Raw genomic sequence first — 71,479 nt, forward strand, 5'->3', positions numbered from 1 at the left:
AGAGGTTTTAAAGAACCACTCTCTCCTTTTTAAAAAACCTAGGGGAAATAAAAAATGGTTGACAACTGTATCTGCCTAACAAGGAACTTGGGCGAGGACAGAGGTATTGAGGTTAGAGGGTATGTGGGGACAGGGCCATCACAGCAGAACTCACCACTATTCTCCTGAGTAGTCCTTTTGCCTCCAGTGTTTGGGGAGGGATCAGAATCGCACGAGGAAACCACCCATGGGCGCTTAACTCCATAGAAACAATACAGAACCGTGAGGGAAACTGCATTAGGTGGTCAAGACTGGCAATTTAAAATTGCACATCCTGTAATGAACTTGTACATCGTGATCACCTAGAACATGTGGAGACAAAAGTGAGTGGATGTTAGGTTCATGATCAGCAGCTCTGCTTGTGTCTTGAGCAGGAGCATGCCACCAGAATTGATCCAAAAGACCCTGCAGTGACAGTGGCCCCCTTGCCCCTTTGAGTATGTGGGTATTTCCTGAGACTTCTGCACAGGCCAGGATGCCAGGGCTGCAGAGATAACAGGAGCCAAATCCGAAGGAGTAAACGCCTACGGATCCTGGTTAATTAGCAAGTTTCTTAGCATCACGGAGGACCAGAAAGTGCACTTACCTGGTGATTCACCACCAGGGGCTGTTAGCACTGCACACTTAACGGCAGCACCAAGCCACTTCCTGACTTCTCTACGGCACTCGCTGGGATAGCGACCGGAGGAGCAGGAGCCCCTGGGAACGAGGTCTCAGGCCTCTATGCTGAACAGGTCTGTGATCTGACCCAAGTCGATGTCTCTGTGCCCAGCCTTCCCCACCTGTAAGGCAATGCTAATAATTTTTACATTACTCCTGCTAGGCCACCTTTATGGGTTGTTACAAAGATCAAGTAAGACGGGAGGGAAGTTCTTTATAAAATGTGAGGCATTAAAAATATTTGCTAGAATGTGTAGCTCATCTATCAGATGACCAGTCTGATGGTCTCATCATTTTTTTGAATTTGGTTTTCTGTACATCAAGTGACTAGCAGGAAACTATTAACTACCACTCAAGGGAGTAACTCAAGTAGTTTAACTGGCAGAATTCCTGGGCTAGCAACAGTGAGATGCAGTTACTAGGAGATCTGAAGGGACTAAAGAAGCTGCTGGAACCTACAGAGAGTGCGCTGTTCCAACGGGGGCTGTGGCCTTCGGTGGAGGAACCAGCAGGAGGGGCGCCGGGGAGTTCAACTGTTGTCCGTACAGGTCAGCTGCTTGGGGCGTGCGGAGAGCAGGCAGGAAAGGGCACACTGGATCTGGAGGGCAGGTGAAGCTCTCTAGCAAAGCCATTAAAACTGGTCTGTCTCTGTTACCCTGCACCCAGGATCTGAGTAGACGTCACTGCAGCTGGTTTGCTGCTGTAGCAGACAAGCACCAAATCGTGATCTTCTGAATCATTAACAGAAGCAATGCAACACGCATGGTTCTTTCTAGTTTATTGTTTGGTAGAAAGGCTCTTGGACGCTGTATAAACATCTCACAAAGTGCTTCCGGTCGATTACAGAAAGTCAAAGCCAATTTTCTTTGGGAGATGGGGCCCTTAAATCTGACATTCAGGTCACCGTAATAGAAACAGGAGCTATTGTACGTAACATTCTGGAAGGCATCTCAACAAAGGCATTCTAGTACCTGTTTAAAACCTGTAGCATCTAGAAAGATCCATCTTTCCTCCCAGTGCCTATGAATGGTGATAAAAGGAGAAGGGAAGTCTGCTACAGATGTTGACTGAGTCTGAGAAGGCTTTTTAATGACTTCAAAAACCAGTCTTCAATCATTTATCTCTAGAGACTCAGAGAAATGACCCCAAACCCCTTCCCCGTCTCCCCAGCTGGGTTTCTCCAGTCCACGTGCATGGCTTTCTGGGACCCAGGCACAGACTGCATTAATAGCCTCAACTAGGCTCCTCATTAGGCTTCTTGAAAGGGCTTATCATGGAAGCAGCAGCTTTAATTTAGTTACTGCCAATCTTCAGCCCTTAGAGTAATTATTTCTTGTTTAAAGAAAAAAAAGGGAGGGGGGGCCACAGACCAGTCTGAGGAGTTCAATAAGGAAATAAGTACCTTTTATGAAAAGTACTTTTGAGCTCTCTGAGCTCACAACTTAAACTGAAGTAACTTTACTGAAGTGTCTCCACATAAAACAGCACCTGCTTCCTGGCAGCTGGCTGGACGGGATCTGTGTACACAGAGCGTCCGCTTAAAATGCCCTCAGTGCAAACAGCAGTCGTGGCAGAAGTATGGCTGCTCCTTACTCCATATGTCAAATCCACATCCCTCCCGGCCGCACCCTGTGGAATTAGGAGTAGGAGAAACAGTAAAGGTCCTGCTGGACGGCCATGAGCAGCCCTGGGGCTCCCCGGAAACCCCCAAGCCGAGAAGAGAAGGCCACACTGGGGATGTCAGCCTTGGAGGTGGGGTGAGGGGAGGGTATGGTTCTGAGCAGGCAGGCATCGTGGAAGCTCCAGATTCTCGTGTAGCAGTCCTGGCCCACTAAGAAAGAGGGAAAACACGTGGCAGGTTAGGACACGCAGTAGCCCTTGTGTACACGTGGGCGTGGCTTCTTAGGATTCCGAAGGGAACCCACTGGAGCTAGGAACACAAACTCAAATGGAAATTATTTCTGCTGATAACATGTACTTCTTGAAAATCAAAGTCACAGGTCTCCCTGGTGTTCCAGAATCACAACCAGTCACAGGTGTTCCAAGGGACAGGATGCACTGGCTGGCTGTGACACCGTGGCTGGTCACCAGGCATCCTGGCTAACGGGTGGCTACTCTGCTTCCCTTGTGTCAAGGGCTGCTCAGGGGGGAGCCCAGCACCCCTGGTCTAGAGGACATGCAGCTGATTTTCTGTGAAAAGAGTAACCAGGAAGATGTCTTCCCTTCAGTATATCCTGCGACACACTAGTGACAACTCTCACCAGAGCTGGTTCTGGTTTAATGGCTTAGTTCCTAAGACCAGGTGAGTCTTCGGGACTCATAGTTGTGAGGGATGTGGCACTGGCTGCAGCAGCCTAGATGCGCTCTTGGGGCTCATTAGAGGAAAAGGAAGGGCAGACCTCAGGGTCTCACGGCCCGGCTCGCCGAGGATTGCACGAGGCCACCACCCACGTCTGCCGCGCAGTGGGCTCCTCGCTTTCCTGTTCTCCAGAGCACAGCGGCTCTCCTGAGATGGAAACTAGGCTTAACCAGGAAGCTAACTGCTGCTGGGGGTGGAGAGTAGTAAACAACCTGAGGAAGTTCTCAGAGATGCTTCTCTGGCACAAAAAAAGATTTCACAGAGAACAAGTACATTCTGTAGGCACATCTGCAAATCTGAGGACATGTCAAGACCAAGAACATATTCCTGAATATCAAGGGCTTACTATTTCATGTGTCAAACTACTGATATTTCATGCTATCAGAATATTCTGTCGCCCTAGAAACAGCAGAATCTGTGAGGCTACAGTTTTGTAGCACTTTTCAAGGGAGTTTAGTGGCTCAACACCTCTGTTCCTGTTCTGCAGATACGGATACCCAAGAACCAGTTCCTTCACAGTGACCTTAATTTCTTTTCACAGCATCCTTGGCTGGAAAGTGAGCACAAAGAATAGGGAGGCCAAGCTTTTAAACAGGGTTGGGTGAAGGTCACACTGAATTCTGACCAGGTGAACACCCAGGTCTCTGTTTTATTGTACGTAACTTGCCTGTTACTGAGGTGATGTTCTCCCACTAACGTGAGGGCACAGGGCTGTCCCAGCTGGTGGCTGCTTAACTGCGGTTTACCAGTAGGACTGTCCTATTCTACGTGCCACCTCGTGTCTCCTACCAACAAGTCCCACGTACGAGGTCCTGATCTGGAGTAATTTCTCCCTCTGCCATTTTATTTGATGGGACAGAAAGATCTCCCCTTCCCCAGGTACCTGCTACCACAATGCCTTCTTCCTCGTGCACGTGCAGGGGCAGGTAGGCGTACTCGTTCACATGACCTTCATACTGCCTTATACACTTAGTGGTCCTCAGGTCCCACAGCTTTATCTGTGGAAAGCACAAGGGGCCGTTAGGGTCCGGCAGGTACTCTAGTGAACCCAGGCAGGACAAGGTGGTCTCCAAACACCTCTTAGGGTTAGGAAAATCTAAATTTCAAAAGCAGAAAAACCAGTTTCATGTCAGACTAGACCGGGCTGGGCTCCCAGGTGGAGAAAACGACTTGCCTGGTCTCCTGCTGCCCTTCTCCTGCTATTGTCTGGCACAAGGGTCTCTCTTAGAAGAATTTAAAGTAATCTCTACACCTAACATAGGGCTCAAACATATGATCCCGAGATCAAGAGTCACACGCTCATCTGAATAAGCGAGCCAGGCACCCCAACACAAGGGTCTTTTCTGAAGAGCCCATCACCTGCCAGAGTTCTAGGCCAGTGGCGCCAGTGGCCTGAGTCATCAGTGCTACCCCTACCGTTCCCGCCATGTCAGATGCCATCAGATTTTGCTCTTCTTGGAGGATCTGCACAGAGGTCACTGCTGAGTCATGGAAAAGGCGGGTGGCCTTCCAGCCCTTGCCCTGATTTCGACAACGCAGATCTATGGCAAAGATCTCCCCAGAACGACAGCCGTTAAATAGCAAAGGAGCCTATGGAAAGAGAGAGAGAATGGTTGTTGGTACCACCTCCTCTAAGGCTGGGAAGGGTGTTCCCTCCAGAACACAACTCCTGCCTCGTCTCCCCTCTCCCAGTCCCTGGGTTAGCGGTGGGGGTGATGGCATGGTCAGGACTTGAGCCTCAGTGTAGCTGGAAGGGTTTCTTAGGAAAGGATAAAAGAACGGGACCCCAGGGGTCTTCCAGTGTCACCCCCACTGGCTGCATTGGCCCCTTAGGCCTCATTCTGTGAAGCCCAAGTGATGGTGCCTTATCTCCAACAAGATCTTTGGTGAGAAATGAGAGGGAGGAGTATGGAGTAGGAGAGATCAGAGGTCCAGGAGGGCAGATGGCTGAAGGACCCTGAGTAAAACACACTGGGCTTACTGCCGAAAGCAGATCGGCTCACTCTCTCCTCCACACTTAAAGAAAGATGGCCTTTTCAATGAGCAAGTCTCTGAAATGCAGTATTATCTAGCAGTATGATTTTTTTAACTTTCTCAAATACGTAATTTGAAAACTGTGTATGGACCTAGTAAGAATCATGAATTGTGACTTAATTTATACATTAAAAAAAAATATTACTTGTCCTGCTGGCTAATCCAAGTACTCCAGAACTGCTAATGGCTTAAATAGGAATTTGTTGAAAGTCAGGTTAGCCAGGCCTTTCTCAATCAGCCAGCTTTCATCCAGTGCAGATAAAATCACCAAGTAACCCACTAAACCTTTCTGATGCCCTCCTTTTTTCCCCTGAAAAAGAGAGATGACCAGATGCCACATACAGGAATCCGTTTGCAGTCCAGCAAAATTTCCACCCTCGGGACACTTTACATCGCTCCCCTCCCCCAGTCCAACCAACCATGAGAGCAAACTGCTGGGCCAAGACATCACTGCTGGTCCCAAAGGACTGCCGGTGTCCTGTCACCACGTTGGTCACGAGGACCCGCCGAGACAAGCCTGAGAGACAGAAGGGGCAGAGGGACAAGCATCACTCACAGTCTGGACAGGGGGTTTGGAGCCTGTGAAAGTTTCCTCTGGGGACGTGCGGGGGCAGCCGCGGCTCACCTGTGCTGAAGCAGTTATTTGCCTGAATGTTGAGAGACCACGCACAGGACCAGGCCCCGGGGATCCGGAAACTGCAGAGCATGCCGGGCCGGTCTCCTGCGGATGGCAACAGTGATGGTGAAAGGTGGCTGCCCTCGGGGGTGGGGGCTTCCCTCCATGCTGCCTGGTCAGTGACCACCTGATCTGGGGAACCTCCAGGAATGGCTGCTCAGAGATCTGTCTATACGTTGGCCCCATTTTGGCCTTTATGGTGACAAAAAAGAGACACTCAGCTGGGGTACCTGGCTCAAAAGGGGTTTCTGGGAACAAGCACGTGACTCTTTCCTGCTTTCCCAGGAGGAGTGTCAGATCTACTAACTGCCGTCAGGGAGATGGTGTGGTTCTTTGTAAGAGGGTTTCAATCCCACATCACACTATCTGATGTGTGATCCCAAGCAAAACGTTTTTTTTTTTTTTTTTTTAAGATTTTATTTATTTGTCAGAGAGAGAGAGAGGGAGAGAGAACAAGCACAGGCAGAGGCAGAGGGAGAAGCAGGCTCCCCAATGAGTAAGGAGCCCGATGCGGGACTCGATCCCAGGACGCTGGGATCATGACCTGAGCCGAAGGCAGCTGCTTAACCAACTGAGCCACCCAGGCGTCCGTTTTTTTTTTTTTTTTTTTTTTAAAGGCCCATTCATTTTTTTTTTTTAAGATTTTATTTATTTATTTGACAGAGAGAGATCACAAGCAGGCAGAGAGGCAGGTAGAGAGAGAGGAGGAAGCAGGCTCCCTGCTGAGCAGAGAGCCCAATGCGGGGCTCGATCCCAGGACTCTGAGATCATGACCTGAGCCGAAGGCAGAGGCTTAACCCACTGAGCCACCCAGGCGCCCCGCAAAACGTTTTTTATTTTTTGAAAGATTTTATTTGTCAGAGAGAGAGAGCGTGCGCACAAGCAGGCAGAGCGGCAGGCAGAGGCAGAGAGAGAAGCAGGCTCCTCAGTGAGCAAGGAGCCCAATGTGGGACTTGATCCCAAAACCCTGGGATCATGACCTGAGCCAAAGGCAGCAGCTTAACCGACTGAGCCACCCAGGTGTCCCCAAAACATTTTTTTTTTAAAAGATTTTTAATTTATTTTATTTATTTATATATTTTTTTATTTTAAAGATTTATTTATTTGACAGAGAGAAATCACAAGTAAGCAGAGAGGCAGGCAGAGAGAGAGGAGGAAGCAGGCTCCCTGCTGAGCAGAAAGTCTGATGTGGGGCCCGAACCCAGGACCTGGGATCATGACCTGAGCCGAAGGCAGCGGCTTAACCCACTGAGCCACCCAGGCGCCCCTAATTTATTTATTTGACAGACAGAGATCACAAGTAGGCAGAGAGGCAGGCAGAGAGAGAGAAGAGGAAGGAGGCTCCCTGCAGAGCAGAGAGCCCGATGTGGGGCTCGATCCCAGGACCCTGGGATCATGACCTGAGCCGAAGGCAGAGGCTTAACCCACTGAGCCACCCAGGCGCCCCCCCAAAACATTTTTTAAATAAGCCTTTTAATTCATAATACATAAAGGGCACACACCCCAAAGAGAGTGCCACGAGTGATCACAAAGGGGATGTAGCCACGTGCCCACCACTCAGGTTAAGAAGCAAAACACTGCAGTAGCCCGATACCCTCCCAATTACGACCTCCCCGCTCTTCCCGAGAGGGAGCCACTACCCTGGTCAGTTTGTAAGGCAGGTTCTGAACCTCTCTTTGCCTCAGCTTCCTCATCTGTGGAAATGGTGGTAACACACACTCCCGCCGCATGGGCCTGCTGCACGAGGACAAGTCAGGCACCAGGCTGAGTGGGGCCCCCCCCACCCTATAACCCGAAGGGGCGGGGGTTCTCTTCACAGAAGGTAAGCAACCTGTTCACGCTGGTAAGGGGCAGAGCCGGGGTTCATGCCAGAGGCTTGACCCTTGTCTGATGGATCCTAAGTCTCTGAAAGACTGAGAACTTAATGCCCCGAACATGCTACCAGGAAGAAGCCCGACTGCTTCAGGCGCACAGACAGGAAGCACAGCCACAGCAGGCGCCAGGCTGCGGGATCTTTATGGGTGGCCCAAAGAAATATTTTGATCTCTTGTACTCCTAACTGTTCTGGCTGCTGGAATGACCCCAGAGGAGGAGTATGTAAGGACATACATCACTTCTAGTACCAGTCCTGGGTCAGGTTTCGGGAACTCTCCCGCAAGTGCTTCTGCAGGCTGACACGGGCTTGCGCAGCCTGTGGCTCCCACCCCTCCTGTCCGAGCCCTTGCCACGGAGTTTACACTGTCGTGGGCTGCAGCTCCTGGAGGCACGCACTGAGACCTCCCTCGGAGCGCCTCCTCCTCCGAAGGGAAAGGACCTGGTACCTGGGTGACTACTGACGAACAGGGACGCTGGGAGCAGGGTGGCACAGCCCGGAGTCTCTGCGATGCCCATGAGGCAGAGCCTGGAGAAGCTGTTAAGGACAGTCAGGTACAAGGGTCTCCCTCCGGGAAGAGAATGGGCGGTAGTACCCTTCCAGAAACTACCACCACGAGCCACATTTAACACGTTTACATATTCCATATTTAGTTCCAGATTTTCTAAAAGGAAAAAAACGTCACGAACACAGCTGAAGGCCTCTCTGACCTCTCCCCAGTCCAAGTCTTCCCTTCCCCCACCCAAAAGCACACTCTACAACTGGCCAGAGTTCTGGGCTGTGCTCTGTTCTCTCCACAGAGCGTCTCCTACCACTGTTGCAGCTCCGATCTCGTCACGTTCACGGTGGGGCATGCCTTTGTATGAACGTACAACTCCTCGGTCTCGTCTCCTGCTGATGGGCACTTAGGTTGTTTCAGGGTTTTTTTGCTCTGCTGCTGGAAGGAGCATCCCCTTCCGTTCTCCTGTCTTATACTCCATGTGTGGGAGGCTGCTCTAAGGCAGATTTTTTTTTTTTTTAGATGTTGTTTCTTTGACATGAGGCCAGCGAGAGAAGGAACACAAGCAGGGGGAGTGGGAGAGGGAGAAGCAGGCTTCCTGGAGAGCAAGGAGCATGACTTGGGGCTCGATCCCAGGACCCTGGGATCGTGACCTGAGCTAAAGGCAGACATTTAACGGCTGAGCCACCCAGGCGCCCCTAAGGCAGTGTTTTCTTAAACCCACGGTACGAGTTTAATTTTGCTACCACGCGCTACATACACACAAAGAACTGCAACAAAAGTTTCATGAAACACTTGCTCTTACTAAATAGGAGACTCGTTATTTTCTAGTCTACTTCATTAAAAAAAATGCCGTCACAAATGGACGTAATGGCCCATGGGTGGTGGTCATGCCGTGCAGTCCAGAAACAGCCTGATCTGTGCTCACCTGAACGCGTATGAACCGACATGTCCCCATTTTAGCTTCAGTCTCCCGCCTGCAGCTGGGTGTGCTGCCGCATCAGACCACAGTCACTTGCGTTTCCTTTCTCTGAACCACCTCTGTCTGTGCCTTATCTCGTGTCTCTGGAGCGGCCTTCCCACTGATCTGTTTCTGCTCCCTTCACAGCCAAACTTCTCTCAGAGGAGTCTGTTTCTCCCACTCCCTTCCCTTCTTCTCACTCTTCAGCCCACTGAAACCCAGTCATCTCCCAGGCAAGTCTCCAGTGGACTCCGTTTTTCACACAGAGCGACACTTTCCAGTCTTGCCTGTGGCCACGCGGCACTGTTTCCAACGACACGCTCAGTGGTGACCTCCAGACCACCCTCTGGGAGGCTGCCCTCAGACCTTCTGTCACCTCCATGGCCTGGCCTAGATCCTGAGCCTCTTCCACTTGTGCTTCTCCTCCACCCCTGCTCACCCACCACACCCTCTCCCCTGCCCGCAGTCTTGCATCAACTCCCCCCCCCAACCCCCCAATCTGAGGTCTCACCCTTGCCAGCCTCTCCTAAGATATGCCTCCAGGGCCACCGTCCTCCAGAACATCCTAGCACCAGGGGCCCCACCTTGCCAGAGACCTCACGGACACTAGACCCCTTACCACTGCCCCAGGTGCCGGGTTCTCTCCTGCCTCTTCCTTCCACTGGGAGCTCCGTCCCCTCCTTCCCGTGCGGGAGTCACCTCCAGGAAGGCCACCTGATCCCTCCATCCTGCTAACATCCCACTGCCCCGCCGATGTCACTGCGGAGACTGAGCGCCTGCAGCACCCCCTGCCCTTTCCAGCACTCGCACAGGGATGCATCTGCTCAATGGACTTTGTCGAACGAACACACGCACCCTTCACCGAGAACTGTCAGCACCTGCAAAGCAATCAGGCAATGTGTCTGTCGTCTGAACTGTGACGTGTGCATATCACGCTGCCTCGGGCGGCAGGCCCCGCGTTACATATCTCTAGTCAGAGAGATGCCGAAGCTGAAAACGATAACCCCGCAGCTGGGCAGCCTGAGGCCTTCCTGAAGAAACCTCTTTTGCTTCTGGCTTTAGAGGGTGAGCATGTGGGGAGGGAGTCCCTACCTAGATGCACTTTTAGTTACTAGGATGAAGTTTACTCTTAAACTTCATGTGGTACTCATGATCCGGTCCTTTTGGAGGCCACAGGTGTCCAAGAGCCCAGAGAGGGCAGTCTCAGTCTAACTGCCCCCCATTCTTGGGGGGGAAAGGGAGAGGACCAGGCTCAACAACGTGCCATTTTGGTAAAGGGAGAAAGTTCCATGGCCTTCAGTGGAGGCAGCAGGTACAAAGAAAAGATTACCTGAAGTGACCACCAGAGGGCAAGCGGCTAACGAAGCTACCACAGACCATGCTCTTTAAACTCAGTTATACGGGTTTTTAATCTCTCCTTAGTGTAAGGAGAGAAACCTGGGAAAACGTCATCCTGCTTTAAGATCAGAAATGAGAGCGAGGTTGTTGTTTTCTCTCCTTTAAGATCTGGTCTCTTCTGTCATTTGGTAAGAGCATCAGTGACACAGGTGGTCCTATCCCCCACAGAAGCCTACCAAATGAAAGCCACATAAAGTTTTCAATTTACAGAACACACAGTTTTGTGTTGATCTTACGTGAAATTTATAACCAGATATTTTAAAAATAGAATGTCGTGGAACAAATTAAAATAACCCCAACAGGTTCCGATTCAGCAGGAAGACCAAGATGTGCCAAGCACTGTGCTAAGTGCATTCACCGATGTTAACTGATGTTAGCCCCGTGACAACTCCTGAAGTATGTGTTAGGTACAGCGAGTGGTCAGAGTTTTAAGAACTCACTGGTTATAAAATTGAACAACGGACAAGACTCACGAATGTGTGGCTTTGGCTCAAACCGCACTACTCCCAGAAGCACGGGACAGACGGCTGTTTTGTCCACCGTCAACAGCCCAAAGGGACACCAGAGGAAGGGTCTAGCCAGCCTGTTACTGTGCTCCTGTGCTCTTAGTAAAAGAGCCCTGACTGTTCCCTGAGAGGGCAGACTAGAGCGAAGAGTGCTCTAAAGGCGGCTGTCTCTGGAGGCAGCTGGGGGGCTCAGTCGGTTAAGTGTCTCCCTTCAGCTCAGGTTGTGATCCTGGGGTCCTGGGATCAAGCCCTGCATTGGGCATCCTGCTCAGCTAGGAGTCGCTTCTCCTTCTGCCTCTGTCTCCCCATCCCCCGCTCATGACCCCCCCCCCCCCCAAATAAATAAATACATTTAAAAAAAAAAAAAAAAGAAGGTGGTCTCTGGTAGGGACCCTAGGCACTGAGCTCACATACTTCTGTCCAATGCCAAAGGATTCCCCTTTCCCCTTTACTGATGCCCGCCCTCCCCCTCACCCAACAAGAGGCCCGGCCCACCCTCAAACCGCTATGGCTCTGAGCTCGTCCTCCTTCACCTCAGGAGCATGTGGGTTTCCTGCCCAAGGCAGTGTCTGGCACACGGTGACATCGGTGTCACCCTGGGAACTCTGCTACTTCTCTGTGCTCCACGGCAAGCCTTGTTCTCTACCGGGCTGCACTATTCTTTCCTAACGGGTGAGATTTGCATACAAAACGGAGTAGACCTCTGGCCACGATGACGCCACCTCACACACGCCACAGACGCCCGGCTCTACACCGCGGCATGGCCTGCCCACCAAGCCTCTTCGTCTGCCAAAAGATACAGAATGTGGGAATCCAGGTGATTCAGCGAGGCCCAGCACACAGAGTTCACCTGGGGAGGAAGCACACAGCAAGGCTGGTCTGTGCCAACTCGCGGAGACAGACAGATGCTTTCCTACTGAGTAACTACTGCGGATACCAACCCGGGACTGCTTTCTTCAGGTCTCACTTCTTTTAAGGGGGCTGGAACAGTCACCAGGACAGGCAAGTCCCCTGCTCCACCATGTAGGGCCTTGAGGGCAACAGGGAGGAAGTTACCCCCAGACTTTGGTCCTTTGTCATCAGCATGGACCTCGCAGTGAGACCTGTGGCATACCTTGTGGTCTGGGGACGGAGTCCCTGCGGTAGGAGGGGACCAACCTAACCGAGAGGCGAACTGCATCTTCCCTTCCCCCAGAGACCAGGTTTGACCTGTGTCCATGTTGTGGTTCAGGTCCCAAATGGACAGAATGTCATCGCTTCTTACACATGCACTCATCACCCCAGTGGAATTTAAAGGTTGCTCCCTCAACGGCAAGCTATGCTGTATTGTACTTATGTAATCCCTTTTTATTTCTGTAAACTCTGTGTAGGCCACAGGCTGGCTGAGTGACGGATGCACCCAGGACTGTCCACTCAGGCCCCCTCTGCCCGCAGCCCAGGAACTCCGTGCTGGGCAAGGGCTCCTTTAGGTTACTGCGATCCTCCCAGAGGGAAGGTCTGTACCACCAGTTAAAGAAGCCTTTCCAAGCCTAAAGAAGTTTCACACCTTCTCCCAAGTACTGACAGTTACTTCTCTTCCAAGAAAAGAAACTCCTGAGGCCCCTTTCTTCCCCTATGGGTTCTCAAGATCGAGGACTCCCCTTTCCCTTGGGAAAATAGGTACTCAAGCCCTACCTTCTTCATAAAGTTCTCTCCTCTTCTCTGAATTGGGCCGACTAAAGCCAGGGCCCTTAGATCCAAAGTGCAAATGGAGCTGCAAGGCTAACTGATGGGACAGGCCACGTACCTTCCGGTTGGTGAAGTACAGGTTTTCGTGCATATGCACCTTGAGCGAGGGGGTCTTCAGACCTCGCAGGCTGATGATGCCGTACTTGGAGCCTCCGACTTTGACATCATTCACTGTGAAGAGCCGGTCACTGTTGGTATCCGCCTGGAGGAGAAAAGAGACTATAGGTCACCTCCCTGGCTGAGCCCAGGCGAGCTGCCCAAGGCGATCTATCTGCCCCCCTTTCTAGGATCCCATGCTCTGTGCATTTTCACCTGGTGAGCGCTCCCACCCACGAGGGAGTGTGAAGCATGGGGGTAACCCACCTTGTCCCTACTCAGCCCAGCCGTCACCGGGCAAGGCGGACAGCTATGTGGTCTCACAGTCAGGAACACGGATAAGGGCAGTGAGGGGGCGGAGTCAGGGAGTCTGAGGTCTGTACAGCAGCTCCACTCAGAACTGCGTTTGGAAGAGTCCCAATGTCCACCCAGGTAAGCTGTTTAGATGGGCCACATGGTGACATGCAGCCATCGCAAAGGCCACACACGATGTGGAAAATGCTAGTTATACCCCTGTGAAGGGGGTGAAAGGGGAATACAAAACTGGATTCCTATTACACAGGCACTTTTCTCCCCACCCAGTAAAAGAAAAAAAAAAAAGAAAGAAAAAAGCAAGCCTACTGCACTGAAAAAAAAAATTGCAATAAAAAACACTACATTGGGATGTAAGTTTTTTTCCCATTTAAAAAATGTGGCTGGATGGGGCGCCTGGGTGGCTTAGTAGTTAAAGCCTCTGCCTTCGGCTCAGGTCATGATCTCAGGGTCCTGGGCTCAAGCCCCACATGGGGCTCTCTGCTCAGCAGGGAGCCTGCTCCCCGCCCCCACCTCTGCCTACTTGTGATCTTTGTCTGTCAAATAAATAAAATAAAATCTTTAAAAAAAAATGTGGTTGGGGTGCCTGGTAGCTCAGTTGTTAGGAGTCTGCCTTCACCTCAGGTCATGCATGATCCCAGAGTCCTGGGTTCGAGTCCTGCATCAGGCTCCCTGCTCAGCGGGAAGCCTGCTTCTCCCTCTCCCACTCCCCCTGCTTGTGCTCCCTCCCTCGCTGTGTCTCTCTCTGCCAAATAAATAAATACAATAAAAAAAAAATGCGGTTAATAATTACTTCAAAACAAAAACCTTATATGTGTTTATATATATATATGTGTGTTTTGTTATGTGTTTTATATATATTTATAAATATAACATACACACATAACATGGGTTTGGATGCTAGTGAAAATGTATTCACTTTGCAAGTTTACTCAGAAACCACATTTCCTGAAGAATCATTACAGTGACTAGAGTCAGAATGGAAGGACTGATCTCTGGGCGGCAAAGCACCCTTCCCAAAATTCTAGTCCACACAGCTAGCCAACCATCTCTAACTCCGGGTGACTGGGGAGATCTCCATGTCCGTGGGAGGTCGTTGTGAAACGGAGCATGAGGACTGGGGACTGGGGCCATACTAAGCAGCATGTGCATACCCACCCAGTTTTACCGAGGAGACCCAGGGAAGCGGCTCCCGGGTATGTACCGCAAGCAAGTATTCTGATTCAGGTCAAATTGTACCCCCAGGCCCTTGGGGGAGTAAAGCCACAGGAGAGAATGGGAGTCCTAGAATACCCCGGATGTATTCTCCTGTTGACATCTTCTGGAGTAAGACCTCAAGGGTCAGCTCTGTGGCTTCAGATTCCAGTCCTGTCCAGCAGGCTGAGGCTCTCCATTTTTCCATCCTTCTTTCATTCTCCTCAGCCATCCCCCGGCCTCCAGGAAGGACAGGGTTTGCCGATAGGCCATGGTCTCCTGTAGCCTTAAGCTTCTAGTCTAAGTCCGGGGACCCCAGGGTCCTCTGCCGACATTTCTCTGAACGCTGGATTCAAGCAGTTGGCTCTGGCTTTATTTAGCCTTGGCTAGATTAGCCCCAGCCTAACCTAACGCAGAGAAGACTCTGCTCCGTGTAAATGACGTGATAAAGGTGTGTTGGACGCGCAGACCCAGTGGTGCCACCCAGGTAGGAGTCAGTGAGCAAGGGAGCGGCACACGGCTGCTACCGAAGGATGCTGGAGCCTTAGGTGTGGCCGGATGACACCCCAGTACAGGAAGGATTAGAAGCCCCTGGCCCACTGCATACCTTTCCGTCTGTACCCAACACACCCAAGGGAAAACTACTCTGTGATCGTTCTAGATGTGTGCTGGGCCCCGGCTGTCAGACCGAATGACAGAGCTGGAGTCAGGGTGAGCCTGGTCAGCAAGGCTGGCCCTGCCGGCTCAGCACCTGCCAGCGGGCACACGTTAGAATAGTGACGCCAGGGGGACAGCCCCTGCTCTCCCGTGGCACAGGCCGTCTCGCAACTAGGCCTCATGAAAGCCAAGGTTAAGCCACGCAGGGTCAGGGGATAAAAGCTGTACCCCTGGCACCCACAGGGAGCTCCCTCCCACTCACCAGTATGAGGTTAAATCGGTCGCTTGCCAAAGCGGAGGGATCCGAGCTCTGAATCTGGACCTTTTTCCTCTGCATGCAGCTCACTCGCAGCTCATGAGCTAAACTGCAGAGGGAAAGAGGGGCGGGGAGGGCATGGCCACTGGACCCAGACACCCGTAAAGCTGACTCAGAGGCTCTGCCCTGGCCCCCACCCTGGAGACCTCCCCGCACCCCGCCCCAGTCAGCAGTCTCTCCTCCCCAGTAAGGGTCAGTCACGGAGCTGAGCAGGATCCCAAATCATCTCAGTTACAGAACTCGGAGGAAAACTAAGGCCAAGAAATGGGTGGCTCCTCCACAGGGTCAAAGAAAGAACTAGACTAGGGCGCTCAGCTCCCTCTCCACATCAAGGCCGTACCCCACTTGAAAACAAAGCAGGTTTTAAGGTGAAGAGAGATCTAACTAGACCTTAACTCTTTTCCTTCTCAGGAAGGAGATATGGGAGAGGCCTGCCCCATCTACCCTGGCAGGACCGGCCTTCCCTGAAGGGGGCCCTGCTCCAAGAGAAGTGCTGTGCCCCCCCTCTGATGTTCTGTTACTGGCCCGTGCACAGGAGGCAGTAGAACGCAGGGCTCAGGCACCGGATCAAATGGACCCCGTCCTCTCCAGCCTTACCTTGAGCCAGTCATTCCACTCTGAGCCTCAGTCTCTTCTGAAAATGGGCAAGTACCAACCCAGCTCACAGGGTTTTAGTTAGAATATCAGACATCACAAGTATATGAGGTTTAGTATGCATACATCCCTTTAATTGCTCTATTTTGGGTGACAACTCATGGGAAGGGGAAGAGGCAGAAATCTCATGGGAATGAAGTTCTAAGGAGCTTCACTGCACTGAAAATGATTTCAAGTAACACAGAAGAAACGTCTTGAGAAATTTCTGCTGAGTTTCTCTGCCTAGATTCCTTCTCTCTCCTTGGCCTCCTGCAGGCGCTTCTCCCCTTGTTCTATAGGGAAAATGATTTTCTCAGGGCTGGTTTTGGCAGAAGGCAGACTGTGCTCCTCCCCACCCCCACTTTGTCCCCAACTGTGAGGACTCCTCAGAGTGGTTACATGCTCTATCCCGATTGGCTTCTTGGACCATGGATATAGAAGAGGTAAAAAGCTTAACGAGGCTTTGTCTTACCGGCAGTAACTGGTGACATTGAGAAAACCCAGCTTGCTTTTCTGTAGCAATGATGATGCATTAAAGCCCATCCTGGCTATTTTCTGAAAAACAAAACAAAACAAAACAAAACAAAACAAAACTAGATTCAACGAAGTTTTAGGTTATGGGATAATGGAGAGTGCTTTTAGTTTCATAAGCTCTAACGAAGAAGCTGCTGTACTAAGTTGGCAGAAATTTTATGTACAGAGATGTAACAGACTCCTCTCCTGGGCAAGAGGAAAAGTCCGTCACAAGAAAGCACATGTTGAGCTGGAAAGCTGGCCTGGTGCCCATGTGTAAGCTCTCCACCAATTTACCTGCGGAGCCAGGTGAGGGCATGAGGCCACCCCGCTAGTGAGCACAAGCACGGCCTTGCTCGCTCAGGTCTTCACCATGCTTTCCGTTCGACCTGGTGACCCTGGGGCTCCCATAAACCACGGAAAGGTCTTGGCATCTAATCCCCAGAAGGGATGCAGGAAATCCTCGTATCCAAACCACACACCTGGGTTTTCTATTAAGGATACACAGTTACTGGAACTGTGTCATGCCATTTCCCGACTCCTCTGGGGAAGGACAAAATGGGAGGCTCACTGACGGAACTTCGCAGATAAGAAAAGGGGCAGTGGGAGATTTCCTGCCCGTTCTCACTCTCTTCATCGGATTCCTATGGGGGGAGCTCGATGCCACAAAGTGCCCCATGCTAAGTGTTATAGGGGCGTCTAATTGGCACCTCCCGTCAGCAGTGGAGGGGACAGGGCAGCCAGTAGGAGTGCGGAGCCCACCTTTTTCTGTTTGTCTTCTTCCTCCAGCAGCTGCAGCCTTTTGCTTTCCATCTCCTTCTGCCGGATGCCCTCCTTTGTGAGGGGGTTGCAGTTGTTATGGCCAGGGAGCAAGCGGAAATAGCGTTTCTTTTCAGGGTCAAAGTAATACCCCGGCAGATCTTAAGTCAAAAGAGAGGAAATCCACTTCAACTTAGAATATGGCACGGACCCACCTATGAAGGAACCCAGGGGCCTGTCCACACCACCCCTCACAGATGTCTGTCTGTCCTGAGGGGCAGCAGGTAGGCTAAGGCGGCCAGTCACCCTCCTGTGCCCATGCAGGGAGCCGTCTGCCTCACCTCCCTTCCTGCGCTGTTCCTGACACAGCCAGGATGTTTAGTTAGTGTTTCAATGTGCTCCAGAACTTCCCCTGAGCCAGGAAAGGGCTGGTGACACCCATGGAGTGTACCCACACACAAGCAAAGACACACAGGGCTAAGAAGGGCAGCCCAAGCAGACGTGACCAGATGATGGGGCCGGACAAGGTTTCATCTTTCCCCACAGGCAGGGCCACAGCAGGTCCACTGTCCCAACAGACGGCCTCACCTGGCACGGAAGAACTCCCAGCTGCGCCAGATGAGGTCGATGGGGCCTCGTCATCGCCGACGTGGCCAGAATCCTGTGAGCTTTGCTGTGCCACTAAGTTGCCCCTGTTGACACACAGTCATAGTAACTCGCAGTGAAGGGCTTGAGTCGGTCATTCTCTGACTGGGGGGTCGTGCAGGGGTCAGTTCAGGCAGTTCCATGGCCCTCACTCCAGTCCTCTGACCCTTCTGATTACCTGGAGAGCCCTCACCTCTCTCTTCTCCTTAAAGGAGTTTACCTACTACAAATACACAAAAGTTAGGACAAGCAAAGTTTTGGTTCCTCACCCTTAAGAGGATGTGTGTCACATTAAGTCCCTTTCCTTATCTCCTCACTTGAGCATTTTCTGAAGTCTTTTAGAAATTTCCAGATGAAAAGAGGAATAATCTTTGCTAATAAGAATATTACCAGCTGGGCTCATTTGTCAGTTCAACAGCAGCTACAAGGCCAGGTGCATTTTATTCTTTACTGGATTTAGTAGTACAAAGGGTTCAAATTTTACTTGGTCATATCACCTTATAGATGGAGAAACTGGGGTTCAGGGCACGGAGGTGATTTGCTCAGGTAATACTTGGATACAGTCATGGTTTAAGCACTTGATTTGCAAAGCTATAAGCAGTTTCTGTGGCAATTACAGGCTGAAGGATATAATGACAGAAAAATACCTAATTTTAGAATCCTGACAAAATCTGTTTTAGAATCAAGAACTTTCCCCCCATCCCCCAAAGGAGTACAAATTGAATATCCAGGCTGAAGGAATGAAAGAACTTTCTCTTTTGTCTGTAAATACTAACTATGCAGTTTCAGAGAAAATTATTTGTTCTCCCTTTTTTTATGGCTCGGAGCTTTCTGAGGCAGCTCATGTGTGACCAGGCAGCAAGAGGAGGAAGGACTAAGTGCCACAACAAATGTCTACATTTTTAGTCCAAGGACGACTCGTCCATTCTTTCCACACAGAGCCTGGAAGGCAGCTGCCCAGCGTGTTTCCACATGACTCTGCCAAGGCTGAGCTGAGACTCTCTTCTTGCCCAGGTCACATTTTGCTACACGTTGCACTCTTGAGGGAAGGCCCAAAAAATACCCATGGTTCTCTTTACAAAACATACAAACACTGGGCACTGTCCTGATTGTTCTACAATATGGGTCAAACCTGCGACTCTGGCTTAGAGTAACAGAGTTTACCCCGCACCTAATGAGGCCCACCATGTGCGAAGGGGCTACTCAGAGCCAAGCAGCCCATCAGAGGCTTTCCATTCAGTACTGCAAACCTCGTAAGTATTATGTCTCTTTTGTACAAGAGTGACTCAACGTGACTAAGTAACTTGGCCAAAATGTGAAATCTGGACCTCCCGATTCCTTGGCCCTGGTTCTTTCCACAACATTTGGATGGTTTTTGTTACTGTTCAGGTTCATCTGTTCTAGAGAAGCATCTTGGTCTTTGTCACCATCTGACCCTGTAGCTAGAAATCTGTCCCTTTTTGGAGGAGGTCTGAAGTGTGGAAAAGTTTTAAAATTGGCATGCGGGCCTCCTCTGGTGCAGAGACTTCTGCACTAAGGAAATACAATCTAGTCCCAGGACAGGACAACCCGCCCACACCAGGCCAGGACACCTCTTCACAGTTCAGGCCATAAGAACTTCTGGCCATAAGAACAGTAAGTTGAGAGTGGAAAATGTTTGCACTGGGGACTTCAACTCAGCATAAACTAGGTTTTACTTTCTAAGCTGACACTGGGTACGTGATGTTCACTGTACTATTCCGTATACCTTTTTGTGTTTATTAAACTCAATATTATATATATTTAGCCTTTCGAAGGATTAGGCTGAATTAATGAAATTAGGTCTCCAGAAAGGTATTTGCATTGGCTGGGAAAAAAGGAAGAGAGAGAGAAAGTCTGCAAAGTAGAAAAACAGCTCTCCAGTCCTATCTGATACTGTCTGCTCCTAAGCCTCTGGCTAACGCTCTGGCCAGAGGTCGTTGCTCTGAAAAGAAGGAAAAGTGAGGCCCTATCTCCTCACTCCTCCAAGAGCGACAGGCAGGCTGACTTGCAGCAGTGGGCCCCCCACCAGACCCTGCATTGCGGTGACAGCCCTGGTGACTCCCAAGCATCTGAGGCCACCACAGAGCTCAAGTGGCCCCAAGCAGCAGCACTTGCCTCTCATCAGAACCCTGTTGTCTGAACCAAGGGTTCTGCTGGTGACTCCTTCTCCTACGTCTTCTATTCTGCCAGCTGTTTTTATGCATTTCTACTCCTAAAAGAGAAAAATAAGCAAGTCCGCATGTAAACGTGTGGGTGTGCACACGCGCGTGCACATGTTTCCTGTTTGCTTCTCCACAGCTCCTTCATGCTGGGAGCTAGGCAAGGCAATGGCCCAACCTGGCTCCTCACCAGAGCCGCCACGCCAAGCCTCGCCTGTAAGGGCTGCCTCCAGGCAGAGACAGTGATGAAGCACCAAGCTTCGGGAGCCACTTCTCCAGCTGTGGTTCTTACCTCACAGCTGACACCTGGCCTGCCAATGCGCCGACCTCTGGTTCTTTTGGTCACTGTGTGAGGTGATGACAGGGTTTTGCAATTAATTTAGGTGGCAGTGGAGGCTGGCATGAGCACTCAGGTTATTCTTCTTTCTTTTCTTTACCAGATGACACCAGAGCATATAACTTTTCTTTCAGTCCACACACATCCCTATTCACAGAGAACAGTTGACAGTGAACACTTTCTCCTACACAATTCCAGCACTGAGCAAGGAAAACTGTGAACACGGTTAAACAAGGGCCAGTGTGTAGGACTTCTCGACGTGCTTTATAAAGGTTTTAGCTCCCTCTTTGCAAGCTGTCAAAGGGATGGATGTGTACATGCATTTTTTTTTTTTTTTTTTTGAAGAAGGAATGAGGTAAAAACACTTCTTACTGATATTGCCATAATATTTCAGGAGGCTTTTTCAAGTCTTATCTTGTGGAGCCTGAATCTGTCACTTAACTGCCAAGTTTCAACACTGGGGATCACATGAAGAGTTCTTAACAAGAGCAGACTGTGGTACCTGGCCCAGCTGCTGTGAGCTCCATGCTTTCCCAACACCTGATTTTCCCCCCAACTCAGGAGAGAGTTGAGGCCATTTTACTGAATGTGCATTTATTTTTTACTGAATATACTTTAAAACCACATTCAAATGCCGTAACAAAATCAGAAAAAAAAAAAAAAAATCTTTAGGGATGAATGAAACCAAAGAACAGATTAGAAAACTATTTGCTTTTATTTCCCAGCTTCTCCATCTGAGTGCGGAATGCCTGCTGGCAGCAGAGCACGACGGGTCTGGACTGCTGGTCTGGTACTTACCCAAACATTTTGCGAATTCTGTAATGGAATCCTCAGTGTGCTTGCTTCGGTCAGTCGGCCTTCCCCATGGGGCCGCTCCGCAGCCCGGACTGCTGGCTCCAGATGCTCTCCAGTCCTGCGCCAGAAGGAGGGGGGAGCCACGATAAAGGTCTTATTTTCATCCTCTGATGTCTTAAACTACTTTAATTATTCCTAGTCTGAGTCACTCCTGACAGCTCAGGCTGTTACCTCTGCCCTAACATCCCTTCCCACTTTCTTCCAGTCCTCCTTTCTTGCTAGCGTAGCTCCCGACCTCACAGAGAACAGAGAGGCTGCCAGGTATGAACACTCCCAGCTTCTCTCCCCTCCTTTCCACAAACATCTGCCTTTAATATTTCCAAGGGTCTTCCCTCTTGTCTTGGAGAAACAGGTGTCCTTATCTTTTCCTGGCAAACCCATCCCACCTGGCCATTGCTTTCATTCCTTCTCAGACCCTGCAGACACTTGTTCCTGTATGTTTAACCAATTTCCCCAGCCTTATCTCGCCTTATGGACATGCTCAGGTTTTCATTTGTATCTGCTCCAACTCTGACCCAAGAGGAGGAGGGTATTCTGCGCACGTGGCCTGCGTGCACACATCCCACAGATTGTTTCCCAGTCACTCCTCAACCCACTGCATCATGCCTTTTTGCTAAAAAGCTCGTGACCTATTTAACTAATGATCCCCCTGCCTGCTGAAGTCAGTGGTCTCTCTTTATTTGGCCCTTATTCCTAAATCATGTGATGCCACAAAGCTTCATTCTTCCTTTGGCTTCTGGAATATCTTTCTCTTGGTTTTCCTCTCCCTTGTCAAACTCATCCTTTTCTGGCTTCTCTTGGGTCACCTGCCTTGTGTCTGTTTTCTACTGTTCTGTCCTGGTTCCTCTTCTTTTCATACTTATTCCATCTCACCTGCCAACACAGGTTCATCTCCAATCCCTAGCATTTCTCCTGGGCATCGACTTCTACTGCCACCTCTTACTTCCACAGTGACAACAGACTTAGCACGTTCAGAGCCCATCTCTCCCTAGTTCCCCATCTGCTCTTTTACCTATCTATATTTCCCTTCTCTATAAATACCACTGCCACCCTCACCCCTGTCCAATCGTGTAATAGCTTTATTCATTTTCCTACGCAACCCATGTTCATAGCTCCTGGACACCACATGCATGGATCTCCCTAAGGATCAATTACCTTAACCTTTATTTTAAAGAATAAAGTTGTATTTACTAACTAGTTAAGTTACAAGCTAAGAGGCACCATGCAGAGGAAGGGAAATAGGGCCAGTGTTAAGAAAACTGGGAAGAAAAAGAAGCCATACTGACCTAAAGATTACCATTAGCAACTTTATCAAAAGAGAAAAATTCCTCTAGATTGCACATTCTGTACATATGACTGCAGTTTGCTTTAACTATGAAATAATGCGGGACTACAGTGAAGATCACATGTAATGGGAAGTGAAAGGCTTCAGGTGAGGAGGCAGGAGCATGGCACGCCTGCACCATTATCCTCCAGAGAGGGGCGCAAAATCAAGGACATAGTAAACAATGAAGTAAGTGGTGAGCACTGATTGTGGAACATTTCTAAACCACTAACTCACACAAGCTCAGGGTCAGGTACTGCAGCACAAGGAGAGGCTGACAACATTAACTGATTTAATGAGCGTGATCAAGCCAAAGTCATTTAAAAAAGTCATGATAAAGAGAAGTTGGCTGAACACAGAAAGGGTTACAGTGGGATGAAATGATATCTTTTCATACTTTCAAGAAGCCTATTTCAGGGGTGCAGAGAGTATTGTCCTCGAATGCAGCATAGTTCACTCTCAGTATCCACTGTATGCATTATGCTTGCCCTTATCACTCTGTACTAAACTGTGTACTCCCATCTCATATTAGATGTAATGTGAATTTTCTACGCTAAGATCTTGCCCTGTTCTTTCTGTTCCTAGCACCCATAACCTAGTTGGTTCTCAGTAAATGTTCCCTGAACTAAACAAAAAACAAACCAAAACAACCCTGCGGCTGCTTTAAAATCTCAGGTAGGGGCACCTGGGTGGCTCAGTTGTTAAACGTCTGCCTTTGGCTCAGGTCATGATCCCGGGGTCCTGGGATCAATCCCTGCATCAGGCTCCCTGCTCCGAGGGAAGCCTGCTTCTCCCTCTCCCACTCCCCTGCTTGTGTTCCCTCTCTCTGTCAAATAAGTAAATAAAACCTTTAATAAAATAAAATAAATAAAATCCCAAATAGCACCTTTCTGCGCTAGGCATTTTCATTTGCTATTCAACACAGATTTACAGAGGGCCCACTGAGCCCTAGGGAGCAGGCAGAGATAAATTGTGGTCCCCATTCTCAAGACACTTGCTGATCACCAGGAACACAGATGTGAATGAACCAATTTCTGCAGTGGCTCGTGAGTGAAGACCCAGGTCTCTCCAGGTGTAGCAAAAGAGGAGAGTCATTCTTTGAGTGGAGGGGCTGGAGGAGAGACAGAGTTTGAACAGCAGCTGGAAGAGTGAGGGGCCTGGCAAGCAGTTCTGTATGGCCAGAGCCTAAAGTACAACGCGTTGGGAGACGAAGCTGGAAAGGCAGGCAGGGCCAGCCCATGAGGGCTCTGACAGGATCAGACATGCATGTTGGAAAGGGCACTTTACAGGCAGCAGAGAAATTAAGCTAGAAGTTACGGATCTCTGTAGCCAGCTGAGATGAGTCTGCCCACTGTGGAAGTGAGGATCTTGAATTTAGAAAGACTCAGGAGGTGAATTTCATGGGAGAGGTGGAGACAAGGGAAGTGAAGAACCAGTACACGACTGACTGGTAGGGTCCTGACCTGGGAGACCAAGATTAAGGACGAAGAGCAGTTTGGGGGAGAGAAGAGAATCAGTCTCGATTTGAACAAAGCAATCTCAAGATGCCTGTAGAACACCAAGGCAGGAAACTGTAAACAAGCTCTGGGAATCCGGCGAGGAAACAGGATATAGATTTGAAAGTCATCAACACACACACACACACACACATACAGAAAGTCATTAACATATGGCGACAAAGACTCAGACAAATGTAGATCCAAAGCCAAATATATAATGAGGCTTTGAATCCAGAACTGGAGATAATTTTCCTGGACAGTAATAGGAAATCGAGTATGTGTCAGTTTTTAGATGAGTGTTTCTTGTTTTTTTAAAGTTTTTTTTTTTTTTAAAGATTTTATTTATTTATTTGACAGAGAGATAGATCACAAGTAGGCAGAGAGGCAGTCAGAGAGAGAGGAGGAAGCAGGCTCCCCGCTGAGCAGAGAGCCAGATGTGGGCCTCGATCCCAGGACTCTGGGACCATGACCTGAGCCGAAGGCAGAGGCTTTAACCCACTGAGCCATCCAGGCGCCCTAAAGTTTTTTTTAAAAAAAGATTTTATTTATTTATTTGACAGACAGAGATCACAAGTAGGAAGAGAGGCAGCCAGAGAGAGAGAGGGGGGAGGAAGCAGGCTCCCTGCTGAGCGGAGAGCCCAACATGGGGCTCCATCCCAGGACCCTGGGATTATGACTAGATCAGTGTTTCTTAATGGGGACAGTTTGGCAATGTCTGGAGACATTTTTGTTTGTCATAAAAAGCGGGGGGGGGGGGTGAAGTTGGTGGTGGGTGCTATTGCCATTTAGTAAGAAGTCACTGATGTTAACCGTCGTACAATACACAGGATAGTCCTGTAAAACGAATTAATCCAGCCCCAGATAGTGGTGAGGTGGATAAACTCTATTCTTTTAATTTTTATTTATTTTTTTATCTTTTAAAAAAGATTTTATTTATTTATTTGACACAGAGAGCATAAGCAGGGGGAGTAGCAGGCAGAGGAGAGGGAGAAGCAGGCGCCCCACATAGCGGGGGAGCCTGATGTGGGACTTAATCCCAGGAACCCAAGATCATGACCTGAGCTGAAGGCAGTTGCTTAACCCATGGAACTACCCAGGTGCCTGAGAAACTCTATTCTTGATAGAAGTGCTAACAATTTGCTGGATGATATGCTGAATCCCAGCCCCTTTGGAGCTGCTCTGCCAGGCAGGTATTAAGGGAGGTATTAAGTAAGATGTGCTGTGAAAGGCTGGGCTGGGCTTTGCCTTCCAGAGAACCTTTTAAGTACTTGAAGGAGGAAAGAAAAATAATTTCTGAGAGACCATTATTCTGAAAAGACAATGTTAATCTCAAACAAATAAACATGATTTAACTTTTTGGAAAATGAATGGGTAATACTACTTATCAAGTAACTTAAAAATGTACAAGCCTTCTTTTGGGAATTGATGTTAAAAAAATAATCCAAAAGATTATAAAAATCACTACAACTTTCCAATCACTTTATGAGGCTAGTATTACCCTGTTACCAAAAGCAAAGACATCACAAGAAAACTATTTCTCAATATTCCTATGACACAAACACACAAAGTGCTATCAAACCAAATCCAGAAGCTTATAAAAGGATTATACATGAGGAGCAAGCAGGATTTATCCCAGGAATATAAGGCTGATTCAACACAGGAAGATCAATGTAATACAGCACACGAACAGAATAAATGTAGGGGAAAACCCCATGTGATTACCTCAATAGATGTAGAAGCAACACTGGGTAAAATCCAATGGCCTCTCATGATTAAAAATTAGGAATACAAGGTAACTTTCTCAACTTGATAAAGGGGATCTACAAGAAACCCAAAGCTAACATCATACTTAATGGTGAAAAAGTACAAGTATGTCTCTCCCTCGCCTCCCCTGCACAAGGTCAGGAACAAGCGAAGGGTATCTGTTCTCACCACTTCTGTTCAACATTGTACAAGCCAGAGGTGATTAGTCAAGAAAAAGAAATAAAAGACAAACAGGAAAAGAAAAAGTAAAACTACTTCTTTTTCTTTTTTTTTTTTAAAAACTACTTCTGTTTGTAGATGGCATGATCTTATATACAGAAAATCCTAAAGAATCCACAGTAAAACTATTAGAGTGATACGTGTGTTAAACAAGGTTGCAGGATATGATCTGAAAATGAAATTAAAGAAAAAAATTCTATTTACAGTAATATAAAAAATAATAAATTACTCAGGAATAGATATAATAAGGTAAGTGGGTAACTTATAGATTGAAACTATACAAGCAATTATTAAACATATGAAAGAAATTAAAGAGGACCTAAATAAATGAAAAACATCCTAGAAGACTTAAGATGGCCTCTAAATTGATTTACAGATTTAATGCAATCCTTACCAAAATTCTAATTCCACACCCCCCATTCCAATTTTAACCACTATTTTTGGAGAAATGGGCAAGCTGATCCTAAAATTCATATGGAGATGGCAAGGAGCTCAGGGGCCCAGAATAGTTAAAAAAAAAAGTCTCGGGAAAGAGCAAAGTTGGAGGACTCACACTTCCCAATTTCCAAACTTATTACAAAGCTACAGTAATCAAGACAACATGGTAGTGGCCACAAGGACAGAAATACAGAGCACTGGAGTCGAACTGAGAGTCCAGAAATAAACCAACAATATCTCTGGCCAACTCTTTTTAACAATTTTACTTTAAGTGGGCTCTATACCAAATGTGGGGCTTGAACTCGAATCCCTGAGATTTAGAGTCACATGCTCTACTGACTAAGCCAGCCAGGTGCCCCCCCAACTGATTTTTGAAAAAGGTGCCAAAACTGTTCAGTGGGGGAAAGAAGAATATTTTCAACTGCCGGGACAACTGGCTATCCACCTGCAAAAGAACGAATTTGGATCCCTACTTTATATCATACATAAAAATTAACTCTAATGGATCCAGTATCTAAAACTATAATCTTAAAAAAAAGATTTATTGTAGAGAGAAAGAGCGAGAGTGAGCACAAGCAGGAGGGATAGAGGGAGAGGAAAAGAGTTTCTCAAAGAGACTCCATACTGAGTGCAGAGCTCCATACGGGGCTCGATCCCACAACCCTGAGATCACAACCGGAGCTGAAACCAAGAGCTGGACGCTTAACTGACTGTGCCACCCAGGAGCCCCTAAAACTATAAAACTCTTAGAAGAAAATAAAGATACAAGTCATGATCATAGATTAAGTAATGGTTCCTTAGATAGGACACCTGAAGCACAAGAAAAAAATAAATTGGACTTCATCAAAATTAAAAACTTGTGTGCATCAAAGGGCTCTAATAAAAAAGGGAAAAGCAAAAAAAAAAAAAGTGAAAGACAATTCACAAAATGAAAGAAAGTTATTTATATATGTTTTAAAGATTTGAGAGAGAGACAGCATGTGTACAAGTGGGAGGAGAGGTGAGGGAGAAAAAGAATCTCCAGAAGACTCATTGCTGAGTGCAGAGCCCAACAAAGGGTTTGATCTTATGATACCAAGATTATGACCTGAACCGAAATTAAGAGTCAGGCTCTTAACTGACTGAGCCACGCTGGCACCCCAAGAAAATTATTTTTAAACCATGTATTTGATAAGTATCAAGTATCCAGACTACAGAAAAAATTTTAACCCAGTACTAATAATAAAACTTAAAGATATTTTTTCAAAGACCTACAAGTGGCCACTTAGAATGTGCAAAGATGCTCAATGTCATTAGTCACTGAGCAGCTGCAAATCAAAAGCACAATAAGATACTTCATACCTACTAGCGTGGCTACAATTTAAAAAAAAGCAGGTAACAACAATATTGGTAAGGATGTGGGGAAACTTCATACATTGCTGGCGGAAGGGAAAATGCTGCAGCATTTTGGAAATCTTTGGAAACTTTGGAAAACAGTTTGGCAGTTCAACAGTTACCACATGACCTAGCAAAACCCAGCAGAAATGAAAACATAAGGCTATATAAAAAATTGGACAGTACCATTCGTAGCAGCATTATTCATAATTGCCCCAAAGTAGAAACAACCCAAATTTCCATCAACTGATGAATGGATAAACAAAGTATGCCACATCTGCACCACAGAGGTCAATCAGGAGACTGAAGTACTAATGCGTGCTACAGGGTGGACAAACCTTGAAAGCATTATGCTAAGTGAAAGAAGCCAGACACAAAAGGATGACACAGAACGCCACATATCTCATCAATGTACATGAAACGTCCAGAATAGGCAAATCCAGATACAGAGAGATGGGGAGGACAGAGGGGGAGGAAGAGGTGGTTTCTAGGGGGCTGGGAGGAGGGAAAGAGAGAAGGCAGAGAATGGGGAGTGACTAACTGCCACGAGATCCCTTAATCCCCAAATACTGTTTTTGAAAGAAGCTTCTTGGGAGTCTATTTTTCTGTTATGAGTAAGTGTTTTTCCCAGTCATCCCAAGTTAGTTGATAAAGGCTCTAATTAAATTGTTTTATATTTTTAGAAATAGGAGTCACTGTTACATACTTTATCTAGGTGTAGCTTAGTAAAATTTTTATAGAACTTTAAGTGATTTATAATGTTTCATGTGTACCTGTTTATGTTTTCACAGGCAACGCGCCACCAAATTACTAGCTTTGGTACCAAAAGCAACAGTCACAATATATAATACTTTAGTATGACAGCAGTTTTGTTTTAAAACCAGAATCAAGTTGAATGTGACTTTTATTTTAACTAAGATTTATGCCTGCACATTCATAAAACACTGATACAGTAGTACCGTATTTCCTTTACTCTACTTGATTGCACACTTACTGAAAGGTAAATATACAGATCAAATGATGAGACTTCATGTTTCAGTAAAAGTTTTAAAGACAGAAGACCTGTCTTTTTACTTAATGCTTCAAGAAATAGAATTTTGTTTTTATTTTAAGGGGGGGGGTAGAGTGAGGGGGAGAGGGAGAGAGAATCTTTTCTTTCTTTTTTTTTTTTAAAAGATTTTATTTATTTGACAGAGAGAGATAACAAGTAGTCAGAAAGGCAGGCAGAGAGAGAGGGGGAAGCAGGCTCCCCACTGAGCAGAGAGCCCGATGCGGGGCTTGATCCCAGGACCCTGAAATCATGACCTGAGCTATAGGCAGAGGCTTAATCCACTGAGCCAACCAAGTGCCCCGACAGAGAGAGAGAGAATCTTTAAGCAGGTTCTATACCTAGCACCAAGCCCAATGCAGGGCTCGATCTCACGACCATGAGATCATGACCTGAGCCAAAATCCAGAGTTGGGACAATTCATTGACTGAGCTACTGAGGTGCCCCATGAAACAGAATTTTTAAATCAGAACTAATAGGATCCTTTTCTGGAGTTAACCTAAAAGAAGTTAACTGGAATTGGTAGTTTTTTTGGTTTCTGTTATCTACTTACTATAGCACTCCCAACCAGGACCAGTGCAATAATGAGACACTTTGAAATCCATAATCTTAAAAAAAAAAAAAAAAAAAAAGTGTGGTGGGAAGATGATTATACAAAAAGATCACATATCACAAGAGGTTAAAATGACTGAGTATGTAATATTTTTTATTTTTATTTTTTAAATTTTTATTATTTTTTTAAAAGATTTATTTATTTATTTGACAGACAGAGATCTCAAGTAGGCAGAGAGGCAGGTAGAGAGAGAGAGGGAAGCAGGCTCCCCACCAAGCAGAGAGCCCGATGCGGGGCTCGATCCCAGGGCCCTGGGACCATGACCTGAGCCGAAGGCAGAGGCTTTAACCCACTGAGCCACCCAGGTGCCCCGAGTATGTAATATTTTTTAAAGCCTTCATTTTAGGTCAGCACAAACTTCATATTTTCCCCCTATTTTTAGTATCATTTCATTTTGAGGTTTAACATAGCAAGCCAGTATAAAGTTTTACAGTTCAGTCCAGCAGACCCCCCTGACCCACAGTTTCACTTTCCCTGGGTTCAGTTATCCTCCTCCAGATGTATCCTCAGGAGACCAGTAACAGCCTAATGCTGTGTCACGTCTACAAGTCATCTCATCGCACAGGCATTTTATCATCTCACATTGTTGCAAAAAGGGTGAGTACAGTACAGTGATTTTGAGACAGACACATTCACATAACTTTTATCATAGTATATTGTAATTGTCCTATTTTATTATCAGTTACTGTTGTTCATCTCTTACTGTGCCTAATTTATAAATAAAACTTTATCACAGGTATGTCTGTATAGGAAAAAAAACAGAAAATTTTTGGTACTACGTTTTGGTACTATCCGTGGTTTCAGGCATCCAGTGGGGGGCTCTGGAATGTGTCCCCCTGAAAAAGGGGTACCACTGTAATCCTGGATTCTAAGTCATTTTAAGGTGAAAATGGAAAAAAGTACAAGAAAATTAATTTTCTTCTGTAACATCTCAATCATCTGCTTGTTGACTTTCTTAGTGGACAGGCGGCTACCTGTCCTGTTGCGGATATACACTTAGCTGACCGTGATCTCTGGAAAGGAAAACTCTGAATTTGTCCTTGTCAGCGAGCCCTCTTGCTTAACTACAGATCCCAACAGTTAAAACCAGAAATAGGAGGACTGCCTAACTCAAGCTTTAACTGAAACCTATTGTTCTTATTTCTTATCATACTTTTTTGAGGCACTGATGAAGAGGCTTTGCAATGAGCAGAACATTGTAACTGCCGGGCCGGAAAATCCCCTCCCTTCCCATGATCACGTGATGCACACATACCCACCCGGCCCCCAGCCTGTGATCACACACTGTCTGTTCTTTGGCACGTACCCCTCTGAATCTCTCCCTATAAAACTCCAGGTGTCCAACTTGCGGGCTGAGAGGTCAGTTAAGGCTTGAGTCTGCCACCTGAAATAAATTTTTCTCTTTTCCAAAGCCTGGGTCTTTTGAGTTACTGGCTTCTCTTGGGACAGGTTTATCCGAGTTTGTTCGGCAACAGTGTTGGCAAACCTAACCAGGAGCTGTGTTTTGCTTCGTCCAGCTCCCTTGGTATTCCTGGGGATGGAACACTTGGCCTTGCGGTGCACGAAAGCTTTCCCGTCAGTTTCCGGAGTTACTGGCTGAGATCGATCATTGGGTAACATTTTTACATTATCTAAATGAGGTGGATAATCTGGTGGATATCTAGAGCTTCTGAAAAACCTATAAATCTTCCTCATCAATCTTTGGTGCATTTTGGTAGGCAAGTGTATACCTCTAATGCTGTGCTGTGAAATAGAATTTCAATAGTGATAAAACTGAAATACAGTATTGGTATCTTTTACTTTTTGCTTTTCAGAACCGTCAACAGCTTTCTCCAGATAAAAGCTGTTTGGACAGCATCCACTGTAGCTGCGTAATTGGGTTCTGCCAGTGAAATAACATGCCCATCAGATGGGTTTGCAGACTTGCCCTTCCTAATTCAGTTTAGCTTCTCCATTCCTTGCTGTTATGGTGGCTGTGAAGTCATTCCGTTTCATTTTTACCTTGGTTGCAAGAGCTTTCAAAGGTTCACTTCCTTTGGCTCTAAGTCTGAACCTCCGCTTATGCATAATCCTGAAGTTTGGCAAATTCCTGTGTTTTTCAGGCCCTGCTTCAAATCTACAGTCTCTGTGAAGGCCCAGTTGTGGGATGTCACCTGGAAGTCGGCGTGGCCTTGAAGTTGGGCAGTTGTCCCCATGGGAACAGCCAAGATTTGGCACAGTTCTCCCAAAGGCTTATGGTTAGAACATCCCACAGTTTTTTGAATAACTGGCCCTCCCTCTTCCCCAAGATGCCTCCCTTGGTACCCCATGTCAGGGGGCTGTGGGGCAGCCTCCACCTGGGCCTCTGCTCAGCAGGTGCGCTGGGAGCCTGCTGGCCTTGGGCTCTCCTCGCTTCAGCCCAGGGCTGAAATTCAGGGTGGGAGGAGGCTCCATCTCTCCCATCCAAGACCTCAGGTTGGGAGGCCCCGTCAGCTGGGCCTCAACATCTGGCCTTGAGCCCAAAAAAGCTCCTCTGAGTTGCCTGGGCCATAAGGTTTCTTTTTGGGGTGATGAAATGTTCTGGAATAAGATCGTGGTGACAGTCACATAGCCTTGTGAATATATTACAAACTCCACCAAACTGTACCCTTTAAAATGGTGGATATTACAGTATGTGAATTATATCTCAAAAACAAAAAAGATCTATTATGGCAGAACTATAATATTTAAAAGTGAGAACATGGGGCGCCTGGGTTAAAGCCTCTGCCTTCAGCTCAGGTCATGGTCTCAGGGATCCTGGAATATAGCTGAGCCCCACACCGGGGCTCTCTGCTCCACGGGGAGCCTGCTTCCCCTCCCCCCCACCCCCGCCTGCCTCTTTCCCTACTTGTGATCTTGCTCTCTGTCAAATAAATAAATAAAATCTTAAAAAAAAAAAAGCGAGAACATCCTAAAAATCCAACAGGGTAATTCCGATTACAGAGACCAGTGGATTGTAATATGGAAAATGCCAACGCCGAATGATCTGTAAAGCCGAATACAAAATGCCTCTACATGGAGCTTGCCATGCCCACCTTGAGTTGGTTTTTCTAGTTTAACAAATGAGGAAACTGAGGCTTCCAGGACTAAGTATCCTACCCAGCAGGACACACAGAGTGGTGGAAAAGGAATTCCACCCCTGCTGGTCAGGCCCCATGGGGGGTGGGGGGGTTGGTTATCCACAGAACACCACCTCCACTGTAATTTCCATTGTTATTTAAAACCAGACTTTGGGGTTTGGGAATTTTCATTTGTTTCCTCCAGGAAGTTATCACAGTTTTCTTTCCTCCTTGCTGTTCCAGCCACAAGGCAAGGCCAGCAGACTACCCCACGCCCACTGGGGGGGTGGGGGTGGTATCAGGGTTTCCGAGGTCAGCGGGGGCGGAGCGCGACGAGGCTTCCAGGACTCAGAGCGCGAATACGGAAAGGGGCTTTCTCGCTAAGGCACACCTCGGTGTGGGGGTCAACCCGAACGCCTGGGTTCAAACCGGGGCTCTGCCACGGACAAGTTCAGTAGTTACCTGGGCAAGCGAAACCTCACCCGGCCTCTTCCTGCGTCTGACAAAGGTACTCCTCCTACCTCCCTCACAGGGCTGCTGGCGGGGGGGGGGGGGGGGGGGGGGGACCGAGTTAAGGCTCGTAAAGCAGTTAGCACGGCGCGGGGCACTCAGCACGCGCCCAGGGTGCGTTAGCTGTTCTCACAACCTGAACGTTCCGGGAAACGGCCACCAAGGGTCCGCCGTCCAGCCAGAGGCAGGTGTCGGGTGCCACCTTCTGCAACAGGGCTTAAAAAAACACTCTTTCGGGTCCGACACAGAGCGGCGACACTCGGGGTCCCCCCCATGTTACACTGTTTACGGCCGCACAACCGACCCGACAGGACCAGCCGGGCTGCCCACGCCCACGCAGCCGGCACACCCGCAGCTCGCCGGCCCAGCCCCCCACCCACGCCGCGGTCAGGCCGGCGTTCCACGTGCTCCGCCGCTCCCCGCCCCTTTCTCGGGCCTACCCCCCACGGCCAATCCCACGCCGAGCTCTGAGGGGGGAGCGGCAGCAGCCCCTGGACCGATGCCAACGGCCACCGCCGTCAGCAGACACTTACTTAGTAGAGGGTCCTCTCCGCCTCCCCTCAGGGCCGGGACCCGCAGGAGTACGAGCTGAGCGTGGAAGGACCCGGAAAGACCACGGTGTAGCATCTGCCAGTTAGTTGCGTCCGTTTTTTGTGTAGTCGCCGCGGATAGGACCAGGCGGCCGCCCGTTCCTTCTCATTGGATGTGGCGTCTGACTGTCTACGCCAATAGGATGGATCTTAGGAGGAGGGCGGAGATTGGAGCGCGGCTCCGCCCAGGCCAGGCGAGGAGGCCGCCTGTCGGCTAGGGAGTCTGGGGCGGGGCCGAGCACGTTTGGGGTGGGGCTGAGCGCGTTGGGGGCGGGGCCCGGCGCATTGGAGGCGGGGCCGGACTGGGTCGGAGGCTGAGTTCTGATCCCGGAAGCTCGAGGACTTGTGCGGGCTCCTCTGAAGAAGTGGGTACCTCACCCAGCAACGGGTCCCTTTTCAGTCGGCAGCCAACTGATCCACCCTGGTGTCGTCCTCTCGCCGTTCTGGGCTACTATCCTTTTAAACCTGAGACTTAGGAGGAGGAAAGATTTTACGGTGGGAAGGACAAAGGAGTCTCCGAGATGAGAGAGAGAAAACAGGTGGTGACGTCTTGGGCAGTGACCTCAGGTGGCCGGTCTGCTGACCCTAGGTCTGTATAGCTCCAGGGTGCAAAGGAGCGTGGCCTGAAGGGCTGTCACGGAGGGTCTTCTAGGTTTAGTTCTGTTTTCCTGCCTTGCAGTGTGACCTAGGCCGAGTCTCTTCTCTTTTTTGTGCCTTCATTTCTTCTGTTGAACAATGAAGTTAATCTGATGTTCTCTCCAGTGCGAAGATTGTTTGTACGACTGATATTTCCAGAATGTTCTCTGTGTGCTGTGGCTGTTCCAGATATCAGCTGACAGCTATCAGAACTTCTAGAAGCTTGTGATGGGCACTTGGCCAGAAGTGACAGTTTGGGAGAAGATCTGGGTTCAAATAGACCAGGCTTGGCCGGGGTGGGGGTGGGGTGGAGGGGAGAGGGAAGAAAGAAAAAAAAAAAATTAAACAAATATGCCAAGCTTGGTTGTTGCCACTAGCAGACCTGGCACACCATGTGCCTTGTTGACCCGGGTCCTTGTGAGTGACTGGACCAGTTAGAAAGTAGGTCATATGGTTTATCAGTTGTATCTCAGTGTGAAAGCATTTCAATCAATAATAAGGTAGAATTTCCGCTCTCAAAGAGTTTACACACAAATGCAGGGTGTGCAGCACGGAGAGGTGGAAAGGGGAATGAGAAGTGAGTAGAGTCAGAATAAAGGACAGCTTTGTGAAGCTTGAGTGGCCCAGAAGAGAAGGCAGAGACAGACATTCTAAGCTGAACAAACACTGGAAGTCTGGTCAAAGAATAGTGAGGCATTCATTGTGGCTGCATGGGAGGGGAGTGTTAGAAGCAAAACTGGCAGGGTAGGTTGGGTCAGATGTCAGGGAAAGGAGCAGGCAGAGAGGACCTGGAAGGTTCGAGAGTTGGGGAGTGCAGGACTAGAGCTCTTGAAGAGAGATCACCCAGGTGGCACAGTAGGAGAGACTGGAGAGGACAGACTGTGGAAATCTGCAATTGGGGAGCCTCCTCAGGAGCTTATTGAAGCCACAGACCCTGTGAAAGGTAGTGAGGGCTGAAGCGGAGTGGTGGTCGCTGGGATGGAAGAGAGGGCAGATGGGGGACACGCTTGAGAGGATGGAGGATCTGCAAGGTTTGGTGAACCCTGTGGGAGGAGTGAAAGGGGATTGCCAAGCTGGAGAGCTCGGGCCGCTGGAGGAAGTCAGGAATGATGGCCGCCAGCCAGGCAGGGGGCTCAGATGCAGGTTAGGCCTTGGTGGTCTGCAGTAGGCACACCAGAGAAAAAAGATGAAAGAACATTTGCAAATCAAGGCACAAAGGCAGCTTGGTCTCAGGCGAGAGTCATTTGCTGTCTGTGAGCCTCAGTTTCCTCATAGATAAGATGAGGATGGTGAGATGTACTGAAGAGGGTTATTGTGAGGAGTCCCATGTGCTGGCTCTAGAGCCCCTCACTGCTTTGTCTGCGTGCCTGTGGATTCAGCACCTGCCGTTATGAGGAAGACTGGATATCTGGACAGTGTAGTTACCAACAAAAGTAAAAATAGGGTGACGCCTGGGTGGCTCAGTTGGTTAAGCAGCTGCCTTCAGCTCAGGTCATGATCCTAGGGTCCTGGGATCAAGTCCCACATTGGGCTCCCTGCTCAGAGGGGAGCCTACTTCTCCCTCTGCTGGTCACCCCCTTCCCCACTTGTGCTCTTTCTCCTTTCCCTCTGACAAATAAATAAATGAAATCTTAAAAAAAAAAAAAAAAAAGAGAAGAAAAACTAGGTGGTTCAGTTGGTGGAGGGTCTCTTGATTTGAGCTCAGGTCATGATCTCAGGTTGTGAGATCAAGTCCCGCCTGGGCTCCACACTTAGCGTGGAGTCTGCTTGAGATTCTCTCTCTTCCTTTCCCTCTGCTCCTCTCCTCACTCATGCTCTCTCTTTAACATAAATAATTCTTTAACAAAAAAATAATTCCTTTAAAAAAATATCTGCAGAATTTGAAGCCAAGGCAAATAAAAGTTTTTCTCTGAAATGGCATCTAAAATGAATAACATTAAATTTGGCTATATTAAAAAGAAAAAGATATATGGTCCTTATCATGTGCCACATATTTTCTAACCTCTTTCCATATGTTCATTCTTTTAATTACAACTGTGTGAAGTAGGTGCTACTCCTATCACTACTTCACGGGTCAGTTGAGTCATAGGTTAAGTAACTTGCGCAGGGTCACACAGTTGGTGATTGGCAGAGCCAGGGTTTAAACTCGGGCAGTCTGGTTCCAGAGTTTGTACTCACAAGGCAAGAACAATTGAAAGTTAAAAGACACTCAGTTTGGTATAAAATACCTTTAACTCCTATCACAGAAAAGCGATTTTCTTAATATATAAAGTACTGCAAGTAAACACAGTAGAAAAATGAAGTGTCTCAGGGTGCCTGGGTGGCTCAGTGGGTTAAGCCTCTGCCTTTGGCTCAGGTCATGATCTCAGGGTCCTGGGATCGAGCCCGGCATCGGGCTCTCTGCTCAGCAGGGAGCCTGCTCCCCCCCCACCCCCTCTCTCTGCCTGCCTCTCTGCCTACTTGTGATCTCTGTCTGTCAAATAAATAAATAAAAATCTTTAAAAAAAGTGAAGTGTCGGGGCGCCTGGGTGGCTCAGTGGGTTAAGCCGCTGCCTTCGGCTCAGGTCATGATCTCAGAGTCCTGGGATCGAGCCCCGCATCAGGCTCTCTGCTCGGCAGGGAGCCTGCTTCCCCCCCACCCCCTCTCTCTGCCTGCCTCTCTGCCTACTTGTGATCTCTGTCTGTCAAATAAATAAATAAAAATCTTTAAAAAAAGTGAAGTGTCGGGGCGCCTGGGTGGCTCAGTGGGTTAAGCCGCTGCCTTCGGCTCAGGTCATGATCTCAGAGTCCTGGGATCGAGCCCCGCATCGGGCTCTCTGCTCGGCAGGGAGCCTGCTTCCTCCTCTCTCTCTGCCTGCCTCTCTGCCTACTTGTGATCTCTCTGTCAAATAGATAAATAAATAAATCTTAAAAAAAAAAAAAAAAGTGAAGTGTCTCTACCAACTAGACAGAAAAAGAAATAAACATGAAAGGATCCTCACTGTCCCTCAATATAAGGAAAATGTAGTTTAAAACTCCTCTGAGGGGTGCCTGGGTGGCTCAGTTTTGATTCTGGCTCAGGTCAGAGTCTTGGTCGAGAGAGCAAGCCCTTCACTGGGCTTCATGCTCAGTGCAGAGTCTGTTTGTCTCTCTCCCTCTGCTTCTCCCCTGTTCTGTTCCTCCCCTGTTCTCCCTCTCTCAAATAAATAAGATTTTATTTATTTAATAATAAGTAATAGATAATAATAAAATATGTAACAAATAAATATATAATATGTATAACATATATACATTATACATAAAATATAGATTTTATTTATTTGAGAGAGAGAGAGAGGGAGAGCAGAAGATGGGGGAGGGTCAGAGGGGGAAGCAGACTCCCCACGGAGCAGGGAACCCAATGTGGGACTTGATTCTGGGACTCCATGATCATGACCTGAGCAGAAAGCAGTTGCATAACTGACTGAGCCACCCAGGTGCCCCCTCTCTCATATAAATAAATAAATAATAAATAGATAAAATCTTAAAAACAAAACAAAACAACTCCTCTGATGTATGCTTTTTCTTTTTCTTTTTAAAAAAGATTTATTTATTTATTTGACAGAGAGAGAGAGAGAGAGAGATCACAAGTAGGCAGAGAGGCAGGCAGAGAGAGATGGGGAAGCAGGCTCCCTGCTGATCAGAAAGCCCCATGCCTTTCGGGGCTTGATCCCAGGACCCTGAGGTCATGACCTGAGCCAAAGGCAGAGGCTTAACCCATTGAGCCACTCAGCTGACCCTGATGTATGCTTTTTCATAACCAGATCGGCAAACTCCGGAAATTTGTTAATGCTCAGTGAGGCTCTCATACAACCTCTACAGGAGACAGTTTGGCGGCAGAATAATATTACCAAGTAAAAAATGCCTATACCTTTGACCCAGCAATTGCCCTGCTATGAATTGATCAAAGAAATATGTTTGCAAAATGACTTAGGTAAATGGAACATTGTGTAATAGTGAAAGTTTTGAAGCCATCTTAATGTCCATTAGTAGGAGACTATTAAAAAAAATGATGGTACATTCATTCAGTGGAATACTGTGCATTAAAAAAGAAGGAAAAAGAAGGAGAACAAAGAGGCTCTTTGTATACTGATATAAAGTTAGATTCTTGGTGAAAAAAGGTGAAGAACAGTACGGAAAGTATTACATAGGGTGAAAAGTGTGTGTGTGTGTATGCATGCATGTACATGTCCCTGGAATTACACAGGAAACTGATAATATCAGTTACCTCTAGGGAGGGGACCTGGATGATTAGGAGGCAGGGATGATTTTGTGTCTCATTGTGCCTTTTGAATTTTGACCATGTGAATATATTGCTTATAAAATAGAAAGTTTAAGAGTTAATTAAAGCAAATGAACGCCATATACAGCAACCAACAACAGAAGTTACTCATTTTAAGAGGTGACATATAAATATGTTGCTAAAGGAGCTAGAATGCCTGTCAAATCCCATCATGGAGACACTAATGCAAATTATGATAGACACAAGAGAAACAGAAATTAACATGTCTATTAAGTGATAACAGTCTGCTCCAAACCCAGAAAAAGTATCCTTTTAATCAGAATTTATCAGTGTTTATTCAGTAGTGTCCAGTGTCTTGGTCACTGGAACTCTGCATCCAGAATAATTCTTCAGTCCTTTTTCATATCATACAAGACTCTCTGACCCTCTTTGTATGATTACATGTTCACCAAACTCTACTACCCAGGAAACATGAATCTAGAAAGAAGGGATCTTTGGGTGATGGGCAAGAATATTCTAGATACTAGGAATTTATATATTCTAGTAATAATAAATAATTAGTATTCTATGTACTTAGATGGACTGAAGCAGTTCCTTCCTTCCTCCTGCTCTCCCTCTCTTTTTTCCTTTCTTTTTTTTTTTTAAAGATTTTATTTATTTATTTGACAGAAAGATCACAAGTAGGCAGAGAGGCAGGCAGAGAGAGAGAGAGGAGGAAGCAGGCTCCCTGCCAAGCAGAGAGCCTGATATATGGCTCGATCCCAGGACCCTGAGATCGTGACCCGAGCCGAAGGCAGAGGCTTAACCCACTGAGCTACCCAGGCGCCCCTCTTTTTTCCTTTCAAGTAGGCTCCATGCCTAGCATGGACTCCAGTCCAACACGGGGCTTGAAGTGACAACCCTGAGATCAAGACCTCAGCTGAGGTCAAGAGTCTGACACTTAACCGACTGAGCCACCCAAGTGCCCCTGGACTGAAGCACTTTCTAAGGATCTAGTCCAAGTAAATGATAACATTAAATGTTGGAACCCCCAAACTTAAGGACAAGACTTGGGGTACTTCTGAACCTTAGCTAGGGAGCAGCTCAACCAATTCAACAATTAATAATACATGCTTGATGCAAAAATGTATGAAACAGAAAAGCATAAAGTAAAAAAAAAATATCCAAATTACCTATGATAAATCCATGCCTTGAAAAAAACCACTGTTCATGTTTGGATGTCTATTTCTAAGCACATATTTGTTGTACTTGTTTATGTAGTTGATTAATTCATTCAGTTATTTATTGAGCAATTAGATTGCCATGCCTGTTCTAGGTGCTGGAGATTAGTTGTACAGTTTTTTTTTTAGTAATTAAAAAACTTCTTTTTGAAATAATCACAAACTAATAGAAACTTTCAACTGTAATACAGAGGAATTTCCCACTGGAATACTCTTAGTTTGTATTCTCCACAGTATAACTGTGTATCTATCTATCTATCTATCTATCTGTCTGTCTCCACGATATAACCATCAGAATCAGGAAATCAGCATTTTTCTACAATCCAATCCTTGGCCCCTCTCAAGAATCACCCATTGTCCCAATAATTTTCTTTATGGCAAAAGGATCAGAATCACATGCTGTGTTTAGTTATGTCTCAAATCTCCTTCACTATAAAACAGTTCCTCAATCTTTTTAAAATTTTCATGACCTTAACACTTCTGAAGATTACAAGCCAGTTAATCTGTAAGATGTCCCTCAGTTGGGGCCCTTATTTTAGATTTGTCTGCTATTTTCCAGGATTAGATTCAGACTATCTTCGACAAGGAAGTCACAGAGGTGACATTGCATTCTTCTCATCGCATCCTATCAGGCAGCACAGAATTTGGATTTGTCCCATTACAGATGATGTTAACTTTCTTTCTTTTCTTTTTTTTTTAAATTTAAGATCTTATTTATTTATTTGACAGAGGGAGACACAGCGAGAGAGGGAACACAAGCAGGGGGAGTGGGAGAGGGAGAAATAGGCTTCCCGCCTAGCAGGGAGCCCAATGTGGGGCTTGATCCCAGGACTTTGGGATCATGACCTGAGCTGAAGACAGACACTTAACGACTGAGCTACCCAAGCGCCCCAACTTTCATTTCTTGATTAAGGTAATGGTCAGACAGCCTTCTCTAATGTAAAGTTACTCTTTTTTAAAAATTAAAATTTATTTTAAATTTTGAAATAATTATAGACTCAAAGGAAGGTGTAAAAATAATATAAGGAAGTCCCTGTACCCTTCATATTATTTCCCCCATGGTAACATCTTACATAACCATAGTACAACATTACTTTTTTTGGTAATTGGTAAGTATTTGTGAGTCTATGTAAATATCCTATTCTTTACAAGCTTTCATTTAATCAATTGATTAATATGCTCAGAGTTTCCTACCTTATTTGGTAGGTTAAATCCAGTCTCATCATTCTTTATTTTTATGCTAAAATGGTCCCATTTTGTCTAGTAGAAGATTTTCAAAATGACTTCTGTGTCCTTTTGACATGTCTTCATTATTCTTTGGTCATTCTTTTCTAGCAAAAGATGTTGTAGGCTCGTCTTGTACTTCCCTGCCCCCAGGTGTGAATGAATTATTTCTCTAAGGAGTCCTAGTATCATTTAGTGGACAGTGGTATTTAGAAACCAAGATCTGAGTGCTAAGCATACTCATTGCTATTAGGGTGCCCTCTTGCAAGGCCCACTCAGGGTCAAAGTTGCGAATATACAACCCATACATTTCCACACACAATGTACACACACATACACACATTTACATCTATATTTACTTGTACATCTAAATCTATCTATCTTCACTTGATCTTAGCCAAAAGTCCAAGAAGCGATTTTCTATTATCTTGAAAACTATGACTTCACACCATTGGCTCTAATTCCAGTCCATCACCATAGGGCTCATTCAAGTTTTCTCTCTTTCCATATTTGTATCTTCTCTAACAGTGAATTTGTATCTTCTCTAACAGTGAATCTATACTTAAAAAAAAAAAGATTTTATTTATTTATTTGAGAGAGAGAGAGACAGAGCATAGGGAGGGGGAGGAGCAGAGGGAGAGAGAGAGGCAGACTCCCCACTGAGTAGCGAGCCCAACACGGGCCTTGATCCCAGGACCCTGAGTTCATGACTTGAGCCAAAGCCAGCTGCCTAATTGACTGAGTCACCCAGCGCCCCAACAGTGAATTATCTTTAATGTATTTACTTATTTGATCACTCCTTCTGGATGTAGCCATACCTATAAGAGTCTCTGCCACCATTGTTTTGTTTAAACAATCTTTGTGAACCATTTTTTTTTTCAGGTCAATATATATTCTTACACAATATGATTTTCAAAAACCCAGTCTGATCAGTTAAAAAAGGAAAGCATTAGCCAGGTTTGTCTTTCTGGAATTGAGTGCGTAATGGATTGCCTTCTTGTCCTGTCCCTGACCTGAGGGCTAAGTGGTTTACACTGTGCTTTATTGGGGGAGTAAAGCATGCTGTCTTGACTCTAGGCATCCAGTTTCTCCAGATAATTCCATTTTGGGCTTCTTTATGCTACAGACTGTAATTCCTTCATGAGGCTTCATCCTCAGCTATGCATTTCTCTACTCTCTGCCCCCTAGAGAGCGATCTCTGTCATTAGGAGTCAATGGAGGCCTCTTTTGGAAACACAGGTCATTGCAGGAGCCTACTTTTCCCACCTTCTTATATATTACTCTGTCTACTTGGTGCCAAGAATTGTGCTTCCATTTGGGGAATTCTTCAAATAATTTCTAAAATTTTTCTTCCCCTATGCTAAGCATTTGCAAGACTGGGGTCTTCCCAGGGTGGCCTGGATTTGAGAATGAGAAGGAAGAATACTTTTTCATAGCTTCAGGGAGCATCATTCATTTTCTCGGCAAGCTAGAAGTATTTAAAAGGATGTGCCTTGTTCCTGGTGACTGGCTTTATCAGTGACAACAGCCTTATAGACATAAGAAGGTATAGATTGAGAGAAGGGGGAAAAAATCCTGCAGATTAAGAGCAGGGGAAAGAGGGCGCCTGGGTGGCTCAGTGGGTTAAGCCGCTGCCTTCGGCTCAGGTCATGATCTCAGGGTCCTGGGATCGAGTCCCACATTGGGCTCTCTGCTCAGCAGGTTGCCTGCTTCCCTCTCTCTCTCTGCCTGCTTCTCTGTCTACTTGTGATCTCTCTCTGTCAAATAAATAAAATCTTAAAAAAAAAAAGAGCAGGGGAAAGAAAAAATTGAGGCATATAATTGTTCCAAATCTTACTGCCTCCTTGATTTCTTCTGCACTTGGATTTGTATTTAATACTGATAGGGGAGGGGATGGTCTTTAGGGAACATGCGGAAGAGAGCAGGGAAGCACTGGCTTCAGTTTAGCCTTAGGAGACAGTGAAAGACTTCAAGCAGAACCTGCTTTATCCAGATAGCCGTGGGAGCACGTGCCGGGGGAGGCTTTTAAAAAATCAGATGGGCATGTTGTTCCTGACCTCAGGAGAGGACATAAAGGACTGGATTAATAAGCTTTTCTGTTGTTTTCTGGGATCACGTATGTAGAAAATCAGATAACTCAAGAAGGCTAATGTAAGGGACCTCTTCAGCCCTCATTTCTCAGATGAATCCATACTGAAAGCCAGATGCTTTCACAAAATTAATTTCTTCCTTGTTCTGTCCCAAATTTCATTACCTAGACCCCGCCTTTCTGGATCACGAAAGTATTTCATTATGGACAACGTGACGACATATTTGAAGGTGTTTTGTGTATTGGAAGGAAGACACCTAGTATTGCCTATTATTGTTGATTATCCCTTGAAATACAGCCTAGAGTTAAGACTGTGTGCTCTGGAACCTGTCAGACTCTGTCCAAATTCCTGTTCCTTTACAGTTTAGCTGTGGGCCCCTGGCCACGTTAATTGGCCTCTCTGAGCCTCAGTTTCCCCAGTGGAAAAAAAATGGGGCTACCAAGGATATCCTCTTCAACATAAGGGTTAAACATGCTTGGATCCTACAAAGCACTTAGAACAGGGCCTGACCCCCCGTGAGCACTTGAGAACTCAGGGAAACTGAATGCAAACCTCTACCCCCCACCCCTTGCCACCCCCGAACCAAAAAACAAACCCTTCTGAATAGTGGGAGCCCCAACTGCTTCGCTGGACCTCCTTGAGGAAGAGCTGGGAAGGCATGGGAGAATTGCAGAGGGAGGTTTTCCAGGCCTCTGTCTTCCCAATCTGAGGCATGGGTGTGATTTCCTACCTCCCCCAGGAGAGATCGCTCCTTCCTGCAAGGCTCAGTGTCTGCCACAGTAGGCTTTTGCTGCAAGGGCTTTAACTAACAATGGAGGTTTCTGCAAAATAAGTTTCTGTGTCTGTAAATGGCTTCTTCCCACCTCACCTCCGTGGGCATTGTCTAATGGTGGGGTTGGCTCATTTTCTGGAGCCAAATAAACATTTGTTCCTTCTAGCCCCATGGTGATAGTGCCACTATTAATGAGCGGCATTGTTGCCCATTGCTTCCAGAACCATTAAGGAAGCCCTAATAGAGTTCTGTTTATTGCCAGGGGAAGTGTGCGAGGCAGTCAGAAAGCACAGCTGAGGCTCCCAGTCCCCAGCAGGTCGTGCGGCATGGGCAGCCAGAGCGATCATTCTTAGACTTGTGAAGTCAGGACATAAATTCCAAGAGGAGTAAAAATGAGTGAGATAAGGGAACTGGGGTCTATGATTTAGAGTCGTCTTTCAGGTTTCTGAAATTTTGAGTCAGTTAAGGTAATATGGGAGTGCAAAGGAAAGGACAGTGCCTAAGGGGGTAGCAGTCTCAGCTGTGCCCTATTAAGGTACAAGCTCCGAGTTGGTTTCCTTGTCAGAGGATGCACTTGCCTGTGCTCCGTAAATATGCGTGGTGGGTGATTGGCTGAGCCATCATCGGGGAGGTCTTCGGAATGAATAGGGCCCATCGCACTGCGATATGCACAAAATATATGTTGTGACAAAATCCACCGGCTCCTTCACTAAACCAGCTTCTACAAACATCGAGACTGTGCACAGCTCGTTGGTTGGCAGAGAATACGGAACTTACATGAATGAGAGATCGCGACGGAAATAGGTGCTGCTCAGAATTCACTGAAAACAGGCCAGACCATTCAGCACAAAGCATTTGTAGGCACTGGTTTTAGATGACGAAGCATTTGTAGGCGCTGGTTTTAGATGACGAGGTTTTTGGCTGGATGGACTGAGATTTGCACAAGAATGAATGTCCAAGACACACCTCTCTGTGCAAAGCCTCAGAATCCCAATCAGGCTAGCACAAGCCAAAGAAGAGTTTCGTGGAAGGATTCTGGGGGTATGTTGTATCTATGAGGAGGAGGCACTGGAATTAGAAACTAGAATGTCAGGAACCCAGGCGATTTTTTTCTCCGCCCCCCCCCCTCCCCGAGAGCTACATCATCTCTTAGCTCCGCTACTCTCTGCAATCTGATTGTTCTTGTTCTTTTTTCATCCCCTAAGATTGATTTATTTATCTTATTGAGAGAGAGCATGCAGGGGGAGTAGTGGGGAGAGCCAGGTGGAGAGAGAGAGAATCTCAAGCAGACTCCCTGCTGAGTGTGGAGCCCAATGCGGGGCTTGATCCCATGACCCCGAGATGACTCCAGCCAAAACGCAAGTTGGTCGCCCAAAGCACTGAGCCACCCACACGCCCCTGCAATCTCTTTGTTCTTGACACAGATCTCTGCAGCCTCATGCCCACTCTGATGAGCTGTAAGATAAAATAGAAAAGGTGAAATAACGTTTTAGAAATGAATAGATGTCATTTAAAAAAAATCCAAGGAAAAGAGTCCTTTGCCCCAAAATAGTAAATCCCAGAGTTTAAGGAAAATGAAAAAAGGTTCAGATGTCTTCAACACCAGTTGGCATCACCAGCACCTGAGAGAGAGGAAACATCCGGCACCACAATGGAGGGGACCAGGACTGTCAGGACCCCGAGTGAGGTACCAGGTAGGAACCTGGGTTGAGTCAGGAGACAGAAAAGGAGAGAGGCTTTTATATCATAAAAGTATCAAACCAGATCTGTGTGCTCGAGAACTTCATTTCTACAGGCCAGTCCTGCTGACTCAGGTCTAACCAACATGTGTAATAAATGGGACACATCCATGCAGCCTCATCGGTTCTTTGAGTTGGCATCGATGCCCGAGAAAGCTGGCCTGGAAAAGGTGAAAATACGTTAGAAGAATGAAGGTGAGATTTAGTCCAAAAGTCAGTGAGTAAGGCTAATCAAGGCAAACATCCATGTGATGACATCTGTGGTCTGGCACCAGATGTCAAGGCCTGAGTCGAGCAAGGGGGGCGGTGGCACAGGGGAGGGAGTACATCAAGGGCTGTGGGGTCTGTTATGGGGAATCAGAGCAGGGGTTGGGTGAGGTGAGCAAGTACACAGGGGAGTGATGTTAGTGATGTTAGTAGCTGCAGGGTCGGCCTGGTACAGGACTTTGGAGCCTAGTGGGGTAAGGAGGGTACCCACTCAGCTGAGGGGTGGGCTGGGAGGATGTGAGGAGCCATGATGGAGACTGGTTCCATATTGGGTGAGGGACGGAGGGAGGGAGGAAGAGAGATTGATTTGTATTAGTTTACTACAGCGCTGAAACAAAATGCTACAGACAGGGTGGCTTTATTTTTTTCTTTTTCTTTCTTCTTCTTCTTCTTTTTTTTTTTTAAAGATTTTATTTATTTATCTGTCAGAGAGAGCGAGAGAGCGAGAGTGAGCACAGGCAGATAGAGTGGCAGGCAGAGGCAGAGGGAGAAGCAGGCTACCTGCCGAGCAAGGAGCTCGATGCGGGACTCGATCCCAGGACTCCGGGATCATGACCTGAGCCGAAGGCAGCCGCCTAACCAACTGAGCCACCCAGGCGTCCCAATTCTTTTTTTTTTTTTTTTTAAAGATTTTGTTTATCTATTTGACACACAGAGAGAGATCACCAGTAGGCAGAGAGGCAGGCAGAGAGAGAGGGGGAAGTAGGCTCCCTGCTGAGAGCCCGATTCGGGGCTCAATCCCAGGACCACGAGATCATGACCTGAGCCGAAGGCAGAGGCTTAACCCACTGAGCCACCCAGGCATCCCAGATAGGGTGGCTTTAAACATCAGAAATTTATTTCTCACAGTTCCGGAGTCTGGAAGTCCAAGGTCAAGTGTTGGCTAGGTTAGTTTCTCCTGAGGCCTCTCTCCTTAGCTTGCAGATTGCTGCCAGCTCACTGGTGTGCTCACAGGTCTTTCCTCTGTGTGCACGTTCCTGGAGTTGCTCCATGTGTCCAAATCTCCTCTTCTTGTAGGGACCCCAGTCAGACTGGATTGGGGCCCAATCTAATGGCCTCATTTTAAATTAATCATCTCTTTAAAGGCTCTCTGTCTCCAAATACAGCCACATTCTGAGCTATGGTGGTAGTGGTGGGGAGGGGGGTGCTTAGGGCTTTAACATATGGATTCTGGGGAGACAGTTCAGTCCATAACATGATCCAGTAAATAAATATATTGAGACTGTCAAAGAAGGGAGCTAGCAATACAGGAAGAGAGAAAGCTAGATTGGAGGGGCGCCTGGGTGGCTCAGTGGGTTAAGCCTCTGCCTTCGGCTCAGGTCATGGTCTCAGGGTCCTGGGATTGAGCCCTGCATTGGGATCTCTGCTCCGTGGGGAGCCTGCTTCCTCCTCTCTCTCTGCCTGCCTCTCTGCCCACTTGTGATCTGTCTCTCTCTCTGTCAAATAAATAAATAAATAAATAAATAAATCAATCTTAAAAAAAAAAAGCCAGATTGGAATTGAGGTACTAAAATGAATCATGATTTTCAATAGAAAGAAAACAAATACAGATATAAATGTGTGTATGTCCACCTAATTCCCTCCCTTGGGCCCCTGAGAGGTCCTGGGAGCAGCAACACTGTAATGACAATAAGCTTACCTAATGTTCACATCTTGGATGCTAAATACTATTTTCTAGTAAGAGGAACCAAAATTATTTTTAATTTAAAATTTTTATTTTATTTTATTTAAAAATTTTTTTTTTATTTTTTTAAAGAAATGGCTGACTTTAGGGTAGGACAGAGAAAGTTGGCCCAATCTGGGACTATCTGAGCACCTAAATGAATGACAATATTAATGGATTCTAGCCCACCAAATAAGTAGGAGTTGTTGTGTCCATACTGATGCAACAAACTAAATGAATGAGCAAATGAAGAGAGAAGAAAATTCTTTCTTCTAGCAGAATGCCAATGAATAGAGATGATGGAGTTAGAAAGTCATGATTTGGCAACCATCACCGTCATAGTTAACTCAGTAAAGAAACGCCAATGGATGATGAAACTAGGGGGCAAGTGTTTGATGCGGTAAGGACATAGATGCAATTTCAAAAAACTCCTAAAAATGCTTATTAATGACAAGGAGGGAAAGAGTAATTACACAGTGGAGAGGTCTGGAAGACACCAGATTGATCAAGGGACCAAAATTAATATCACCAGTAATGATACAGATCTTGATTGGACACCATCTGATAGATGCAACGAGAAGAACCCACCATCACTTTTGTCATATTCTTGCCAAAAACACAGAACGTGACTCTAACCATAAGGGAAATCAGGCAAACCCGTATCTCCAAAATAACTGTCCTGTAATCTTCAAAAATTTCAGGGTCATGAAAGACAAGGAATGTCTGAGGAGCTCTTCCAGATTGAAGAAGTATAAAGAGACATGACAATTTGATGCAACATGTCATCTGATTGGGATCTTCTAGTTTTCCAGAGGGTATTATTGGAACAATTGGCAAAATTTGAGTGGGTTTCTAGATTTGATAGTGGTAGTGTATAATGTTAATTTTCTGGTTTTGATGTTTGTATTTTGATTATATAGGAGAATGTCCTTGTTGGTAGGGATTACACATTAAAGTGTTTAAATGTGATGGGACATCACATAGGCTACTTTTTCCAAATGATTCAGGCAAAAAAGAGGTTATGTTTATAAATCTTTCTTTCTTTTTTTTTTTTTTTTTAAGATTTTATTTATTTATTTGAGAGAGAGCCAGAGAGAGACAGAATATGAGCAGGGGAGAGGCAGCGGGACAAGCAAACTCCTTTCTGAGTGTAGAGCCAGCTGTGGGACTTGACCCCAGGACCCTGAGATCGTGACCTGAGCCAAAGTCAGAGCTTAACTAACTGAGCCACCCACCCAGGGGCCCCTAAAATTATTTCTAAGTTACAGAATTATCTAGACAAAAAATGGGGATAAAATTAAAACATATATATATATATATTTGACAGTCAAAAATGGAGAGAGTTTACTATCAGTAGACTCACTAAAGGAAATTTTGAAGTGCATTTTTTTTTCCAGGCAAAATGAAAGTGATATCATATGAAAGGTTAGATATAAAGGAAGGAATAAAGAGAGGGGCAAATAAATTGGTAATCTAGAAACTGTAGAGTCTTACAATAAAGTACATGTCTATAATGACATGTAAGTTGGGAGGGGATATATATAATTTTCTGGGAAGAATGTAGATGTACTGATTGAATTAGGTTTTGATAAGTCAAAGGTGCATGTTGTAATTTTTAATGTGCAACATGCTAAGAGAATAAGATAATATCACTCCAAAGAATGTAAGAAAATAAAATGATAAAAAAATGCTCAGTCAATCCAGAAGAAGGCAAAAAGGAGAGAAAAAGGAGCATAAAACACATGGAACAAGAGTAAAACATGTAACTGTTGGGGAAAATGCAAACTGGTGCAGCCATTGTGGAAAACAATATAGAGGTTCCTCAGCAAATTAAAAATAAAATTACCCTACAATCCAGGAATTGTACTATTGGGGATTTACTAAAAATATACAAAAACACTAATTGAAAGGGATACATGCACCGCTATGTTTATTTACTTATTATTTTTAAAAATATTTTGTTTGTTTATTGGAGAGCAAGAGTGAGCGAGAGAGAGTGCACGAGTTGGGGAGGGGCAAAAGGAGAGGGAGAAGCAGCCTCACTGCTGAGCAGGGAGCCTGATGAGGGTCTTCATCCTGGGACTCCCAGTCCATGACCTGAGTTGAAGGCAGACGCTTAACCAACTGAGCCCCCCCCCCAGCTGCCCCCACCCCTATGTTTACTGCAGTATTATTTACAATAGCCAAATTATAGAAGGCGCCCAAGTGTCCATGGATAGACGAATGGATACAGAAGATGTGGTGTACAGAAACAATGGAATATTATTCAGCCAGGATAAAGAATGACCTCTAGTCATTTGCAACAACATGGATGGATCTAGGGACTATAATGCTAAGTGAAGTAAGTTAGAGAAAGATACCATATGATTTCACTCATACGTGGAGTTTAAGAAACAAAACAAACAAGCAAAGAAAAAAAAGAAAACGCAAAAAACAGACTTTTAATTATAGAGAACTGGTGGTTAACAGAGGGGAGGTGGGTAGGGAAATGGGTGAAATAGGTGTGGGAATTAGGAGTACACATATTATGATGAGCACTGACTAAAGTATAGAATTGTTAAATCACTATAGTTGACACCTAAAATTAATATAACCCTGTATGTTAATTAGACTGGAGTTAAAATAAAAAAGAACAAAGCCCATAATAGTAATACAATTGATTTTAATCCAAATATATCAGAATTTACATTAACTGTATCTGGATTAAATGCTTCAGTTAAAGACAATGATTATTAGACTGGATAACAAAACAAAACAAAATCCAACTATCAGTTACTTATAACATAAGGATATAAAAATTTTGAGGGGCAAAGGCGAGTAAAAACCTCATGTGAGCTAGGAGAGACAGTTGTGTGGCTGTGTTTGTATTAAACAGCATGGATTTTAAGGCAAAACCATAACTAGAAATAAAATAGTCACTTCATAATGATTACGTGTTCAGTTTCCTGGAGTCATGCGAAGAATCTACCTTTGCTCTTTTTGTTTAAAAGGTTTTATTTATTTATTTGAGACAGAGAGTGTGGATGTGAGCAAGGAGAAGGGCAGAGGGAGAGGGAAAGAATTTCAAGCAGATTCCTTGCTGAGCATGGAGCCCAACACAGGACTTGATCCCACAACCCTGAGATCATGACCTGAGCCAGAACCAAGAGCTGCGCACTTAACCAACTGAGCCACCAGGCACCTCAAGGATCTACCTTTGAATCATCTGATAATGAAGGCTTACAATGTATAGAACAAAAATTGATGGAACTACAAAGAGAAATGGACAAAATCTTAATAACAAGCTGGTTTAGCCTATGGCTCTGGATAAGTGATAGGATAAGAGGACATACACTGGTAAGCACATGGAAGATTTGAACAATGTGATGAGCAAACTTGATTTAATGGACATATTAGTAGATAAAAATATATCCAATGACTGCAGAATACATATTCTTTTTAGGGCCAGATAATATTTGTTAAAACCTGGATATGTATTTGGCTATAAAGGAATTCTTGACAAACTTCAAATGATTGGAATAATAGGGTGTGTGCTTTGTGACCACCATGCAATTATACCAGAAATCAATAACAGAGATAATAGAAAACAAATCCCCTTGCATCTGCAAATTGTGTTAGTCAGCTTTAGTTAGGTTATCGTGCAAACCTCCGTCCCTCCTTGACTCACAGCACATTTATTTCTCTTTCATGTTTCTGTTGTCCCTGTTGCTGCTCTGCTCCAAGCTGTAGGCTAGTGTCAGGTCTCTTTTCTGTATCTTTTTATTCTGGGATTCAGGAAGGATGGAGCAGCCTTCATGTGGGACATGGCTTTCTCGTGCCGTAGTCACTGGAGTGCAAACAGCCTAGCCAAACGACACAAGTGAATTTAAAACTGTGCTGTAGTATAGCATACAGATCTCCCTACACTTATGGTGGGGTTATGTCCTGACAAACCCACCATAAGTTGAAAACATTGTTAAGTTGAAAACACATTTAAGGGATACCTGGGAGACTCTAGTGGGTTAGGCGTCAGCCTTCGGCTGAGGTCATGGTCCCAGGGTCCTGGGTTCAAGTTCTGCATTGGACTTCCTGCTCCTTGGAGAGCCTGCTTCTCACTCTCCCTCTGCCTGCCACTCCCCCTGCTTCTGGGCTCTCTCTCTCTCTCTCTGTATCAAATAAATAAATAAAATCTTTGGGGAAAAAAAAGAAGACACATTTAACATGCCTAACTTACAGAACATCAGAGCTCAGCCTAGCTTGCCTTAAATGGGCTCAGAACACTTCCATTAGCTTACCATTGGGCAAAATCATCCAACACAAAACCAACTTTACAATTAAGTGTTGGATATCTCATGTAACTTACTGGATGCTGTACTGAAAGTGACAAACAGGATGGTCATATGGGTGCAGAGTGGTTGTCAGCGTGTGGGTTGTTTACCCTCCTGATCTTGGTTGGAAGCTGTGGGCTGGCCACCACTGCCACACACCCTGAGAGAGGATTCTACACATATCACTATCCTGGGAAAAGATAAAAATTCAAAATTCAAAGTACAGTTTCTACTGAATGTGTATGACTTTTGCACCATTGTAAAGTAAAAAAAATCGTAAAACTAACCATCCTCAGTCAGGGACAATCTGATCTGCTCAATAGTCCATTGGCCTAAGAAAGCCATATGGTCAAATCTGAACTCAGTGGGCATGTAGTCTCCTATTGTGGGCGAAGAGGGAGTAAATAATTGAGAAAAAGAATATAGCTATAACTTAAATGAAGAAATATGTTTCTAGATAACCCATGGGTTGAGGGAGAAATTTTTTTTTAAAGATTTTTATATATTTGTCAGAATAAGAGAGAGAGCACAAGCAGGGGGAGCGTCAGGCAAAGGAAGAAGCAGGCTCCCTGCTATGCAAGGAGCCCAATGCGGGGCTCAGTCCCGACCCTGGGATCATGACTAGCGCCAAATGGGCAGATGCTTAATTGACTGAGCCACCCAGGTATCCCAAGGAAGAAATTACAGTGAACACTAGATTCATAATGAAAAAACCCAACACATTACAATCCTAGGATGCAGTTAAAGCAGTTTTTAGAGGAAAAATTTTTTTTAAAAGATTTATTTATTTATTTATTTGACAGAGAGAGATCACAAGTAGACAGAGAGGCAGGCAGAGAGAGAGAGAGAGAGAGGGAAGCAGGCTCCCCGCCGAGCAGAGAGCCCGATGCGGGACTCGATCCCAGGACCCTGAGATCATGACCTGAGCCGAAGGCAGCAGCTTAACCCACTGAGCCACCCAGGTGCCCCTTTAGAGGAAAATTTATACTTAGATGCATATGTTAAAAATGAAGAAAGAAGGACAATTAGTGGGATAAGCATTCATCTCCAGAAGTGAGAGAAGAGCCTCCCTGCACTAGTTGTGTCTCAGGAGGGTGCTGAGTGGCTGGGGGACATGAGCAGAAAGTTACTTTCCACTGTTTTTTTTTTTTTCCTTTTAAGTTTCATATCATATGCACTCACTTATCTTTAAGGAAATGCAGTATTGAACATGGCTTATAATGCATCCGTTTTTTTTTTTTGTATACATTTGGTTTGAGGAGCTTGAAAGAAAAAAGAAAAAGCAAAAATAGACTGGTTTAGGAATGAGAGGGGAGACATAATCATAGCACAAAACAGAAAAAGATTAGAGAAATTTTGACAGAATGTGACATACGACTCCATGGCAGTGAATTTGAAGTGGTATCTTACTACAACGGGTGGTATCTTACCAAAATGGGTGGTATCTTACCAAATACAAACCATCAAATTTGACCCAAGATGAAATGAAAAAGCAGAATAGGTTACTTACCAGAGGAGATATCAGAAAGATAATTCAAAATCTGCCATTAAAAAATCTACCATTAAAAATGAGCCTGGGTGGCTCAGTGGGTTAAAGCCTCTGCCTTCGTCTCAGGTCATGGTCCCAGGGTCCTGGGATTAAGCCCCACATCAGGCTCTTTGCTCAACAGGGAGCCTGCTTCCCCCTCCCCCCACCGCCTGCCTCTCTGCTTCCTTGTGATTGCCGTCTGTCAAATAAATAAATAAAATCTTTAAAAAGAAATGGGGAACAGAATACAGTCAAAGCAGAGTGTTTTTTTTTAAGATTATTTATTTATTTATTTGACAGAGAGAGATCACAGTAGACAGAGGCAGGCAGAGAGAGAGAGAGGGAAGCAGGCTCCCTACTGAGCAGAGAGCCCCATGCGGGACTCGATCCCAGAACCCTGAGATCATGACCTGAGCCGAAGGCAGTGGCCTAACTCACTGAGTCACCCAGGCGCCCCAAAGCAGAGTTTTATCTAATCTTTAAAGAATGGATGATTCTGGGGTTATTTAATATATTCCATGCTACAGGAAAAAGTTAACCCCCACCAACTTGTTTTACAAAGCCAGCATAATTTTATAACCCAAACTGGGTAAAGGTAGTACCAAAGAGACTTCTAGAACAATCTCACTAATGAGTATATATTTGCAGAAACCGGAAATATCAGTAAATCGAATCTAGCAGAAACAGCCTAGAAGTTTATCAAACACACACACAAAACAGAACAAAACAAAACAGCAGAAGTAACCCCCCTCCTGATGTACCAGGATCAGAAAGGCTTTCTTGAGATGATTCAGTATCAGGAAACTTTGAATAAAATTCATAATAAGAAAAACTATATGATCATATAATAGAAGCTAAAAGGTATTTGATAAAATTCATCTCATTCCTAATAAAAACTCTAAGGAAATAGTAACAGAAAGAAACAAACATGTCAAAAGCTATTTACCAAAAACTAAAAGCAAATAATGTCCTATGTGGTGAAACATGAAAATAATTTCCATTAAAATCATTATTATAATCTGAATGGTAAATTGGGAAACAACAGAAAAACTTTTTTTTCCCCTGATGGTATGATTATATACCTAGAAAAACTGACAGACTCTGGTTAAAAAAAAAAGAGGATACAAGAATTAATAAGAAATCTGGGGGTACCCAGGGTGGCTAAGTGAGTTAAGCCTCTGCCTTCGGCTCAGGTCAGATCCCAGAGTCCTGGGATCGAGCCCTGCATCGGGCTCTCCGCTCAGTGGGGAGCCGGCTTCCTCTTCTCTCTCTGCCTGCCTCTCTGCCTACTTGTGATCGCTTTCTCTATCAAATAATAAAGAAAAAAATTAAGATAATCTGGTAATGGGGTTGGAATTTATTTATTTATTTATAAATTTTTATTTATTTATTTGACAGAGAGAGATCACAAGTAGGCAGAGAGGCAGGCAGAGATTCCAGGACTCTGGGATCATGACCTGAGCCGAAGGCAGACCGTTAACCCTCTGAGCCACTCAGGTGCCCCAGGGTTGGAATTTAAATACTTGTAAAGAGCAGGGCACCTGGCTGGCTCAGTAGGTAGAGTGTGTGACTCTGGATCTCAGGGTCGTGAGTTCAAGCCCCACCTTGGGTGTAGAGGTTACTTAAAAAGAAAATCTTAAAAAAAAAAAGTGAAAATGGAAATAAGTATTACATTTACAACAACAAAAACAATGACATACTTACATATAAATCTAATAAGACACCAGACCTATAAAGAAAGCTACAGAATACGGTGATAAAAAACACAAACGAAGATCTGAATGAATGCAAAGGCCTATCATGTTCTTGGATATGAAGACAATATTTAAAATGTCATTTCTCCACAAGATGATATATATACCTAATGTAATTCCATTTAGGACGCTCATAGGTTTTTTTTCTGAACCAGATAAAATAATCTCCAACTTTATAAAATAATCTCCAAGCGATACAAAGAATAACTGATTTGTCATGGGAAAAAAGCATATCAGCTATCAGAACTGACTGGTATAGGCATTGGTGTAGGGCTAGGAATCATTAGAGCTGTGGAACGGTGAGAATCCAGCCCTGGCACATTAGAGATTAGTATCCACAAAGGAGGTATTTGAATTCAGCAGCTAGGGGATGCATTAGTTTTTATTTTTTATTTTTTATTTTTTTTTTTTATTTTAAAACTTTATTTCTGCAAAGCCAATCAATACATTAGTTTTTTAAAAAAGATTTATTTATTTGTTTTAGAGATAGATAGAAAAAGAGAGAGCCCGCCATGAGTGTGAGCCTGGGAGAGGAGGCTGGGGAGAAGGAGAAGGAGAGGGAGAGCATCCATAAGCCAACTTATCAATGAGCATGGAGGTGATGCGGGTCTTGATCTCACTACCCTGAGATCATAACTGGAGCCTGAGATTATGACCTGAACCAAAATCAAGAGCTTAACCAACTGAGCCACTCAGGCAGCCCAGGGATTAAACCCTTTTTAAAACGATGTGGGTTCAGGGCTCCTGGCTGACTCAGTTGGTGGAACACATGACTCTTGGTTCTGAGTTCAAACCCCACCCACACTGGGTGTAGAGCGTACTTTAAAAACCACTTAAGTAAATAAATAAATAAATAGATAAAATGATGTGAATTCAACTGGTATCCTGCTGGAAGAAGAAAGTAAATTTGGACCTCCATTTTACTTCATAAGCACAAATAAATTTCAGATGGAAAAAATGATAAATGTAAAAAATGGAATAAATATTTTACAAGATAATTGAAGACATTACATGTGTTTTCTAAGGATCAAAAATATCTTTTTAACTAAGAATGGAAGCCCAGAAGTTTTAAAAGAAAAAATAAACATAATTGATTAGAAGATTAGGGGTTAAAAAAGGGGGGGAAGGGGCTTAAAAATAGATTAAAAAATTCATATCGTAAATGGTACCATAAGCAAAGTTAAGGGGCAAATGATAGCTAACATCTATATATTAGAGATGGTAGTCAAAGAATTAATTTCTATAAACTTAATCTTAGAAATTGCAGTTCTTATAAATGGACGAGAAAAATACGAAATAATTCCATAGGAAAATGGGCAACTGATTATAAAGAGAAAATTCACAGAAGAGCAAGTTCAAATATCCTGCCATATACGAAGATGGTCCAGTTTCTTGAGGTCAGGACAGGGCCATCGGCAGCACATTCCTATCACCTAGAAAAGGTCCTTCCTCTGCACTGAACACAGCCAGGATGCTTGGTTTTGCAACCTGTTGTGGGCTGGATTTCAGCCCCTACAAACTATGCACATTGCACAATGCAGGCAGTAGTTCAGATTCAGAGAAATGTAAGTTCATCACGAAACACCACTTTATACCCGTCAAACTGGCAAAAACTCAAAAAAACCCTGTAAAACTGTAATACCTGTTGCCAACAGGGATGTGGGGGAAAGTGCGCTCTCATATGTTGAAGTTGTAAAGCGTTCCACCCTTTTTGGAAGGCAATCTGGCACTATCTATTAAAATTAAAAATACATTTTCCCCTTGACCCTAGAATCCTACTCCTAGGAATCTATTCCATAAAAAGAAAAGTGCTAATTTGTAAGGACATGTGTGCAAGAATGTTTATTGCAGGATTGTTTGTAGCTGCCAAGAACTGGAAACATGGTGAATGGCTGCTAATCAGGGAATGGCTGAAAAATTAAAATATATTACTCCATAGAATATCACATGGCCATTAAATGAAATGAATTATAGCCTTACCAGATGTCTGAGAGAGATTTCCATGAGATACCGGTGAGTCAGAAAAGCACGATGCAAAATGAGTGAAATATGATTCCATTATGGCAAAAAGCAGAACAAAAAAAAACCTTTCCTCTATTTGTGGGTGTGTATGAATAGGAATGTGTGTGTGTGTGTGTGTGTGTGTGTGTGTGTGTGTGGTAACAAAGGGAAATCTGGACACAGTCTAGTTAATGTTAGAGGGAGGGAGGAAGAGTTGCCCACAATAAAAGCAGCAGGTGTGATATAATCTCATTCGTGTAATATTGTGCGAGTATCTGCGCACAGGTGTGTGTGACTGTGTGGGTCTCTCCTTGACTCACAACACATTTATTTGCACATTTATATTCACCTCTCCGTGTTACTGACTGGGAGGGTGACATTTCAGGGGGCTTTCATTTTCATGACTGTTTCTTGTGTATTGTTCTCATTCTTTATAAGGGACATGTATTACTTTTATATCCAGGAAGAAGACGAACTTATTTTCATTTTGAAAACGAAACAACCACAAAAACCAAATAAACCCCGAATTCCAACTACTAATATGACTCCGTGACACACATATTCTTATTTATAGTTGGCTCGAGGGGACTCAAGTTGAAAAAGCGATGCAAAAGAATGAACAAAGCAAATGTCTGTTGCTCTGAAGTATTACCTTCATCACAAATTATGGGGCAGGTGGGAAAATGTTTTAAAGTTACACGTATATTTCGTTACGGAACATCTTCTGGATGGTTGCGCTGTGTCAGCAGAATTATTCGCTGCCTTTTGTAAACTTTTAAAAACTTTTAGTAGACGTCTGATAGTTCGGTGTTTGGTTTTTCTTTATGGGAGGACTTGGAGGGGGTAAGGGGGAATGAGCAGTGTAAGGAAAAGGTGGGGTGGCCTGTCCAGCTGTGGGGGGCGCTAGCGCAGTGTTAAAAACCATCAAGGTGTATGGTTTTAACCATTAGGAAGGAGGTTTCCGACTTACTTTTCAGAAAGGGCTAATGAAAATGGCACTATGTGGTATTACAAACCCAGCATTGCAAATTTTTAGATTTGGGAGAGAAATTCATTTTTTGGCATTTTGGACCTGAGAGGGTTATTTGCACTGGGGTTTAGAGAGTGGAAACGTGTTGACCTAGTTTTAAGGCAAGGCCGCTAGTTAGTATGTATTCGCTTTTACCCAGTTAACCCTTTACAAACCGAGAAAACAAGGGAAATCTTTTCTGCCTGGTGAACGAGGATCCTGAGAGTACATACATTTAAACAGGCTAAAATGAAGACGGCGCTTTAGAACGGTGCCTGCACTTAGGAAGCGCTCTGTGAGTGTTGCGCTGATTATTATTATTATTACTGTTATTAATCGTGTCTCATTGGTTGGGTTCGACTGCTTGCATAGGAAGCACTTATTTTGTTTTGGGAATGACTTACAATATAAAGCGCTGATACAGTTTAAGATTCTGCCGTGCTGCCCGAATTACTCTGTGTGTGATATTTTACCCAACGCTGTGAACTTGAGGGCACTCTCTTCTATTTGACGGCAGAATTAAATCAATAGTTACTTATAGTCACCTCCTAATGACATTTAGCGATTTAATGGGACATTAAAAATACTTTTGATTTTTTAAAAAGATTTTATTATATTTATTTAACAGAGAGAGAGATCACAAATAGGCAGAGAGGCAGGCAGAGAGAGAGGAAGGGAAGCCCGCTTCCCGCCCAGCAGAGAGCCCGATGCGGGACTCGATCCCAGGACCCCAGGACCATGGCCTGAGCCGAAGGCAGAGGCCTTAACCCACTGAGCCATCCAGGCACCCCATACTTTTGATTTAAAAAAAAAGATTTATTTATTTGAGCAAGAGAGTGAGTGAGAGAGAGAGAGAGAGCATGAACAGGGGCAGAGGGAGAGGAAGAAGGAGAAGCAGACTTTTCTGCTGAGCAGGGAGCCCGATGTAGGGCTCGACCCTGGGACCCTGGGATCACGACCAGAGCCAAAGGCAGGCGCTTAACCGACTGAGCCACCCAGGTGTCCCAATACTTTTGATTTTTAAAGATAAATGTGTTTTTCAATAAAATCAGCTGTTGTCCATGCTCGGTTTGGGATGGGACACAGAGAAAGTATAGCCTTATTGGGATCCAGCAGTTTTCACCAAGGATATCTTTTTCCAATAATTAAAAGAAGAACCTTTGAAAAAAAAAAAAAGAAGAACCTTTGAAAACATCATGCGATGAGGATGAATTAAGTTTTGCTTTTGGGTTTGGTGTTTTGTTTCATTCTGTTACAATGTCCCACCACCTCTATGACCTCTATAGTTCTGAGTGCAGTGTCTTCGAATGCTGTACTCTTTCTACCTCCTTCACCCTCCCCGAGTTCTAGATAAGCTGTTTTGACCCACCCACTGGGAGAGCAGTCCTGGTGTGGGGTCAGGAGCCCAGACAAGAAGCCTGGAGAAGAGAAGGCCTCATTTCTCTGTTAGCTGTGAGCCAGAAAAAGCAACCCCCTGCAGTTTGAAAAGTACCCCGGTGCCTAATGACAATTGTGGGAGTGTAGAGCAAATGCAGGAGGACTCTGCCCCTCTCTGACCTCATTCCTTGTAGTCCTTACTTAAAATAGTAACCAGTTAAATGTGGTGACCAGTGGTAGCCTGAATTTTTACTCCCAATGCTCACCTGCCTGCCTTACTTTTGGAAATGATGAGTATAAGTGCCAGCCTGTTGGGCACCCTCTCCTAAGGGATTTTATCTGGGGAACAGAGTTATACCCCCTTCCCAGTGACACCCTGTGCTCTTGATGCATTTAAGGCATCTGCTTTCCCTTTGTCCTCTTGGTCCTTAAAAGAAGATTGGGAATGATCATTGGAGTTTTCATAGTCTGCTCTCTGGGCACTTCTCACCAGAGTGTCTGAGGCACAGATCTGTGACTTCTAGGCCATGTAGTTACTGGAAGCATCACCAGTCAGTAAGTATGGCTTTTGGGGATTTTCCCAAAAGGCAGGGCAGACCTGGGTCTGTAAGATAATATCTCAGGCAGTTCTGCTTTGATGTTCAATTTCAGGTAATCGACCGTTTCGGGGGACATAGATACAGGCTAGAGATACAATACGTAGGTATACTAGGCTGCCATTCACATAGGAAGGAATGGGAGGTGTCCCAGATTTTATAAGCTAAGAAAGTAGCATGGTGCTTGTCATCATTTGCACTGCAGTTGCATGGGGCATGTCTTTCGAAGTTCTCTCCAAGCAGGGATAATGCAGGTCCCAATACATTGCTGGCTTTTCCAGAAATCCAGACACTCTGATCAAAGTAGATCATTGTATGTCAGGGCTTCCGTCCCCTCCCCCAACCCCCCCCCCCCCCCAAGACTTGCGATCCTTCTTGACAAAATTGGAATAGCCAGGAAACAGTTGTTTCATATTATGTCAAATCTACTGAATCTAAATTTCGGACAACAAAAGAAACTGGAATGGTGAGCAATTTGAGGTAAGGCTGTGTGGTTAATTTTTTATTCCCCTCTCCATGTAGTAACAGATCTGATGCCAAACAGCTCTGGCTATAGAACTGAGCATGCTTTTTCCACCTGACTCAGCATGGGTGATAAATAAATCAAGTATGTTTTACAGCTCTAACACTATGTAGGATCATGGGTAAACTTTTCTCAGAGGCAAACCATGTTCTCCACTCCCCCCAACTTTGCAGATGGACTCGCCAGAGCTCAGAGAGGAAGAGACGGCTTGCTTTTATGACATGCACATTTTGGTTGACCCAGTGGGGCCGTTTCCTTAATTTCAACCAGGTGACCCAGCCGTAGTTCTTACTCAAGTGTATCACTCAGAAAGTATCCTAAAGTCCAAACAGTCGAGTTTTCCATTGCTGCATCAGTTTGACAGGTGGTGTATTCCCTGCCCGTCAGTGCCCTGATGTGGCATTAATCCAGTACTGTTTGCCACGGACCTAATGCCCTTCACTCATTCAGCAAATATCTTGTGAATCCTGCTATGTTCCAGAACATCAAGAAAAAAGGGACCCAGTTGTGCCATACTGATGCCTTTTCAATTTTTTTTTTTTTTTTTTTTTTTTTTTTTTTTTTTTTTTTGCCTTTGAGGTCTCCCTGTGAACATTGCTGTGTTTGGCAGTTTCTTCCAGAGTTGGAACCCTGCGGGGTTTCCCAATTTTTGGATTTTCGAAGGGTGCCTTCCCCACTATCTGACACTAGAGGGCGCTCAATCGCCAGTAACAAATTTGGACACTTCGATTTTGCTGACTATTTCAAGACTTTGGTTTTACTCTTTTCAGTAAAGAACAGTTGCACAACGCCGGTCTCCTCCTAATGGGATGTCAAAAGAGGGGACCTTCTAATGTGGACTACACGTTCGTTTCCATGAAGGCTTTCCCCCTTAAAATCCAGGCTTTGTAATATCCCTGTTAACAGTGGGTAACTTGCTAGGAACTGCGCGTCCTACGCATAACATTCAATGGCATCCTACTGCCATCCACCACATCCACGTGGGGTTCCATGATACGCCAAAAGGAAATTCTTGACAGGACGGACTCCTTTACGAATTCAAAGAATTTACCGAGAGGCCAATTCGGCTCTCATTTTGCTGTTTCCTCCAACGCCCTTTTCCCTTGAGCAGAGGGAGTCTGGTCTCCCATTCTGGCCCGGGATTTTTCTGGCTTCAGCCGATTTAAGGGATCACATTCTGTTAATCCTGGACTCCACCTAACTCCCCCATCCCGTATCTTCTTTTCTTTCCTTCTTTGTACCTTTCAAGCACCAACCAGTCCTCAGTCCTCTAAGGAGAACATATTTATCAAATGCTCACTATGGGTCAGTCGCTTTTCCTTTATCTCCTTTACACTGTCACGTGTGTGCCTCCCAACAACCCTCAGAAGCTGGTTCCAAGCTCCCCATTTTACAGATGAATAAACTGAGGGCCAGGATTAAGTCACCTGCCAGAGTTTGTGTACTTTGTAAGTAAGTAGTCAAGCCAGGTTCCAGTTCTAAGATTTTCTGATTTGCTTTGTTCTGCACTGCCCTCCTTCCTCAGACTTTCACCCTGCTTAGCATTGTCATCAGTGGCATCCCCTTGTATTGTTCCTTGTCACGTGCCTTGGTTTTTACCACGTGAAAGTTGAACCAAAATTCACAATGCATGATGAAAACTAGTGAAAGACAATGTAAAAATGAAAACAGACCTCAATTTGGATGAAATCGCTGCTCCTATCCCCATGATAGTTCAGAATTAAAAAGAAGCCAAACTTGACATTGGATTTGCTTTGGTCCTTAGGTAAAATGGGTTCTTGGTTCGGCCCTTCTGTGGTGAAGATTTCACCTTAGGAGTGACCTTGGAGTGACTAATATGCAAGTTTAAAACATTTGTATTTGACTGTCTAGGAAGACTTCCTAGAAACCCGAAAGCTTTCCGGATCTCTGTCAATGAACTCATACATTGGTCATAGTGATAGCTTTAATATTTTGAGTTTTTCAGGGCAAGGAATTTCTGTGTTACTTAGTATGAAATGAGAGGCTAACATGAATATAGAATCACCAGGTTGAAAACTGAATTCCCTCCAACAGCGTATGTTTTCTACACATCTAATGTGGTTCTAAAGGAAAAATGACTGCGGAAATATCTGGGTTAGTGAGTGTTTGGCATTTATTACGAGTAGAGATTTTTAAAAGATGGTTTTATTGGGATATCATTTACATACCAAACAGTTCACCCATTTAAAGTATATGATTGAATGGGTCTTAGGATACTCACAGCTACGTACAGCTATTGCCTCATTTGGTTTTGGAATATTTTCATCACCTGCAGGAGAAATCCTATATCCTGTAGCTGTCACCCTCCTTTTCCCTATACCAACCCCATGTCCAGCCCTAAGTAACCACTAATCTACTTTCTGTCTCTGTGGATTTCCCTACTCTGGACTTTTACAGGCATAGAATCTTATAGCATGTAGCCTTTCGTATCTGGCTTCTTTCACTTAGTATAATGTTTTTAAGGTTCACCCACGCTGTGGCATGGGTCAGGGCTTCATTCCTTTTTTATGGCTGACTAATATTTTGTTGGATGACACATCACCTTTCATGTATCCATTCATCTGTTGACGGGCATTGAGGTGTTTCCACCGTTTGGTGATTAGGAACTTCCGTGTGCACATTTTGGAGTAGACATATGTTTTACCTTCTCTCGGATATCCACCTGGGAGTGGAATGGCTGGATCATAGGGCAACTTAGTCTTAATTGTTTGCAGACCTACCAGATTATTTTCCAAAGCAGCTGGACAATTTTTACAATCCCACTGGCAGTGGGTGAGGGTTCTGACTTTTCTCTGTCCTTGTCAACACTTGCTGTCATTTGACTTTTTGATTTTAGCCATCCTAGTGGGTGTGAAGTAGAGTTTTTTTTTTTAAATAAGGTGGGATTTATGTTGCTACGTAGTTATTTATGTTTTTATTTATTCTTTCCACTACCCTTTATGAAGGCCTTGGGCCAGGCTCAGGAGATTTAAAGGTGCTACACCTGCCCTCCACATCTCCTGGGACAGGGAGACAAAAAATGGAACACACATCAATATAAGTGTTTCTCCTTCTTCTATCTGTTTTACTTATCTCCCCGGCCCCCTCCCCTCTGGCAACCACCAGTGTGTTCTCTGGAGTTATTAGTCTGTTTCTGATTGTTCATTTGTTTTGTTTTTTAGATCCTACATATACATGAAATCCTATGGTATTTGTCTTTCTCTGACTTATTTCATTTAGCATAATACCCTCCAGGTCCATCTATGTGTCACAAATAGCAAGATCTCATCCTTTTTTATGGCTTAGTAATATTCCATTGTGCGTGTGTATACACCACGTCTTCCTTATCTGTTCGTCTCTTGACGGACACTTGGGTTACTTCCATATCTTGGCTATTGTAAATGATGCTTCAATAAACAGGGTGCATGTATCTTTCAAACTAGTGTTTTCATTTTCTTCGGGTAAATATCCAGTAATGGAATTACTAGATCATATGGCATTACTATTTTTAATTTTTTGAGGAACCAAGTATTTTAAATAGCTATGGATAAAACTCTGTGAAAGCCAAAAGTAGCAAGTGACTAATTTGAGATCCATTTAATCTGCATAGGTTTATATTCAAGCTATGAAATAGACAAAAGCGTTTAATACCAGCTTTATGAAAAGCAATTCTAGAAACACGTTGGCTTTCAGAGTCATTGTCATGGAACCTACTCATGTCTAGAAAATAGCCCCGGTTTTCAGAATTGTCACTGAGTGACAATTATTGCAACTATTAAAATATGGCAACGATACCAATTTTTGCCTGTTGAACGGGGATAAAATAAGTTGACTGGTGAGAACAGAGGACAAGGACATATGGTGATTGGGAATCCAGGTACCAAAATAAAATTCATTTCTTGCCTAGACCTTGATAATCCCATTTCATTGGATTTGTGCTTTTCTTCTTCACCAGAACTGGTTGCTTCCTTTCTGTCTTCTCTTCCAGAAGTCCCCCTCACTCATTTCCCTGCCCGGTTCCTCCACCATTAGTTCCTTAGGGGGTTTTAGGCCGCCAAGCCTGTGTCCGGGAGTCCAGAGCCTCATCACAGAAGCAGTCATCAGGGTGTCTGGAGGTTAGCTTAGAGGCATTTAAAACGCACTGGGCCCGCTATAGGGGTTCAGGGACATTTTCTGACCACCTCCCGCTCCCCTCTTGAGTCGAATAAACATGGAGTTGTCCCTTTGTGGCCCTGTAGACAAGAGTCCACCGCCTAGAGCTGTCAGAGAACAGAAAGCACCTGCCGCAATACAGGAGGGCGGAGTCCCCCTCTTGGCCAGAAAGTGGGATATTTTAGGTCCCTTGGCTTATCCCTCATCCATCTGTCCTGCTTGCAGACACCTGTTTTAATAGGGTGGTGTGAATATCTGCAGAACAACCAGACTTCACATGTTCTCCTGTGCTTGGCTTTCAGACCTCTCCTGGATGAGCCCTCACGGCAGAGGAGAATCCTGAGGTCCCAGAAATGGTATGAGTGCGAGGAAACAGGTGCCTCAGAAGTGTCTCCATACTTAAAGCAATAGCCCCTCAGAAAGACCACTTTTGCAGATGAAAGGAAGTTTCTTTCCCTAGGAAATGGCTGAGGGAGTAAGTTTATTTCTTTATATGTGGACTCAGGCTTAAGAGAAATTGGTTCACGCATGTCTTGGTCCAAACAGGGTTCTAGTCCCTCGTCATGGTGGTAATGGTGGAGTTCTTTTTTCTTTTTCTTTTTTTTCCTTTGCTCCATCCTGCCTCTCTCTGGCAGGAGGATCTTGCCAGGTGCTTTGATTTTTGGATGTGGGGGCTGCCAGGCGATGAGGCAGCTACGAAGGCAGCCCTGACCTTCCTGTCTGGTCAGTGCCAGCATTTCAGATGTGCTGTCCATGGAGACAGGCCAAGAGGGGACTTGGAAAACGTGGAGGGGCAGGTGGTCGGGGGGGATAAGATAGAGGAATTAGCTCTCTTAGATAAATAGACACAGCAGAAGGTCTATAACCAGTGGCTCTACTGGGAGGAAGAAGCAAGGCCCGCTGTGGTTGTCTAGCATGAGTGCGGGACAACAGGGACTGGGCCAGTCCTCAGAGCAGACTGGGATTATGCTGTGTGCAGTGAGTGGAGAAAGCTCCGGTATAAAAATAACCCATTCGCTGGCTTTCCTGGTGCCCGAGATTCTAACCAAGCCGTTGCTTCTACGTGCGTGCGTGCGTGCGTGCCGTGTGTCTCATGAAGTCTTGAGCCCCTCCTTGTGAAGGAAGGTTTTGGGGCGTCCTAGAATCCCCTGTTAAGATGCAACTATCCAGGAGGGAGAGTCCATTAAGCCGATTCAGAGCACGCCCTGAAAGAAAGGGTGGGGATTAGCAGGAAGGGATTTGGAAGAGGCCCTTGACTCAAGGTGGAATCCATACAGCAAGGAAGAGCCAGAGGATGGGGGCGTAAGAGGATCCCAGCCCGGGTCACTGGCCTGCCAGGGGAAGAGACTTACACTGCTTTCAGGGAGTGATGAGGGGTGGGGGCTAAGGTGTTCCTGTGAGGCAAGCCCCTCTTCCACCACAGAAGGTCGAAGTGCTTCTATTGGCCTCCAGCCTTCAGGCCTTGGCTCTGACGTCTTGTTTCTCCGGGCAAGTGGAGCTGACTGATGTCCATTCCCAGAAGCGCGAAACCTGGCAGCATCTGGGACCTTCCTACGTCCCGCAGGCCCATGGCCTGCCTGCCACCATGGCCTGCAGGTTCCTTAGAAATCCCCGATTCTGCCCCGCACCTTCTCCCTGATACCACAGCCTTCTGGCAGGTTCCCAGGCCTTCAACTTACCCTCTCTCCAATTCATGGTCACACTGCTGATGGAAAGGGCTTTCTGAAAAGGCAACCTCTTCATTGTCACCCCCAGCTTAAAAATCTTTCCGTGTTGGGGCGCCTGGGTGGCTTAGTGGGTTAAAGCCTCTGCCTTCGGCTCAGGTCATGATTCAGGGTCCTGGGATCGAGCCCTGCGTCGGGCTCTCTGCTCTGCAGGGAGCCTGCTTCCTCCTCTCTCTCTCTCTCTGCCTGCCTCTCTGCCTACTTGTGATCTCTCTGTCTCTGTCAAATTAAAAAAAAAAAAATCCATGTCGACTGGTTGCCTTCCAGGTAAAACTCTTCCTCTCAGCGTTGGCACCCACTCCTCGTCTCTCCAGCTTCTTGGGTCTTGCTCAGACCTCTGCCACTCCCTGCCTACCAGAGGGATCCCAGGAAATCACAGCACTCTCTCTCTCTCACTTCCCTGGGGGTGGGGGGGTTCTACACGCTGCCACTTCCGAGGGGAAATTTTTCCTCCTACCATATTCTGGCTCTATGAAGGCTGACCCTATGAACCCTGACCTTCCCGTCTGGCGGTAGTGCCTCGTCCAGCCCCACAGTGCCCCCTTTTTTCTGCTGCATGGCTCTATGTTTGTCACTGCCTGCTTCTCCCTCCCTCCCCTTTAAAGGTGGGAACTGTCTTAGGTCTCTCTGCATCCCAAGACCCAGCATGAATGAGGTATGGTGGCACAGAGTAGGGAACCTACAAATATTTGTTGGATCAATGAGTTGTTCTTAGATTATAGTTTGGGTCTGGAAGGACTGTCCTTCTTTGGCTCATTTCTGAAGTCTACCCAACCAAGGTCCAAATTAAATGTGACCATCTCCATGGGGCCTTTCCCTTCTGCCAACGTTGGAGGTACTTGCTCCCTTCACAAAGGTTCCTGGACATATATCCCTTCTCCCCTGTTGTAGACTGACTTGTGAAAATCTCAATACCATGAAACCTTGAAAACCCAAAGGAGTGAAGGCACTCCATAAACACCCAAGCGTGCATCCATTGGGATTATGGGCACTGTGCCAGGAAAAGGAGAGCCTGGCTGGGCAGGCTGCTTTTCCCTTTTAAGTCGCATCAAGTAATTACTCTGCTTGCTTGTAGGGTTGGGCCTACTATCTTTATTCTCTCTCCAGATGGACGGGAATTGCTTTTTGCGGGTTTTTTTTCCCTGTCTGGTTTATTTTTATATCGCCACCTGTGCCTAGCACAATGCCTCCCTCAAAGAGAGCCTCCAGTGGATGAGTGAATGAATGAACTGAGTTAGTGGGAAGCAGCAGGCATTGGTTTCTGTTTGGCTTTCCCTTGAAATAAGAGGTTTCAGAGATCCGGCCCTAGGAGCATCTTATGTGCCCAAAACTTGACTTTTTTTTTTTTTCCTTCTGTGCTCTGAGATATTATGAAGGGAGTAAGACCCTCCCCACCCACATCCCCAAGGGGAGAGAAAATCAGATTATAGTTTTGGTGCCCCCTTTTTGGCTTAGTGTCTAGAACATACCAGAGCTGGTTCTGGATCTCAGGGAACCAGCGTGGCCAATCAGCTGCCAAGGCTATGACTTATGTTTTGTGGATGAATAGAGGGATTGAGGGTGAGCTTTTTCTTATTTTTTAAACACCCATAGGACTTAAAATTCCTTTAGCTCCCAGAGACTGTTGCATTTCTTTTGGATGGCTTTTGTGGCACACTTCCTCTTTCAAATGAACTCTTTGGCTGTTGGTGACTTCTGCATCTCCTTCCGCCCTCTCTCTTATTTTGATGTGCCTCAAAAAAAGTCAGCCACAGAGGCCAACATTTGCTACAGAAATGCCATTCGTCCCTGCTTCTGCAGGGGCATCTCCTTACGGCTTTGACTCATGGTCTGCTGAAACAGCCCTCAAGCTTTTTAAAGGAAAACAGATTTGGAAGTCCCTAGTGATTTGGGTACTTGGGTCTGTCTGTGGTCACACCCCAAATGTTCCTTTGGTTGGTGGCATTGGTCACATACTTGAGCTGGGCCGGGGAGTTTTGCTAACTGATGTTAAGGCTGAATTTGTGAAGGGTCCACAAGATGGGTTAACATGACTGAGAAAGGCCTCACCCTCCACACACTGTCTGGAGCAATCCTGTATAACACAAATACAATACCAGCCGCGTGAGTAATCCAAAATTTCCTAGTAGCCACCTTTCAAAAGAAACAGGTGAAATGAGCTTTAATAACATTTTTTACTCAACTTAGTAAGTCCAACGTATTGTCATGTTAACATGTAATCAATATAAAAATCATTAATGAGCTACTTTACATTCTTTTTTTGGTACTAAGTCTATGAAATCTGGTGTGTACTTAACAGTTACAGCCCACCTCCATTTGGACTAGTCCCATTTCAAGTACTTAGTGGCTACATATGACTCCCAGCTCCCATGTTGGATAGCATAGCTCTAGACTTTCCAGGTGGGATGGAGAGTGGTTATTCTGGGCCCCTTCTGACCTCCAAATTAAGCTGCCCAACCAGCTAAATCATGATGAAAGAGATGGGCAACTAAACTCAACAACAACAACAACAAAAAAGGAAATTGAAAGAGATGGGGAAGGGATGGAGTATATTTAAATCTCTATCTATATATAGCTATGGAGTACCCAGAGCTTCAGAGATGGTTTTAAAAGTCTTGATATCACAATCAGCAAGAAGACATTTTTTGGGTTTAAGTAGTTACATGGTTCCTAACTAAAGTAGTCTGATTTATTATTTTGCCCACATGAAAGTTGTTCTTTGTTCATTCTTCTTGATTTCGTGAGTTTAAAAAACTAAACTTGATAGACAATTTTAATTTTTGTTGTGCATTTTTGTTCAGATCCCCTACATTCCTTATGCCATCAGGAAAGAATTAAATATCTCAATAAAAATGATAACCAACATGTATTGAGAGGTTGCTATGTGCCAGACACTTGATGCGAGTACTGAAAAAGAGTCCTATGAAGTAGGCTCCATCATTACTGCCATTTTTCAGATGAGGAAACTGAAACATTCAAGTTGCTAAGTAAACTTGCCCAAGATACCCCAGCTGGTAATGGTGAACTCAGGCAAGTAGATTTTGAGGTCCATACTTCTAACCATATTTACCACTTCTTTGCAAAATTAATGTGAAACTTTGCATTCCCTGAAACTGTTCAAGATTCAGTCTCCTTTAAACATGTCCACTCTAATCACCCTTGCTTTTGAGTGTCCTGGCAAAAAAACATATGGCTTTTTGTGGGCCGGGATCAGTACATCTTAAGCCCTATTTGGAAAATCTGGCCTCACTGCTGAGGGATCAGACCATTTGCAAACTGAGAGTCTCTTTCCATTACCATTGGAAAAAACAAAACAAAACAAAACAAAACCTTGATCAATGGTATAAAAACCAAAGTTAAGGTAATAACTCTTCTATGTCTTAGAATTTTGAAAGGTGGATTTACAACAATTCCTGTTTACTCAAAAGTCATACCACTGATAGACTTAAAATGACATTCACTAGCTTATAAAAAGCAAGAGTAGCCTACTTAAAAAGATTGTCTTTAATTCATTATTTTTTCCAGTTCAGTCATTATAAAATGCAACTTAAGTGTTTAAGTTCTGGATAAAATTTCTCAAAGTGAAGACAGATCTGATCTTCCATTTTCAAGTGTGCCAGGTAGTTAGGAATTATGCTGGTTTCTGCATCTGGGCCTTAACACATAAATGATTATACACGTTCAGAGTCTATATATCTTTTCAGTTTGTAATATAAATTTGTCTTCCTTCTCCTATTAAACTGTAAGCCTCATTCAGGGTAGGCTCCACATTTCTTGCTTCCTTTATCAAGCTGTGTATATTAAAATATGCTGTTGTCTTCCAGTCTGAACTGCTGTGGTTTTGATATCTCAAAGAGGTTGGTGGGAGTTCTGGCTGATATTTTAAAACTCATCATAGTTCTTGGGTCTGAATACAGTGCTTGCTTTTTAATGTTCTTAAACCCCGTCCCAGGCTAAGAACTAGCTTCTGAACTATTCCTTTGACAAATTAATAAGAAAGGGATTTTTCAAACTTTCATTTTAGAAAAATGGATAATTTTTTCAAATGGCAAGATGCTGTGCGATGGGGTGACAAAAAGTGCTGGCCTATGCTATTAATTAGGCAGAAAGAAGGAGTTTAAATTTCAAGCCTTACAAACATACCCATTCAGGCCTGTTCTGTTTTTCTGTAACTCTAACAGTGTATGGACTTGAACTCTGAAAGTTCTGGAACTTTGTTGTTGTTGTTGTTATTATTATTTTAATTCATTGACGTGAGAGGAGCCCTGAGAAAGGAAGTGAGAGGGCACAGCTCCGAAGAACTGGCAATTTGGCATCTCCAATCTTCTTAAACCCCTCCCCCGCTATTTTAGCTATTTGACCTGATTAAACAACTTTGGGATGTTAGCCAGATTTCTGTATGCTAACGAGGCCCCTATTCATGATTTAGTGCGATTTCATCTACTGGGGAGCTTCCCCGACTGCCCAGTGGAAGCCTGCCTTCACAGAAGTCTCCCAGTTTTTTTTTTTTTTTTTAAAGATTTTATTTATTTATTTGACAGAGAGAGATCACAAGTAGGCAGAGAGGCAGGCAGAGAGAGAGGAAGGGAAGCGAAGCAGGCTCCCTGCTGAGCAGAGAGCCCGATGTGGGACTCGATCCCAGGACCCCGAGATCATGACCTGAGCCGAAGGCAGCGGCTTAACCCACTGAGCCACCCAGGCGCCCCAAAGTCTCCCAGTTTTGTCAGGGGTTCGCCAGTGAGGAGTTCAAGCTGACTTGGAGCCGACACAGACAACGAAAGCCTCGGGTCATAGCGGATTATTCAGTAGCAGATTTTCCACCTTGTATCTCAATAGTGAAAAGTGACGCCAGAACCCCGTGTGCTACTCCCGGAAAGAGACTCTGGCAATACCTTCGGTCTAGTTACTCTCTTTCCTAGTAGCAGAAAGCGTTTCCAAAAGTTTTCTTAA

The 71,479-nt window shown here is 45.4% G+C and overlaps 1 protein-coding gene and 1 pseudogene across 2 annotated transcripts; both read right to left on the reverse strand.

The window, feature by feature from the left end:
• Positions 1–1,461: 1,461 nt before the first annotated feature.
• Positions 1,462–33,776, reverse strand: DCAF4 (DDB1 and CUL4 associated factor 4). 2 transcript variants are annotated; one of them, XM_047736070.1, is made up of 16 exons: positions 33,630–33,776; positions 21,174–21,288; positions 20,331–20,522; positions 19,995–20,091; positions 17,802–17,905; positions 17,217–17,374; positions 16,414–16,496; positions 15,255–15,357; positions 12,792–12,935; positions 11,806–11,855; positions 8,090–8,169; positions 5,718–5,813; positions 5,512–5,609; positions 4,475–4,648; positions 3,942–4,056; positions 1,462–2,530 (listed from the first exon to the last, which is right to left on the reverse strand). In XM_047736070.1, exons 4-16 carry the CDS (start codon positions 20,081–20,083, stop codon positions 2,337–2,339), a joined length of 1,488 nt encoding a protein of 495 aa, XP_047592026.1. In that variant the 5' UTR covers positions 20,084–20,091; positions 20,331–20,522; positions 21,174–21,288; positions 33,630–33,776; the 3' UTR covers positions 1,462–2,336. The 2 variants fall into 2 exon arrangements, with proteins under 2 accessions (XP_047592026.1, XP_047592025.1); XM_047736069.1 differs by having other exon boundaries at positions 4,418–4,648.
• On the reverse strand, positions 30,733–32,174 carry LOC125103965 (CBY1-interacting BAR domain-containing protein 1-like; annotated as a pseudogene).
• Positions 33,777–71,479: the final 37,703 nt, after the last annotated feature.

Source organism: Lutra lutra, chromosome 7, assembly GCF_902655055.1.
Source record: "Lutra lutra chromosome 7, mLutLut1.2, whole genome shotgun sequence".
NCBI classification, from domain to species: Eukaryota; Metazoa; Chordata; class Mammalia; order Carnivora; family Mustelidae; genus Lutra; species Lutra lutra.

Bases quoted from the DNA above. Each gene is read 5' to 3' on its own strand.
- DCAF4 (XM_047736069.1), bottom strand. From the start codon at position 20,083: ATGCATAAAAACAGCTGGCAGAATAGAAGACGTAGGAGAAGGAGTCAC. The intron at 17,906-19,994 runs GCAAGTGCTGCT...GTGTGTCAACAG, and splicing joins CAACAGGGTTCTGATGAGAG to GGGCAACTTAGTGGCACAGC. The intron at 4,649-5,511 runs GTTGGTTGGACT...CTCTTTCCATAG, and splicing joins CCCAGCAGTTTGCTCTCATG to GCTCCTTTGCTATTTAACGG.